Consider the following 71,444-nt stretch of genomic DNA (forward strand, 5'->3'; position numbering starts at 1 on the left):
AGAGTTCCTTGGACTGCAAGGAGATCAAACAAGTCAATCCTAAAGGAAATCAACCCTGAATATTCATTGGAAGGACTGATGTTGAAGCTTCAGTACTTTGACCACCTGATGTGAAGAGCCGACTTAATGGGAAAGACCCTGATGCACAGAAAGATTGAGGGAAGAAGGAGAAGGGGGCAACAGAGGATGACATGGTTGGATAGCATCACTGACTCAATGGACATGAATCTGAGCAAACCCTGGAAGTAAGTGAAGGACAGGGAAACCTGGCATGCTGCAGTCCATGGGGTCACAAAGAGTTGGACAGGACTTAGTAACTGAGCAATAACAACAACAATGAAGAGTTGAAAGGAGCCAGGCAAGCAAAAGTTAGGAAGAATGATTTTCTAAAGAAGTGGTAACAGCATTAGCAAAGGATTGAAGGCAAGAAAGAGTTTGAAAGTGAAAGTGAAAGTCACTCAGTCACGTCTGACTCTTTGAGACCCCGTGGACTGCAGCCCACCAGGCTCCTCTGTCCATGGCATTCTCCAGGCAAGAATACTCTAGTGGGTTGCCATTCCCTTCATCAGGGCATCTTCCTGATGCAGGAATTGAACCCAGGTGAAGGCAATGGCACCCCACTCCAGTACTCTTGCCTGGAAAATCCCATGGACAGAGGAGCCTGGTGGGCTGCAGACCATGGGGTCACTAGGAGTCGGACACGACTGAGCAACTTCACTTTCACTTTTCACTTTCATGCATTGGAGAAGGAAATGGCAACCCACTCCAGTGTTCTTGCCTGGAGAATCCCAGGGACGGGGGAGCCTGGTGGGTGGCCATCTCTGGGGTCGCACAGAGTCAGACACGACTGAGGCGACTTAGCAGCAGCAGCAGCAGCTCCTGCATTGCAGGCAGATTCTTTACCAAGAAGAGTTTCAGTTTAGTTCAGTTCAGTTGCTCAGTTGTGTCCAACTCTTGGCAACCCGATGGACCACAGCACACCAGGCCTCCCTGTCCATCACCAACTCCTGGAGTCTACTCAAACTCATCTCCATTTAGTCAGTGATGCCATCCAACTATCTCATCCTCTGTCATCCCCTTTTCCTCCCTCCCTCAATCTTTCCCAGCATTAGGGTCTTTTCAAATGGGTCAGCTCTTCACATCAGGTGGCCAAAGTGTTGGAGTTTCAGCTTTAACATCAGTCCTTCCAATGAACTCCCAGGACTGATCTCCCTTAGGATGGACTGTTGGATCTCCTTGCAGTCCAAGGGACTCTCAAGAGTCTTCTCCAACACCAAAGTTTAAAAGCATCAATTCTTTGGTGCTCAGCTTTCTTTATAGTCCAGCTCTCACATCCATACATGACCACTGGAAAAACCATAGCCTTGACTAGACAGACCTTTGTTAGCAAAGTAATGTCTCTGCTTTTTAATATGCTGTCTAGGTTGGTCATAACTTTCCTTCCAAGGAGTAAGCATCTTTTAATTTCATGGTGGCAATCACCATCTACAGTGATTTTGGAGCCCCCCAAAATAAAGTCAGCCACTGTTTCCACTGTTTCCCCAACTATTTGCCATGAAGTGATGGGAACTGGATGCCATGATCTTAGTTTTCTGAATGTAGAGCTTTAAGCCAACTTTTTCATTCTCCTCTTTCACTTTCATCAAGGGGCTCTTTAGTTCTTCTTCACTTTCTGCCATAAGCATGGTGTCATCTGCATATCTGAGGTTATTGATATTTCTCCCAGCAATATTGATTCCAGCTTGTGCTTCCTCCAGCCCAGCATTTCTCATGATGTACTCTGTATATAAGTTTAATAAGCAGTGTGACAATATACAGCCCTGATGTACTTCTTTTCCTATCTGAAAGCGGTCTGTTGTTCCATGTCCAGTTCTAACTGTTGCTTCCTGACCTGCATACAGATTTCTCAAGAGGCAGGTCAGGTGGTCAGGTATTGCCATCTCTTTCAGAATTTTCCACAGTTTATTGTGATCCACACAGTCAAAGGCTTTGGCATAGTCAATAAAGCAGAGTTCATTGACTGGAGTAGTTTAGTGTAGCTGTTTTTATAAAATGAGACATTAGAGCTTTAAATAAAAAATCGATAAAGGACAGAAATGGTATGGACCTAACAGAAGCAGAAGATATTAAGAAGAGGTGGCAAGAATACACAGAAGAACTGTACAAAAAAGATTTTCACGACCCAGATAATCACGATGGTGTGATCACTCATCTAGAGCCAGACATCCTGGAATGTGAAGTCAAGTGGGCCTTAGAAAGCATCACTACGAACAAAGCTAGTAGAGGTGATGGAATTCCAGTTAAGCTATTTCAAATCCTGAAAGATGATGCTGTGAAAGTGCTGCACTCAATATGCCAGCAAATTTGGAAAACTCAGCAGTGGCCACAGGACTGGAAAAGGTCAGTTTTCATTCCAGTCCCAAAGAAAGGCAATGCCAAAGACTGCTCAAACTACTGCACAATTGCACTCATCTCATATGCTAGTAAAGTAATGCTCAAAATTCTCCAAGCCAGGCTTCAGCAATATGTGAACCATGAACTTCCTGATGTTCAAGCTGGATTTAGAAAAGGCAGAGGAACCAGAGATCAAATTGCCAACATCCACTGGATCATGGAAAAAGCAAGAGAGTTCCAGAAAAACGTCTATTTCTGCTTTACTGACTATGCCAAAGCCTTTGACTGTGTGGATCACAATAAACTGTGGAAAATTCTGAAAGACATGGGAATACCAGACCACCTGACCTGCCTCTTGAGAAACGTGTATGCAGGTCAGGAAGCAACAGTTAGAACTGGACATGGAACAACAGACTGGTTCCAAATAGGAAAAGGAGTACGTCAAGGCTGTATGTTGTCACCCTGCTTATTTAACTTACATGCAGAGTACATCATGAGAAATGCTGGGCTGGAAGAAGCACAAGCTGGAATCAAGATTGCCAGGAGAAATATCAATAACCTCAGATATGCAGATGACACCACCCTTATGGCAGAAAGTGAAGAGGAACTCAAAAGCCTCTGATGAAAGTGAAAGTGGAGAGTGAAAAAGTTGGCTTAAAGCTCAACATTCAGAAAACGAAGATCATGGCGTCTGGTCCCATCACTTCATGGGAGATAGATGGGGAAACAGTGGAAATAGTGGCTGACTTTATTTTTCTGGGCTCCAAAATCACTGCAGATGGTGACTGCAGCCATGAAATTAAAAGATGCTTACTCCTTGGAAGGAAAGTTATGACCAACCTAGATAGCATATTCAAAAGCAGAGACATTACTTTGCCCACAAAGGTTCGTCTAGTCAAGGCTATGGTTTTCCCTGTGGTCATGTATGAATGTGAGAGTTGGCACCGAAGAATTGATGCTTTTGAACTTTGGTGTTGGAGAAGACTCTTGAGAGTCCCTTGGAGTGCAAGGAGATCCAACCAGTCCATTCTGAAGGAGATCAGCCCTGAGATTTCTTTGGAAGGAATGATGCTAAAGCTGAAACTCCAGTACTTTGGCCACCTCATGTGAAGAGTTGACTCATTGGAAAAGACTCTGATGCTGGGAGGGATTGGGGGCAGGAGAAGGGGACGACAGAGGATGAGATGGCTGGATGGCATCACTGACTCGATGGACGTGAGTCTGAGTGAACTCTGGGAGTTGGTGATGGACAGGAAGGCCTGGCGTGCTGCGATTCATGGGGTTGCAAAGAGTCGGACACGACTGAGCAACTGAACTGAACTGAGCTGAGAGCTTTAAAAGGGAGAGTGAAGTCACAGTAAGCTCCCAGACCCTCTACCAGGAGTTCCTGGGCTTTTTCTTCAGAACTGTCATTAAATATGACTTAGATTCAAGGAATATTATTGTCCTGTATCTCTTTGGTCAAGGTTACACCTTACCAGGACCTATCCCTGTATTTCAGGAGCTATTTCCAGAAATAAGGGAATTGCTATAAGTTGGAAAGTAGCCCCAAGCAATGCAGGACACCCTGGTTTGATACCTGGGTATTGAGAAGGGATAGGCTACCCATTCCAGTATTCTGGCCTGGAGAATTCCATGGACTGTATAGTCCATGGGGTCGCAAAGAGTCAGACACAACTGAGTGACTTTCACTTTCACTTGAAAGAAGAAGGTAAAGAAACAGGATATCCCAGGCTGCTGATCACAGCAGCTTATTCTTCTGGCAAGGGACCACTGACACAGGATATAAATTGCAGTGACTGGGAAGTGAGTGTGATGAGCCTCCCAGGCCCCCCAAATCCTAGAGCAGAGATTCCTAAACTTTTTGGTGGTGAGAACCCCAAGTAGTTATGTAATGTTTAAAAAGTTGATACCTTCATTGCCAAAGGTATTTGGGTAATGAGTGGCTCTGGAATAAAGTGCTGACTTGTTTAAATTGTCACTATGATGGATCTTGGGGAAAAGAGGAATAAGGTTCAAGACCTTGCCAAATTGATATATATATATATATAATAGAAATCCTTATTAGAAGTTTGTTTTGGAAAAGGTGTGAAATATGGAAAACTATTATTGACAAAGCTACTCACTTATGATTCCCATGATCCTGGAGATGAGTGTTTCTGAAACACATACCCTTTTAACAATATTTGCTTGACTTCTTTTTGGGTTTGCCTTTAATCTTTTAAGGAAGTAAAGGAGACTTTCTGTCTAGGCCCATGGGAGTCACAGAAGATAACAGGAAGGCACTCAGGAAGCCACGTTAGTGGGCCCATATGGATATCTACCTGACATCATGAATTTTCACTGCTATATTTTCTTGCTCTTAAATTGTCTACAAGAAAAAGCTCCCAGGATCTTGATGGCTCAAATCTCTTATTCCAGGCTCCTTGATTTCATAAGCACAATGACCTATGACTTCCATGGTAGCTGGGACACATGTACAGGCACAATAGTCTCCTGTATGTAGGAACCAAGGATTGATGTGACATGGGTTATTCCAACTGTGTAAGAAAGAGAAGACTCAAATATGCAGAAGGAAGATGGGGAAGGGATTTGGAGCCTTGGTTGTGGGAAAACAGGCTTTCTCTTTGGGGGACAATTAGCTAGACTTTGTTAATAATGTGGGACAAACAATGGTGAAGAATAAGGTCTGTGTTGCTTCTGCAGGGATATGCTGTGAAGTACTGGAGAGACAACGGCATCCCTTCAGAGAAACTCATCATGGGGTTCCCCACCTATGGGAGGACCTTCCGGCTCAGCACTTCTGACACCTCAGTCTGTGCCCCAGTCTCTGGAACAGGGTCATCTGGTCCTTACACACGTGATGCTGGCTTCTGGGCTTACTATGAGGTAACCACCATGGCTAATTCAGGCTAAAATGCCCTGGGGAAAATTCAGCCCTCCAAGTAATCTTGCTATTCTTATATTCTTGAGATTTTATACCCTGGCTTTCACAGGTCTGTGGAAAGGAAGGTTGATGGCTGTGGAATACTTTTCACTTAAAAAAACTATCTGAATTGTCTTTTGGGGTTTTGAAGTGTATGGTACCATCTTTCCCACAGCCCAAAGCTATACTGAATTTCTTTGCTGCTGCTGCTGCTGCTAAGTCACTTCAGTCGTTACATCCATGTAAATAGGTGGAGAAGGATTTCAACAGACTAGCCTGGAGAGGGCAAATACTTTGATTTCTCCACCAACCTGAATTGAATGAATTTACTCAAAATTTATGCTGAAAATACACAGAATGATTAGCAGTGTTCGTTACTCAAGTGTTTGTGGAAGAATGATCTCAGCACATATGGTCATGCTTACCATTTCTCAATCTCTCCTATGAACAGAATTAAAATTTCACTCGCTTGCTGCCTGTTTTCATAAAGATTTGTGTTCATTTTATGAAACAAAATCACTTTTGAGATACATATGTGAAATTAATGTAGATATTTCACAATGTCCCCTTTTCCATCCCCTTCCCATTTCTTACTATTTTTCTTCCAGTTAAAGTCCTTTCTCCTCCAACACATGACATAATCTGACATGTTCAGTGTTGCCTTCCTCATTCCTCCATAGAGCTGTACATTCCTAAGTAAAGCCACAATTGAAGACCAAAAAGTCCTATATGCTTATAAAAACACTGAGTGGTTTGGTTGTGACAATATTAAAAGCTGTAGATGTGTTATGAACAATGTAAAAAAAATACAATTCTAGCTTTGAATCCTAAGCTTATCAGGAGCCCATTTCACCAAGATCTATGGTTTGAAAGTTTTAAATATTCACAGAGTGGGGTACACACCAGGCAGTGTCTAGATAAGTACTTTGAATGCAGCTTCTATGAGGTCTGACCTTGGCACATCTAGAGTAACTAGTGAGACTCCAGGACATCACTAAAATGGGGGGAGGAGGGTAGCCAATCCATTAACTTCCCTGGGGAGTGCTTCTCGTACTTCAGTCCAGGCCCAAGGAGTCAGTAGATGAGTTTAATTCCTTTTGTGACCCCAGTGCTTGCCACTCTGCATGATTTGCATGGTAGGAACTCAGCATGATGATGACTGACAGACTAAATAGATGATGTAATGGGAGGGGGGGGGGTTGACTCGTTTTTACATGAATCTAGGACAGGCTATCAAATTGGGACATTCCCACTCCACACCAAGGAACTCGGACGCTTGGAAGAGCTCCTTTTCAGGTATTGTATTCTTCAACTCTGTTCTCTATATTTTCTCTTTGTTAAAAAACTTCTTGTTACTTCTCATTCTGTGCATCCATTCTTTTCCCAAGTTCTTGGATCTTTTTTATAATCATCACTTTGAACTCTTTCTCAGGTACACTGGCTCTTTCTACTTCGTTTAGTTGTTCTGGGGTTTTATCTTATTTCAAGAGAAGCATATTTCTCTGCCATCTCATTTTGTCTAAACTATTTGTATTTTTATGTAGGTGGAATGTTAGTTATTAGTTATATTTCTCAGCCTTGGAGAAGTGGCTCTCTGTAGGGTATGTTTTATGTAACCTAGGAGTACACTCCCCATTCATCTCCCAAGGACTAGGGACGAGTGGTCTCAGGGTAAGTTCTTACCTGTTTACAGACTCAGTTCCTCAGGCTGTAGGATTATAGTTTTCTGCCTTATGATGCTTGCCCTCTGGTGGGTGAGGCTAGACTAGAGATTTGTCAGGCTTCTTGGTTTGTCTGGCCCCTGGAGAGGCCAGTGTTTGCCCAGTGGTGAGTGGAGCTGGAGGTCTTGGTCCTCCAGCAGGCAGGGCCATGTCAAGGGACATGTTTAAAGGTGGCTGTGGGCTCAGGAACTCTTTTAACAGGCTGTCTGGTGATGGATGGGGCTGCATCCCCACTCAGTTTGTTGTTTGGCCTGAGATACCCCAGCTCTGGAGCCTAGAGTCTGTTGGATGGGGCCAGGTCTTGCTGCTAATGACCCAAGCAAGATGTCTACCTCCAGTCAGAGTTCATGCAGATGACCCTCCCCCCAATATTTTTACCACCAATATCTTTGTCCCCAGGATGAGCCACCACTCTCCTCACCTTCCGAGGAGACCGTCAAAACCCCAACAGATAGGCCTTTCTCAGGCTTCTATGAAGTTACTGCTTTTGCCCTGAGTGTTGGTGTGCATGAAATTTTGTGTGTAGCTTTTAAGAGTGGAGTCTCTATTTCCCCAAGTTCTGTGAAGCTCCTGCCATTAAGCCCCACTGGCCTTCAAAGTCAAAGGCTCTGGAGACTGTTCTTCTCGATGTCAAATATGAGGCTGACATGGAGCTCAGAACTTTCACACCTGTGGAAGAACTTCTGTCGTATTATTCTTCAGTTTGTGAGATCTGATCATATCACAAGTGCACCCCTCCTAGTGTCTCATTGTGGTTACTTCTTTATGTCTTTGGATGCAGGATATTTTTTGGCAGGTTCCAATCTTTTTTAACAAATAGTTGTTTAGCAGTGAGTTGTGATTTTGGTGTGCTTGTGAGAAGAGGTGAGCTCACGAAGTTTTTTCTACTCTGCCACCTTGTCTAGGAATTGTAAGAGCCCCTAAAACATTTACTCTGCCTTAAGTATCCTCTACATCTAGCAAGCCCAAATACAAAGTCAAGCAAGCCATCCAAATCCTTGATATGTATAGACCAACAATGTCCTATCACCAGGACTGGCAGTAGAAAACATAAAACTCATTCCTGGGACTTATAGCTAGAGGGCGGGGATGCACAAGTATAATATTTCAGTAAAGTGAAGCCACTCTACTGAGCACTCAGTTAGGAAACCCTCGGACCCTTCTACATTTTTACAGAACAAACCAGCACGAGGAGAGAGCACCTTCTGTACACTGAGTCTTTATGCAGTCATATAGTAATTATGAGCCCTTTGCCCCTCCCTGCGCCCCATGATGGCAGACAGGAGGGTCAGACAATGCAGAAGGACAAGAGCAGCTCTGTCCTCAGTCCTGAAGAGTCTGTGGTCAGGAGGAGCATGTGAAGGTAGTCACAGCTTTTCAGTTGTAGTACAAGCTTAGGTAGGCCAAACGGTTCCGATGCTTTCTAAAGTCCTTGTCTGTGGACAGCTGCAATGAAAAATACTGTCAAAGTCAATATTCACATGAGAACTCCCTGCCTCTGGTCTTCCTGGATGTGTGAAATAGACCCGTATTGTTGGAGCTGTTTTAGCCTACCTGAGCCCCAACCACACAGTAACCTAACCTAGTGAATCTCTCAACATTGCTCTGTATATCTACTCTTTGTCATCTTTTTCTGGAATATATCATGCTAGGAATTATTTTCTACTTGGCAAATCATCAAGTATAGCTGGTAAATGTCTTGAAAACAAAGATTATATGTTTAATTCTTGAATGTTACCTGTAGGCCCTAGCACAATGATGTTAGTACATTTGGCATTTAATAAACACTTGCAGAATTAATCCAAAGTTCCACCAGGGGGGAAAAGGACACCTCTGGAATTATTACAAGTGACACGGGCTGACCATTTATTATGCTACAGGTCTGGTGTTATAATATCTCAATCTTTACAACTTCATCAGATCAAGTCTAGTTTATATCTATTTTAAAGATAAGCAAATTGAGGCTTAGAAAAGTTAGAGGATACATAGCAAACAAATATGGAACTAGTGTTTGAACCCAGGCAGTCTCTTCCTAAAATCCATGTTCTTGCCAGAATGATCCACTGCACCTTGATGATCTAATACTAGGTGATGTGATGGGAAGAGCACTGGCTTAGAAGTCACACAATCTATATTCTAGCTGAGCAACTTCAACAAGCCATTTAATCGAAGCCTCAGTTTGGACTTCCCTGGTAGCACAGCTGGTCAAGAATCCGCCTGCAATGTGGGAGACCTGGGTTCGATCCTTGGGTTGAGAAGAGCCCCTGGAGGAGTGCATGGCAACCCACTCCAATATTCTAGTCTGGAGAATTCCCACAGACAGAGGAGCCTGGCAGGCTGCAGTCCATGGGGTTGCAGAGTCAGATGTGAAAGTGTTAGTCACTTCAGTCGTGTCTCTTTGCGACCCCATGGTCTGTAGCCTGCCAGGTTCCTCTGTCCATGGGATTCTCCAGGTGAGAATACTGGAGTGGGTTGCCATTCCCTTCTCCAAAAGAGTTGGATGCAATTGAGTGACTAAGCACAGCACAGCACAATCCTCAGTTTCCTTCTCAATCATAGAGGATAATTATCTAAGACTACCACAAAGGTTATTTGAGGACTAAATAAGAAATTGTGACTTTTGTCAGTCACATACATCTCTAGAAATCTAGTGAAATTGTGTAACTCTTCAAAATTTCCCATAAGTATATATTACACAAAATTGTGCAAGTACTTTCAGGGGATCAAGGATTTCTTGAAGTTTATTCCCAGACCCCTGGTTAAGAATCACTGATACATGTGGAAGTATTAGGTAAAGGCTCCACAGAAGTCCAATCATATTACCTCAGTTTTCAGGGTTCTTTTCTGTAGACATGGAACCTGAGACCAGTCTGGAGATCCAAATTTCATTGGCCAGGTGACTTTCTGAGGTTCCTTTTTCTCTAGTTTATATGTGCCAGGGCTAGAAAAAAATATAAAACCTTATGTTGAAGAGTTAGTGACCACCACAATTCTAGTTTGGAGAAATCCCACAGACAGAGGAGCCTGGCAGGCTACAGTCCATGGGGTCGCAAAGAGTTGGATGTGAAAGTTTTAACCACTTCATTAGTGTCTGACTCTCTGTGACCTCATGGACTGCAGCCTGTCAGATTCTTCTGTCCATGGGATTCTCCAGGCAGGAATACTGGAGTGGGTTGTAGTGACCATAAACTTCATCAGTACTACCTGTGTACCTGAACTAGTCCTAACTCTTTTGGAAAAGGCAACAGACTGATTAGATCTTAATGTCAGGTAAGCATAGGGTTCCTTTGCCTGCTAATGTGTTTCTAAATAGGTGTTAGTGTTCAAGATTTGTAGTCCTGACATTTCAGTGAAGGTAAAAATCAGCTCTAGTTTAAGCTATTTCTGTAACCTCACTCTTCTTAACCGAGAAACCAAGAGATCCCAGAAGTGGTGGATGATAATAGAGATTTGCCACAGTGATGCTAATTAGTACACATGATGTGAAATTTCTCAACAATAGGGTATTTTGTCTTGCCTTTGTTCATATCATTTTGTCTTTTGGTGTAGACACTTAACTGTGGAAATAAGATGTAGAGTGGACATGGGAAACAAGCTTCATCACCTCCACTTCTTTACTAGAACCTTAAGAAAGTTACATTTCCTCTCTCATCCTTGGAATTCTCACTAGTAAAAGAAACACCTTGACCATGCCCTATAATTTTCAATGGCTTCCTAAAGCACTGAGACCACCTCCCTTGGTCTATGAGGTTTATGGACTCTAGCCCTTATTCCTCCTCTGTTCTCATTTTCTCCTTGCCCACTACACTGTAGCCACACTAGCCTTCTTTCTTTTTTCCACACACCTCCCAACTACAGCCTTTGTACTTGCAGTTCCTTCTGCCTGGGAAGCTCTCGGCCTAGATCTTCACAGGGTCAGTTCAATCTTGTCATTGTGCTTTCAGATGAAGTCACTGTGCTTTCATTTCCCAGAAAGACCAATCCTTGCCAAAGTAGATTCCAGCCATCACTCCATACCACATCATCTTTGTAAAAAATATTACTATTTTTATTTACTTATTTATTTTAGGCTGTACTGGGTCTTTGTTGGTTCACAAGCTCTCTCTCTAGATGCAATGAGCAGGGGCTACTCTCCAGTTGCAGTATGTGGGCTTCTCATAGCGGCAGCACCTCTTGCTGTGAAGCATGGGCTCTAGGGAGTGCCGGCTTCACTAGTTGTGGCTCCCAGGCTCTAGAGCACAGGCTCAGTAGTTGTGGTGCATGGGCTTAGTTGCTCCAAGGCATGCCAGATCTTTCCAGATCAGGGATCCAACCCGTTTCTCCTGCATTTCCAGGCAGATTCTTTACCACTAAGTCACCAGGGAAGCCCCCCGTCTATTATATCATCTTGTTTGGTGTTATTCAGCACTCCACCAGGTCCCCATACTTCCTGGTGTGCCTGTGGTAGCTCCAGCTCATGGCTACTGTCTTGGTATAATTATTAATGAGACCCCCTTTAAAGTCTAAGAAGTGTCACATGCTGACTAATAAATTATATGGTCATTATTACCACTGATTATTTTCTTGTTTATTTGCTTCTCATCTGTCTGGACTCTAGAATGTAAGCTCCAAGAAATGATGATGGGTGTAATGCAAAATCTTTGGAACCTACACAACTTCTTGGCTTTTTATAAATATTTATTGAATGAATCACCACAGTCTACAATTTTATAATTCTAGAGACCTGGAAGGCAAGAGGTTGAATCTTTAAAGATAGATGGTTTCTTATTTAGAGGGCGTGGTTGGGATGTAACCCCTTTTTGTACTTCCTTTCCTATTGCTCTTTGTTGAAGTGCACCAGAAGAAGGGGCACATACCCAGGATAACAAGGGTCCTTTGAGTATGTCCGAAAGCGAGGTGACAAGGTATTAAATGGAGCAAAATTTGGTTTGTGTGTTTGCTCCTGAAGATTGACTGTCTGGTACATGCCTGGGTAAGGTGTCACATCCTGTTTCCAAGAGAAAGATCAATATGTCAGAGGGTGATGTATATATATGTAAAGATTTCTAAGTAGAAAAAACAAAGTCATCCTCCCCCTCTTCATGTGTCAGCTATGGTTTATAGAATTAGGCCCACAGTAGGTTGAAAACCAAGATAAGAGTATTGTTCAGCTACCTAAAGGTACCTAATGTTTTGGCTATAGAAATAAACCTATGGGGGCAGAGAGTCAAGGTAACCTATTGTAGCTACTATCCCCACCATCCCACCATCCCACCATCCCACTCAGATTTTCTTTTGGAGCCAGTATCCCTCTCCCTGAGCTTAAGTATCAAGAAAATGTCCAACAAGAGATTAGGAACCTATACTGAAGACTTGAAATCCAATCACACAAAAAGGTTAAGAAGTTAGAACTGATTTTTTTAACTGATATTATACTATATATTACATATAATTATATGATGCATATAAACAAAGCTTCCAGTATTTTATCAGCAGGTGTCTCAGGACTGAAGCTCTGCCTTGGTACCATTTCTTCTGAGAATTATTTTCCATTCTCCCAGGACACTCACACACACATTTCCCACATTAACACCCAAGTTTTCATGTAGACTCCTTAGTAGCTTTTGTCCAGATGACTTTCATCTTGAATTTCAGGACATACTTTAGGTAACCTCCAACTGTGCTCCTCAATGAAAATACATGCAGCAACATGGATCACACTGAAATCTAAGCACGTTCAGCCATTTCTAACCTTGTTCTTTGGCTTAAACCTCACAGCTGTTCTGGCTCCAAAACCATATCCTTTTATACTGGTTGGGATCTTAGCGAGGCTGTATGCCAAGTCTTTACTCTTCATGTGTTATGTAGAAAACAAACAAAGACAAAACATGCATAGAGAACATTATAGTTATTAAAACAGAGTGGTCTCAGAGTATCCCTGAATCTTCTCTGCTCAAGTTGCCCTTTCTTTCTTGATTCCTCTGAATCAAGACCAAACAGTTACATATGTAACATAGGCTTCTCTACAAAGAAATGTGGCTGGATAGGTAGAGTGAATGACATTCGAATCCAGTGAATCCACTATTCTGAGCCCCACAGAGCTGAATCAGCTTTATATGGTTTCAACTGAATCTGATTATGATTTCATAAACTACCTACCAGCACAGACACAGTAGGTTTGGACTAAGAGGAAATATTTAGTCACCAGCCTTTGTAGGTATGAATGATGAGGGAACACTTACTGGGGATCGCATGAGGCCAAGACTTGCATTTAGTGGGGATGGCAAAGGTGAGTAATGGCCCTTTACTTTCTGATATTGGCCCTGACAGCTGGTTGCAGACGGAGGACCAGAGAGCACTTTCTCATGCTGGGACCCGGAAGGTCACAAATCGCCCAGGGCTTTTCTTCCAGGAAACTTAGGTATCCTTGGATAGTCTGGGAACTGACACCCACCTGAGGTAAAGTGAATACTCACTTCTTCTGCTATATAACATCCAGGCCCTCTGTGGGGCACTCCCCTAATAGGGAGAAACTTGTTCCCCAGCAAGTCTGAGGGAAAGAAGTGGGGAAAGATCTTCCTATGTTGACATGTTCCAAAGGAGTAGTTAACCAGCGTCTCTGGAGAACGAGAAAGAGGAGAAACTCCACATGAAGGAAGTCCCTGTGGTCCAAATGAGGGTGGGGGCAGGGGCGGTGTGGGGAAGGGTGGCCGAGACCTGAGCAGACTGCACTCTTAACGAAACCGTGACCAATCCAAGGAGACAGGCAAGCCACATTTCCCTCCTTTCCCCCTTGGTCTTTCCCAGTCTCCCCATCTTCCTTCTGCCTCTATCACCTCAGCCCTCCTCACCTGCTTGGCTGAAGCACATCGCGCCAGTGCCTCTAGGGCGAGCGTTTTGAACCGCGTTGCCTAGGGAACAGGCTGGCAGATAACCCCAGCTCTGGTGCGCCTGCGTGGCAAGGGGGCCTGCCATGGAGCCACTTCGGGCCACGTTGGGTGGGAACCTGCATCGCTAGGGCCAGGAGCCCAGGAGGGTGTGAACTAACAAAAACAAAATAAGTGTATGTGTACCAAAGAAATGAGGGACATAAGAAGGCTGAGGAGTTACTTCACATTTAGGCATATTGATGAAGCATGAAAATCTAATGTGACATATGTTCCTAGATTGGATCTTGAATGAGATAAGAAAGATACGTTGTTGGGAAAGTTATTTAGAGGTTTTTTTCCTACTTAGCCAGTCACTGAAAAGACACTGAATTATTATTCAACGTATTTTTTTATGACTGTGTAAGACATTTATTCAAGTTATTCAACAAATATTTATTAGTGTCCAAATAATGGTAAAAATTTAACCATACTGGACCATGTGCTACTTAGATCGTTTTGGAGATTCATCTTTGTCTCCTAAGAACTTAATTTCCAATGTTTTCTCACTGGAAGCAGAATGATGGATTTTACCAGCCAGCCCAACTCCCCCTGTCTTTTTCTGGAAGCTTTCCCCACCTAGTTTTCTGGACTGTTAGTAGGACAACAATAATGCCAGAATAAAGCTAAATGGCCTGTTAGTTAAACCCTCTAAAGATGTGGACTTTCCTTTTACAGAAATAATTTTGTTAGTTTAGTGACAATAGACTACTTGGATCCTAGAAGTGAATTGCTGTCTTGGTATAAACCAAGCTTGTTTCACTCAGCCTCCTCCCTACCACCAACAGGTGCTGTTGAATTGTGGGAGCTGGATGAGAACATACCACTCGTCAGCAAGTTTTGCAAGTATGAGGTTTGTTCAAAATTGTTATATTTACATAAACCTTTCTTTCAGTAAGTCACACACTTAGTGCTTCTATGCATTCTGAGGAAGCTTTAGAGCATCTAAGGAGAGCCAACAAACATGGAAGAAGCTGAGTGAATTTATATCCAATCACCCTTTGCAGGGAGTTTCTTAGGGTTAGTCTCTGGGTCACACTGAACATTATTAGAGCCACTTGTGCAGAAACTGGTTTTGTTTGGATAAAGGGTAAGCAAGCTCTAGTCTCAATTTTGAGTTAAAGTTTCCCTAGAGCATCAGCAACCTATATAGACCAATTTTGGGAAAACAAAATAAGCAGAACAGTCTTGGACCCAAAACACATTGTTTTGTTGTGTTCTCCATCAAAAATGGGCATCTATGGAATTTTTCATCTTCATTATATGGTCACAAGACTCGTTCAATCCAGAAAGACTCAAGCAGGCACAGAGATGGGGAGAGAAATTTAACTTATTTTAAGTTACAGAGGCATATGACACATAATCCATGATCCTAAAATCTTTTGTCATCTTGTGTAAGGTTTAATACCCTCCTCAACTTATTGTGGAAAATTTCCTCATCTTGTATGTGATATGCCATAGTTTCAATATATAATATATCATCAAAATCCAAAAGATCATCTGATCTCTATTCCTGCTCTGCAAATATGTGTTAATATACAATATTTGTTTTTTTCTGTTTCTAACTTACTTCATTCTAACAGTAAAAGAGTGACAGTTTCTAGGCCCATTCACGTATCTACAAGTGATGCAATTTCATTCTTTTTAATGGGAGATTGGGATTGACATATATACTCTACCATGTGTAAAATAGATAGCTAGTGGGAATCTGCTATATAGTAGAGGGAGCTCAGCTTGGTGCTCTGTGATGACCTAGATGGGTGGCATGGGAGGGGTGGAAGAAAAGTCCAAGAGGGAGGGGATATACAGAGGAGCCTGGCAGGCTACAGTCCATAGGGTCATGCAGAGTCAGACATGACTGAAGCGACTTAGTACAACACAACACATAGCTGATCACTTTGTTGTACAGCAGAAACTAACACAACATGGTAAAGCAACTATACTCCAATAAAGAATAAATGAAAGGAAGAGTAGATAGAGTTTACACCAACCTTTTAACTTTCTGGTGGGAGCCCAGCCAGTGCCACTTGTTGCAAGTTCCTTCAGTAAATAGAGTCATATTTCAATATCACCATAATGTTGAGGGTCAGATTCTAGTAAAGCATTTTACTTTGGGAGGCACCATGTTATATGCATTAGGAACTTCAGTTTCAAGATAAAATTTTCCACTCCAATAGTAACTTTTATCTGGGATCTTGGCTGAAAAAATGAAACTTGTTTAGATCAGAAAATGTGCTTTACATGTACAAGCAAATCAGCTTCAGGTTCTGCCAGATTTTTTTTTTTAATTTTTATTAAAAATTTTTTAAATTTAATTTTATTTATTTTAATTAGAGGCTAATTACTTTACAATATTGTATTGGTTTTGCCATACGTCAACATGAATCCGCCACGGGTGTACAGGTGTTCCCAATCCTGAACTCCCCTCCCACCTCCCTCCCCATACCATCCCTCTGGGTCATCCCAGTGCACCAGCCCCAAGCTTCCTGTATCCTGCATCAAACCTGGACTGGCGATTCATTTCTTATATGATATTATACATGTTTCAATGCCATGCTCCCAAATCATCCCCCCCCTCCCTCTCCCACAGAGCCCAATCTTTAACAAGCAATTTGTGTCTCACAAAAAGCCCTCTGATTAGGTCAGAAACTGCCTGATGTACAGGCCTGTGACCATTATTCAATGTCAACTTGCCTGGCAGAGTTAGCATTAATTCTACCTTTGACCTTGGCACCTGAGATGCAGACTCTGCCCAGCACCATCCCTGGGCCCAGTAGATTCCTCATAGCAAGACCAATTTGGGTTTCATTTGTGTAGTTATTTTTATAAATTATAGTAAGATGTAATATACAAATTACCATTTTAATCATTTTTAAGTTGGCGATTAGGTGGCATTAAGTACTTTAACATTATTGTACAACATCAGCACCATCCATCATCCCAAATTGGAACTCTGTAATCATTAAACAACAACTCTTTCCTCCAAGATCTTGGCAACCAACCTTGTACTTTCAGGTTTGTGGGTTTGACTGTTCTAGGTACCTCATATGAGTAGAATCACACTGTGTTTGTCCTATGTGACTGGATTGTCATTTGATTTTATAAGGTTAGGGTTTGCTCCTCAAAGTGTGGGACCAGCAGCACTGGTATCACCTGGAACTTGTGAGAAGGGCAGAATGTTCAGATCTCTTAAATCATAATTTATACTTTCCCGGTGACTAGTGCCTGTTGAAAGTTGAGAAGCACTGACTTTGATTATCCTTTGAGAATTCTAACTGGCTCAGGAAGCAGGCAGGGAAGTGTCCAGCCATTCACAAGTGAGCCACTCTGATGTGTCAGGAGCTTTTGAGGATTGTGATGTGTGGTAGTGAGCAAGACAGATGTGGTCAGCCCAGTCTCCAGCAGCTTAGTTTAGAGAGAAAGAGATCAGATCAGATCAGATCAGTCGCTCAGTCGTGTCCGACTCTTCATGACCCCATGAACTGCAGCACGCCAGGCCTCCCTGTCCATCACCAACTCCTGGAGTTCACTGAGACTCAAGTCCATTGAGTCAGTGATGCCATCCAACCATCTCATCCTCTGTCGTCCCCTTCTCCTCTTGCCCCCAATCCCTCCCAGCATCAGAGTCTTTTCCAATGAGTCAACTCTTCGCGTGAGGTGGCCAAAGTACTGGAGTTTCAGCTTTAGCATCATTCCTTCCAAAGAAATCTTAGGGCTGATCTCCTTTAGATGGACTGGTTGGATCTCCTTGCAGTCCAAGGGACTCTCAAGAGTCTTCTCCAACACCACAGTTCAAAAGCATCAATTTTTCGGCGCTCAGCCTTCTTCGCAGTCCAACTTTCACATCCATACATGACCACAGGAAAAACCATAGACTTGACTAGACGAACCTTTGTTGGCAAAGTAAAGTCTCTGCTTTTGAATATGCTATCTAGGTTGGTCATAACATTCCTTCCAAGGAGTAAGCGTCTTTTAATTTCATGGCTGCAATCACTATCTGCAGTGATTTTGAAGCCCCAAAAGATAAAGTCTGACACTGTTTCCACTGTTTCTCCATCTATTTGCCATGAAGTGGTGGGACTGGATGCCATGATCTTCGTTTTCTGAATGTTGAGCTTTAAGCCCACTCTTTCACTCTCCTCTTTCACTTTCATCAAGAGGCTTTTAGTTCCTTTTCACTTTCTGCCATAAGGGTGGTGTCATCTTCATATCTGAGGTTATTGATATTTCTCCTGGAAATCTTGATACCAGCTTGTGCTTCTTCCAGCCCAGTGTTTCTCATGATGTAATCTGCATAGAAGTTAAATAAGCAGGGTGACAATATACAGCCTTGACGTACTCCTTTTCCTATTTGGAACCAGTCTGTTGTTCCATGTCCAGTTCTAACTGTTGCTTCCTGACCTGCATACACGTTTCTCAAGAGGCAGGTCAGGTGGTCTGGTATTCCCATCTCTTTCAGAATTTTCCACAGTTGATTGTGATCCACACAGTCAAAGGCTTTGGCATAGTCAATAAAGCAGAAATAGATGCTTTTCTGGAACTCTCTTGCTTTTTCGATGATCCAGTGGATGTTGGCAATTTGGTCTCTGGTTCCTCTGCCTTTTCTAAAACCAGCTTGAACATCTGGAAGTTCACAGTTCACGTATTGCTGAAGCCTGGCTTGGAGAATTTTGAGCATTACTTTACTAGCGTCTGAGATGAGTGAAATTGTGCAGTAGTTTGAGCATTCTTTGGCATCGCCTTTCTTTGGGATTGGAATGAAAACTGACCTTTTCCAGTCCTGTGGCCACTGCTGAGTTTTCCAAATTTGCTGGCATATTGAGTGCAGCACTTTCACAGCATCATCTTTCAGGATTTGAAATAGCTCCACTGGAATTCCATCACCTCCACTAACTTTGTTCATAGTGGTGCTTTCTATCAATAATCACCTTCAATGTAAATGGGTTGAATGCCCCAACCAAAAGACAAAGACTGGCTGAATGGATACAAAAATAAGACCCCTATGTATGTTGTCTACAAGAGACCCACCTCAAAACAAGGGACACATACAGACTGAAAACGAAGGGCTGGAAAAAAAATATTCCACACAAAGAGAGCAATAGAAAGCAGGTGTAGCAATACTCATATCAGATAAAATAGACTTTAAAATAAAGGCTGTGAAAAGAGACCAAGAAGGACACTACATAATGATCAAAGGATCAAGCCAAGAAGAAGATATAACAATTATAAATATATATGCACCCAACATGGGAGCACCACAGTATGTAAGGCAAATGCTAACAAGTATGATAGGGGAAATTAACAATAACACAATAGACTTTAATACTCACATCTATGGATAGATCAACTAAACAGAAAATTAACAAGGAAACACAAACTTTAAATGATACAATGGACCAGTTAAACCTAATTGATATCTATAGGACATTTCATCTCAAAACAATGAATTCCACCTTTTTCTCAAGCGCACATGGAACCTTCTCCAGGATAGATCACATCCTGGGCCATAAATTTAGCCTTGGTAAATTAAAAAAAACTGACATCATTCCAAGCATCTTTTCTGACCACAATGCAGTAAGATTAGATCTCAATTACAGGAGAAAAACTATAAAAAATTCCAACATATGGAGGCTGAACAACATGCTTCTGAATAAGCAACAAATCACAGAATAAATCAAAAAAGAAATAAAAATATGCATAGAAATGAATGAAAATGAAAACACAGCAACCCAAAACCTATTAGATTCAGTAAAAGCAGTGCTAAGGGGAACGTTCATAGCAATACAGGCTTACCTCAAGAAACAATAAAAAAGTCAAATAAATAACCTAACTCTACACCTAAATCAACTAGAAAAGGAAGAAATGAAGTACCCCCAGGGGTAGTAGAAGGAAAGAAATCATAAAAATTAGGCCAGAAATAAATGCAGAGAAACAAAAGAGACCATAGTAAAAATCAACAAAGCTAAAAGCTGGTTCTTTGAGAAGATAAATAAAATTGACAAACCATTAGCCAGACTCATCAAGAAACAAAGGGAGAAGAATCAAACCAACAAAATTTGAAATGAAAATGGAGAAATCACAACAGACAACACAGAAATACAAAGGATCATAAGAGACTACTACCAGCAACTATATGCCAATAAAATGGACAACTTGGAAGAAATGGACAAATTCTTAGAAAAGTATAACTTTCCAAAACTGAACCAGGAAGAAATAGAAAATCTTAACAGACCCATCACAAGCAGAAATCTTCCAGCAAACAAAAGTCCAGAACCCGACGGCTTCACAGCTGAGTTCTACCAAAAATTTAGAGAAGAGCTAACACCTATCCTGCTCAAACTCTTCCAGAAAATTGCAGAGGAAGGTAAACTTCCAAACTCATTCTATGAGGCCACCATTATCCTAATACCAAAACCAGACAAAGATGCCACAAAAAAGGAAAACTACAAGGCAATATCACTGATGAACATAGATGCAAAAATCCTTAACAAAATTCTAGCAAACAGAATCCAACAACATATTAAAAAGATCATGATCAAGTGGGCTTTATCCCAGGGATGCAAGGATTCTTCAATATCCACAAATGAATCATGTAATACACCACATTAACATTAAACATTAAACACCACATAAAACATTAAAACATTAACATTATTATTGAAATATAAAAATCATTTGATTATCTCAATAGATGCAGAGAAAGCCTTAGACAAAATTCAACATCATTTATGATAAAAACCCTCCAGAAAGCAGGGATAGAAGGAACATACCTCAACATAATAAAAGCGATATATGACAAACCCACAGCAAACATTATCCTCAATGGTGAAAAATTGAAAGCATTTCCCCTAAAGTCAGGAGCAAGGCAAGGGTGCCCACTCTCACTACTACTATTCAACATAGTTTTGGAAGTTTTGGCCACAGAAATCAGAGCAGAAAAAGAAATAGAAGGAATCCAGACTGGAAATGAAGAAGTAAAACTCTCCCTGTTTGCAGATGACACGATCCTCTACATAGAAAATCCTAAAGACTCCACCAGAAAATTACTAGAGCTTATCAATGAATATAGTAAAGTTGCAGGATATAAAATTAACACAGAAATACCTTGCATTCCTGTACACTAACAATGAGAAAACAGAAAGAGAAATTAAGGAAACAATTCCATCCACCATTACAACGAAAAGAATAAAATACTTAGGAATAAATCTACCTAAAGAAACCAAAGACCTATATATAGAAAACTATAAAACACTCATGAAAGAAATCAAAGAGGACACAAATAGATGGAGAAATATATCATGTTCATGCATCAGAAGAATCAATATAGTGAATATGAGTATACTACCCAAAGCAATCTATAGATTCAATGCAATCCCTATCAACTACCAATGGTATTTTTCACAGAACTAGAACAAATAATTTCACAATTTGTATGGAAATACAAAAAAACCTAGAATATCCAAAGCAATCTTGAGAAAGAAGAATGGAACTGGAGGAACAGGAGGAACTGCCTGACTTCAGGCTATACTACAAAGCAACTGGTCAACAAGACAGTATGGTACTAGCACAAAGACAGAGATATAGATCAATGGAATAAAATAGAAAGCCCAGAGATAAATTCACAAACCTATGGACACCTTATCTTTGACAAAGGAGGCAAGAATATACAATGGAGAAGACAGTCTCTTTAACAAGTGGTGCTGGGAACACTGGTCAACCACTTGTAAAAGAACAGTATACTAATGCATATATATGGAATTTAGAAAGATGGTAACAATAACCCTGTGTACGAGACAGCAAAAGAGACACCGATGTATAGATCAGTCTTATGGACTCTGTGGGAGAGAGAGAGGGTGGGGAGATTTGGGAGAATAATATTGAAACATGTATAATATCATGTATGAAACGAGTCGCCAGTCCAGGTTTGATGCACGGTACTGGATGCTTGGGGCTGGTGCACTGGGACGACCCAGAAGGAGGGGAGGGGAGGGAGGAGGGTGGAGGGTTCAGGATGGGGAACGCGGGTATACCTGTGGCGGATTCATTTCAATATTTGGCAAAACTAATACAATATTGTAAAGTTTAAAAATAAAATTAAAAAAAAGAATGAAACTAGAACACTTTCTAACACCATACACAAAAATAAACTCAAAATGGATTAAAGATCTAAATGTAAGACCAGAAACTATAAAACTCCTAGAGGAAAATATAGGCAAAACACTCTCCAACATAAATCACAGCAGGATCCTCTATGACCCACCTCCCAGAGTAATGGAAATAAAAGCAAAAAATAAACAAATGGAACTTAATTAAACTTAAAAGCTTTTGCACAACGAAGGAAACTATAAGCAAGGTGAAAAGACAGCCTTCAGAATGGGAGAAAATAATAGCAAATGAAGCAACTGGCAAAGAATTAATCTCCAAAATTTACAAGCAACTCCTGCAGCTCAATTCCAGGAAAATAAACGACCCAATCAAAAAATGGGCCAAAGAACTTCCCCAAAGAAGACATACAGATGGTTAACAAACACATGAAAAGATGCTCAACACCACTCATTATCAGTTCAGTTCAGTCGCTCAGTCGTATCCGACTCCTTGTGACCCCATGAATCACAGCACGCCAGTGAAATGCAAATCAAAACCACAATGAGGTATCATCTTATGCTGGTCAGAATAGCTGCTATCCAAAAGTCTACAAGCAATAAATGCTGGAGAGGGTGTGGAGAAAAGGGAACCCTCTTACACTGTTGGTGGGAATGCAAACTAGTACAGCCACTATGGAGAACAGTGTGGAGATTCCTTAAAAAACTGGAAACAGACCTGCCATATGACCCAGCAATCCCACTGCTGGGCATACACACCAAGGAAACCAGAATTGAAAGAGACACGTGTACCCCAGTGTTCATTGCAGCACTGTTTATAATAGCCAGAACAAGGAAGCAATCTAGATGTCCATCAGCAGACGAATGGATAGGAAAGCTGTGGTACATATACAGAATGATGTATATGTGAATATATGAAACATAATGATGGGAATATTCAGTTCAGTTCAGTTCAGTTGTTCAGTTGTGTCCGACTCTTTGCGACCCCATGAATTGCAGCATGCCAGGCCTCCCTGTCCAGCACCAACTCCCGGAGTTCACTCAAACTCATGTCCATCAAGGCGGTGATGCCATCCAGCCATCTCATCCCCTGTCGTCCCCTATTCCTCCTGCCCCCAATCCCTCCCAGCATCAGGGTCTTTTCCAATGAGTCAGCTCTTCGCATGAGGTGGCCAAAGTATTGGAATTTCAGCTTCAGCATCAGTCCTTCCAATGAACACCCAGGACTGATCTCCTTTAGGATGGACTGGTTGGATCTCCTTGCAGTCCAAGGGACTCTCAAGAGTCTTCTCCAACACCACAATTCAAAAGCATCAATTCTTCGGCGCTCAGCTTTCTTCACAGTCCAACTCTCACATCCATACATGACCACTGGAAGAACCATAGCCTTGACTAGATGGACCTTTGTTGGCAAGGTAATATCTCTGCTTTTCAATATGCTATCTAGGTTGGTCATAACTTTCCTTCCAAGGAGTAAGCATCTTTTAATTTCATGGCTGCAGTCACCATATGCAGTGATTTTGGAACCCCCAAAAATAAAGTCTGACACTGTTTCCACTGTTTCCCCATCTATTTCCCATGAAGTGATGGGACCAGATGCCATGATCTTCATTTTCTGAATGTTGAGCTTTAAGCCAACTTTTTCACTCTCCTCTTTCACTTTCATCAAGAGGCTCTTTAGTTCCTCTTCACTTTCTGCCATAAGGGTTGTGTCATCTGCATATCTGAGGTTATTGATATTTCTCCCAGCAGTCTTGATGCCAGCTTGTGCTTCTTTCAGCCCAGCGTGTCTCATGATGCACTCTGCATAGAAGTTAAATAAACAGGGTGACAATATACAGCCTTGATATACCCCCTTTCCTATTTGGAACCTATTTGACATTAAAAAGAATATATTTGAATCGGTTGGAATGAGGTGGATGAAACTGGAGCCTATTATATGAGTGAAGTAAGCCAGAAAGAAAAACACCAATACAGTATACTAATGCATATATATGGAATTTAGAAAGATGGTAACAATAACCCTGTTACCAAGACAGCAAAAGAAACACAGATGTATTGAACAGTCTTTTGAACTCTGTGGGAGAGGGCAAGGGCATGATGATATGGGAGAATGGCATTGAAACATGTAAATTATCATATGTGAAATGAATCGCCAGTCCAGGTTCAATGCATGATACAAGGTGCTCGGGGCTGGTGCACTGGGATGACCCAGAGGGATGGGATGGGGAGGGAGGTGGGAGGGGGTTCAGGATGGGGAACACATGTACACCCATGGCAGATTCAAGTCAATGTATCACAAACCAATACAATATTGTAAAGTAAAATAAATAAATAAATAAATTTAAAAATAATAATAATAAAAAAGAAATGAGCACCAAACACACACATACACACACACACACACAGATATAGAACAGTCTTTTGGACTCTGTGGGAGAAGGCAAGGGTGGGATGATCTGAGCACTGAAACATGTATATTCTCATATGTGAAACATATCGCCAGTCCAGGTTCGATGCATGAGACAGGGTGCTCAAGGCTGGTGCACTGGGATGATCCAGAGGGATGGGATAGGGAGGGAGGTGGGAGGGGGGGCTCAGGATGGGGAACACATGTACACCCATGGCCGATTCATGTCAGTGTATGGCAAAAAGCACTACAATATTGTAAAGTAATTAGCATCCAATTAAAATAAATTAAAAAAGAAACAGTTGTTTAATTAAAAATCTAAGGTAATAAGAGGTAAGTATATATACGATCTCAGGTTTGTGATAGAATTAAAAGAACAACAATGAAAACAACTCAAGTTTAACCAAGATATTTCACCTTTTTGATTATTCATTATCAATACTGGGTAATTCTTTGTTATGAGGGGCTGTCTTGTGCAATGTAGGATGTTTAGCAGCATCCCTGGCTTTTATCCGTCTTGTACTAGTACCACCCCTGCCTCCACTGTGACAATGAAAAATGTCTCCAGACATTGCCATATGTCCGATGGGGGGCAGAGTATTGCCCAGTTGAGAGTCGCTTGCTTAAAAGGTAAAGAAAGAGGCCATTCAATGGATAACAATGTGTAATAACATGTTTATATATCTCTCAATAATGGTCATTTAGTTAGCTGAGATTTGCCTGTTGTTTTTTGTTGCTATTGTTGTTGCAAATAAACCTGCAGTGAACATACTTTCTTTGTATAATTGGGCAGATATCTCTGCATGGCAAATTTCTTAAGGGGAAGTTGCTGGGTAATAGGATTGTGGTGTTCTCAAAATGACTTCTGAGGAGATTGAATAATTTTCACCTTTACTACTTTATTAAAATATTTCTTTTTGAGTTGCCTCAATTTTTACACTTTAATATATGAAATCATGGGATTTGGGGGTAGTATACATTTTTTAATACACATTAAAATAAATGCATAAATGTGAAAATAAAAAATCATAATACACAGCCAAAAATCATCTTTTATATTAAATACTGGGAAACAACACTCTAGTCTATCTCCTTCATTTTAGAGACATGGTAAACCTCTCCAAGTTTATACTGATCTGTAGTCAATTCTCTTTGTGTTCTTATGTTAGTCAACCAGTTGCTTTTGTTCAAATCAAACTTCTCCATTTCTTCCACATGAGAATCGTGAAAAATTTGGTCAAATGCTTTGTTAAACGCAAAGCCTTTTGCCTCTGTGATCTTGCCCTCATTTAGTGGAGTGCTATAGAATATGGGAGGGGCTGTTTGCTGTGGAATTTCTTCAGCAGGTCAACTAAAAGACATTTGTACGTGTCTTTTCTCATTTTATGAGAACAGGCTAAGCATTAGGAAGGAGTGTTTTCTAAGTATCTGATGGGTGTGTAAAAATACAAAGCAGTGGTTGTCTTTTGACAGCAAGAACTCAAGGAGGAGGATTGGGAGTGACCGGAGCGACATGGCACACTGGTTTTCAACATAGCCCAGTGTTTCGCTGTTCATCATCTGCTACACACGGAGCTTTAGTTGCCCACTCTTTGGCACAGTCACCCCTGAATGAAGCAAGGGTCACTCCTGGGCATCCATTGTTATATCTTGCCATTCTTCTCAGTATCATCAGTCACTTTTGAAGGTATGGGACAGGCAGGTCTGGGATAGGAGTCCAGAGCACTGACCCAGGTACAGATGAAGGAGGTTCAGCTGGCCAACAGATTTGTCTCTGTGATGGGCACAGCATTAACAACCAGCCCCCTTGGCAGGAGAAGAGAACAAACCTTGGGTGGAAGAGAACAAACCTTGTGGGAAATCTCAGTGATGCAGAGTCTGGGTGGCAGGAGGTGGGGTGAGAGAAGGCTCAGAAGCAGAGAGAGGCAAGCACTCACATCAGGGAGGTCTTAAAAGGCAGGCAGTTACGCCCCAGGAGCTTGGCAAGAATGAGTCAGGATCCAGGCCCCAGAAACCAAGTGTGGTACCTACAGTTTATAAACCAGGAAGAGAAATCAAAGCAGAGACCTAGAAACAAGACTTAGGGCACAAGGGCTAGGAACTGGGAAGCAAATAAGAGATTGGTCATTAGAGTTAGAAACCACACTAGGGGTGATCTAACCAATGGTGTGAGTTGTTGCCAAACATGATCCAGTGTTGCATTCAGGAATCTCTTGATTCAGGTTCACATTAACCCAAGGTATGGAAGGTGGCATTGAGCATGCAGTTGGACCTAATGATACTACAGAGCAGGTATTGGATCTCAAGGTTTTTTGGAAACAAAACTCATGTATCTCCCACTGCACTTAATCCAAGAGACTAAGATAGAGACATGCTTTAACTCTGGGAGATGTGATCCATGTGTTCACTATACTAGAGGTTCCTTGAGCAGAAACTGGTGTCTATCAGGGCCTGTTTGCATGTGCTTAGTCATGTCTGACTCTTTGTGACCCATGGACTGTAGCCCTCCAGGTTCCTCTGCCCATGGGATTCTCCAGGCAAGAAATACTGGAGTGGGTTGCCATTTCTTTCTCCAGGGGATCTTCCTGATCCAGGGATCAAACCCTCATCTCTTTCATCTCCTGAATTGGCAGATGGATTCTTTATGACTTGCACTCTGTGGGAAGCCCGTCAGGGCCTGGCCTATGCTCAATGAAATATTCATTGAATACAAAAAGGAAGACAAAGAGGGATGAACAAATGGAGACACAGCCTCTGCTGGGTAGAGTATTCCCTCAGGCTTTCCCAGGTTTCAGTGAAATATTTTTACTCTAAACATTCTATACCACTTATTGTTTTTGTTCCATGATACCAAACAACTTACTGATACAAGTTACACTTTCCTGGTGTTCATACTAGAAATGAAGCAGATTAAACCACTAGTCATTGTTATTTCCCAGTGGCATTTATTTTATTGACATCTGATTAGTCCCTCCATTGTGTGTGGATTAAGTGAGCAGTCTGAATCTCTAAGAAGACAGGTGTATTGGATACACTGATAACAAAATTTCTGTCCCTATGATGGAGGGTCACACTCTGAAATATGGGACCTACTCAAGGTTTGAGAACCTTGGTAGCAGAAAAGAAAACTGGTGGATCATGCAAACATTTGCTTATATACTTATTTTATTTATCCTTCATATTATTATTGTGTTTTAAAAAAATTGACAATTAGGTGTCCAGAACTGCATTCATTATATTTCTTAGGTTTATGATACCTCTCATGACAGTGTCACCATTGGCTCATATATTGGCTCAAACATTATTGACTCATTCAAAAATTCAGATTTTTGTCTTCTCTTGAGAAACTGAAGAATCCTCCAAAGTATTGGTTCTATTTCACTGCAAGGCAAACATTAGTGGCACTAATGTTTGGCACTCAGAGTGCTGTCCCTGTTAATACTGATCTTTGATGTCTCCCAGCTGAGAGACTTCATGTTACCTGAAGTGTATCACTGGGCTTGCATTGTTATTCTTTTTTGTAAACTTTTCATTTTATACTGGAGTATAGCTGATTAACAATGTTGTGATAGTTTCAGGTGCATAGTAAAGGGACTCAGCCATACATATCATGTATCCACTGTCCCCTAAATGCCCTTCCTGTCTAGGCTGTCACAAAACATTGAGCAGAGTTCCCTGTGCTATACAGTAGGAGCACTGTTATTCTTCTAATCAATTGGAGTGTGAGCTATTCTATTGTGTCCACTTCACCAATTTACATTACCTGCCTGTCAGCACTTGAGTTTGAGAACCCTGATCTGGGGGCAAACTCTTGTCGCTTCTCTAATAACTGCTATCTTTCACTGAGCCCTTGTTGTTGTTCAGTTGCTCTGTTGTGTCTGACTCTTTGTGACCCCATGGACTGCAGGACACCAAGCTTCCCTGTCCTTCACTATGTCCCGGAGTTTGCTCAAACTTATGTCCATTGAGTAGGTGATACCATCCAACCATCTCATCTTCTTTCACCCTCTTCTCCTCCTGCCCTCAACTTTCCCAGCATTAGGGTCTTTTCCAATGAGTAGGATCTTTGCATCAGGTGGCAAAAGTATTGGAGCTTCAGCTTCAGCATCAGTCCTTCCAGTGAATATTCAGGGTTGATTTCCTTTAGGATTGACTGGTTTGGTCTTGCAGCCCAAGGGACTCTCAAGAGTCTTCTCCAGCACCACAATTCAAAGCACTGAACTAAGTTTTTCACATGCTATGTCTTTAATCAGTATAAAATGCTATGAGGTAAGTTCAAGTGTTATCTCCATTTTACAAGTGTAGAAACTAAAGCTCAAAGAGCTAAGTAACTGGCCCCAGATGCTAAAACTAATTTTTGACACTGGGATTCAAACTTTGCCCTTCCTGAGTCCATAGTTGGGAATTTTTAGCTTTACATTACACAATTTTCCTAACCACTAATATAACAACAGAATCACTGCTGCCCTTCAGTGTTTCTTCCTTGTACTCAGTCCATGTGGGTCTGAATTCCAGGAAGAGGGGCTGAACACGGCCCTGCCCTCACTAGGGCCAGTCACGGATACCTCCTCTGTGCCAGTGTCAGAGGGAGTTGTTGCTTTGTTGGATCTCAGAGCTATGGCTCTGCTGGGTGGGAGGACAGAAGATGCTGGGGTCACTGTGACTTTGGGGCAGCCATGCATTAATCACTGTCCCTGGTTTTGTGTGTGTGTGTGGCTGGATTGTCCCAGTGCTGTCCCACAGTTGTACCTGGGGAATCTCATATAAAGGGGCTCCAGCCCTAGGCCTGCAGCAGTCAGACCACAGAGATGGGGAAGCTGCTACTGTGGGTTGGTGAGTGTGGTGGGTCCCACCCCTCAAATGTCTCTTAGTTCAGGAGGTGCTGGGCTTCATCAGCTTATTGTCTCTGTGGTACCCAAGAAGCATCCTGGGCCTCAGGGGCCTGGATTAGGTAGAGGTGGACAGGACAGAGTGAAAGGAGAAGTGATCAGAGCAATGGTTCTCACTGGCTGCAATTAAGTGTTTTTATGCCTGGCCTCCACTTCAGACCCATTGATCAGAATGTCGGTGGGAGGAGCCAGGAAATCACTATGTTTACATACCTTCCAAGGTTGAGAACCACTGGCCCGGAACCTTTGCTGGGACTTCTCAGTGTCATGGTCATCCCAAAGCCTGTGTGTCTACATGTAGGGTATATTGGAGTGGAAAGGAGCTTAGATAGATCTGGCTTCACCCACTCAGTGTAGAGAAGAGGAAGGAGGAAAGGGTGTGTGTGTCTGCATTTGTGGGAACTGGAGGGTGAGCTGAGGTGTGTGTGTGAATCTGCATGTGTTTCTTCCTTCGTCTCCTGCAGGGCTGCTCCTTGTGCTGAAACACCATGATGGTGAGGAAACGTCCTCTCCAGAGCCGGGGAGAGTGTCCACTGAGAACTGCTCCAAGTCCAGTGTCCCCTGTGCCCGCCTTGGCTCTGCGTCGAGGATCATTGACCCAAATTGGCTCAACGGCGGATTCTCAGTCACTGTTGGGTCTTCTCTGTGCCAGGATCCATACTCTTGGATCCATTCTGACCAGGGTTTCAAGAGGTGTTCTTTCCCTGGGGGACCCCAGCAGTGGGGGAAGGACCTGCCCTCCTTGTAGCTCTGGAGTGTGTATGTGTGAGGGAGCAGTTACAGTAGCCTAGCCTCTCGGGCAGTGTCAACACTGCTCTGTGGATGCTGAGCTCCATCCCCACTTGGTTTCTATCAATAATGTCTGCTGTCCCCTGCCAGGTGCTGCCCACAAGCTGGTGTGTTATTTCACCAACTGGGCATTCAGTCGGCCCGGCCCTGCCTCAATCCTGCCCCGGGATCTGGACCCGTTTCTCTGCACCCACCTGGTATTTGCTTTTGCCTCTATGAAGAACAACCAGATTGTTCCTAAGGATCCCCTAGATGAGAAAATCCTCTACCCAGAGTTCAACAAGCTCAAGGAGAGGTGTGTTCACTGTGTCTGTGGGGCTGTATTTTACAGGTAAAGAGGAGTAAGTCTTTTCTTCTGTTAGTCGTCACCTTTCCTCTGATCCTTGGGTCCCTCCTTCTGTCAAGGGCTCTCTGTAGTGTCCCTGCTCTGGGAGTTCCCCGTTGATCAGCACTTTGAGCTCGTCCTTGCCTCCCTGCCCCTGTGGCTGCTATGCCCCTGCCTAGGATATGCTCCTCTCTCTTCTCTGCCTTGCACCCCAACTCACCCTTCAAGCCCAGTGCTCAGGATTCTATTTTCAAATGCTTTGGAGAGAGCTGCATCTCACAAAAGCTTCACAAGTGCTAGTGTTTCATTATCATTTGTCACCTGCAAATGAACCCCAAGGGAAGGGCTGGTGTCTATGGTCTTTGTACACCAGTGGCTGGGTCAGCGCCCAGCAGAGAGCTGGTGCTCAGTGTTCTCTCTCCAGGCTTCCTGGGCTGTCCTCTGTGGGGAGTGGTCTGTCGCTGTGTGCATGGTTGTAGAAGGGCAGAGAAAATCCATGTCACTAGAGCACAGCCTCCAGAGAGGAGAGCAGGGAGCTTGTCCATCTGTTCACTGCTGTGTTTCAAGCACCTAAAGCAGTCAGAGGCACATATTAATTGCTCAGTAAATGTTTGTTGACCAAAAAAGTGAGTGAAGAGAAAATTTAGGCTGCCTTTTCTTTTCCTGGGAATGTCATGGGAGTGGGGAGTTTGGGGGGCTTAGACAGCCTGGGATCCTGGGTGTGATGATCTATATGTGGACTGGTTGCTGTCTCTTTTATCCTTCTTCCCCATCTTGGGCTCCACTTCTTTCTCCCTTAGGTTACTCCACCCGCTGCCTCCTTTCCCTCCCCCTCCTCCCATCTCCACTACTTCCCACTGTTCCCCAAATGACTGAATGAGAATCCAGCTCACCGACTCTGTCCCTCCTCACAGTAACAGAGGGTTGAAAACGCTGCTGTCCATTGGGGGGTGGAACTTCGGCACCTCGAGGTGAGTCTGTGCTATTGGGTCTTCTCTCTGGGGTAGGGTTGAGGTGATGGGTCAGGGGAGCAGGCCAGCTTTACACTCATTATCTCATGATTGCTAGGAGAAAGGATTACAAAGTGGCTGTTTGCATTCCAAATTTGTAGGAAAAAAGCATGAATGAGAGCTTTGGTAACTTACTGTATTTCACCCAGGTGTTCCTGAGAGATGATCAGCTAGGGATGATGATCAGGTAATGGAACCAAGCCTGCCAAAGTCTGAATCTGGTTAATCATTGCATGTAGGACTAGCCCCAAATTACTTATAGTTCAGCTTTACTATTCTAAAGATTTTCCAATAATGTCTTCACTATGGAAGAGAAAATACTAGAAAAAATGGAGAACAAACAGCTAATAAACAGAATAGCAAAGACTCTAGAACCCCTGGTCAGAGCCTGGCCCTCTTGTGCCATGTTATGAGGCCCATTAGCTCAGAGATCTTTCTGGAAATGCTGGCCTTTTTCTCATGTTCCCTCCCCTTATCTGTTTAGACAAAGAGTCAGTGCCTGGCCAGGGGTGAACATTTCAAAGGCAGAGCTGTTCTGAGCCACTGTCTCCACCCCAGGCTGAGTGTTGCTTCCATCTGGCAGGGGCAGGTGTGGTTTGCAAATCCTCCCTGGAGCCTGAAGTCCAGGGCTGGGAAGGGACTTAAGAAGGTTTGAGAGTTTTAAAGTTCCACCTTCCTTTCCTCAGTCACATATGAACCAAAGAGCCTTGCAGGGGAGTGGTTGGGGGAGCACGGTTATGCAGAAAGCACTCCTGGCCTTGGCCCCGGTCCCCCTGCAGGTTCACCATGATGCTGTCCACATTTTCCAACCGGGAAAGGTTTGTCAGTTCAGTGATCGCCCTCCTGAGGACACATGGCTTTGATGGTCTGGACCTCTTCTTCTTGTACCCTGGACTCAGAGGCAGCCCTGCGCGTGACCGCTGGACCTTTCTCTCCTTACTTGAAGTAAGGCCAGCTTTGTTGTTGTTGTCCAGTGGCCAAGTCATGTGCAACTCTTTTGCCACCCCATGGAGTTGCTGGCTTCCCTGTGCTTCATGATGAAAAGGCCAGCATGCTGCTGCTGCTGCTGCTAAGTCGCTTCAGTCATGTCCGACTCTGTGCGACCCCATAGATGGCAGCCCATGAGGCTTCCCTGCCCCTGGGATTCTCCAGGCAAGAACACTGGAGTGGGTTGCCATTTCCTTCTCCAATGCATGAAAGTGAAAAGTGAAAGTGAAGTCGCTCCGTCGTGTCCAACCCTTAGCGACCCCATGGACTGCAGCCTACCAGGTTCCTCTGCCATGGGATTCTCCAGGCAAGAGTACCAGAGTGGGGTGCCATGGCCTTCTCCAAAACGCCAGCATGCCAGCTCCCAAATCCAAAAGTGATTCTGTTTTGACCATGTCTGGGCTCCAGGCACAGGAGGAGCCTAGGGCTGGGGGCAGGGCAGGAGAGTGGTCACAGAAGGTTCTTTTACTGCTGTCATCTGCAGGTGTGGACAGAGGCTGCTGAGCAGGGGCCCTGTGGAGGTCTTTCCCTCCATCACCACTGGCCTGGCCCCAGCCCTCCAGCCTGAGTGACACTTTCTCCATGCATCTGCTGGACTCCCTCAGGCAGGCTGTCTGAATTCTGCTCCTGGGCCTGCAGCCAGCCCTCTGCCCAATGCCTTACTGCACTGGCTCACGTCCTCCTTTCTTGGGAACCTGTGGGCAGGGCCTGTGTCTGACTCTCCTGGCTCCAGGGGCTCTGTTATTGCGGAAGATTGTTTCCTGGATGACTCCTGCTTTCCCCAACTTGACACTACTTTGTCCATTTCTCTCATATGCTTCTCTCTTCCCAGGAGCTCCTGCAGGCCTTCAAGAATGAGGCCCAGCTCACCATGCGTCCAAGGCTACTGCTGTCTGCTGCCGTCTCTGGGGACCCCCATGTCGTCCAGAAAGCATATGATGCACACCTTCTGGGCAGGTGAGTGGATGCTCCTCACCTGGTGAGGGGGGCACTGGAGGGAAGAAGGCATCTTGGGCTCAGAACCCAGAGGTGCCCAGCACTGTCCTGGAGCTTTGACTTCCTGCCCTGCTGTGAGAGCACCTGTGGGAAGTGGGCTAAAGCACGAATGTAGGTGGGGACAAGGATTATTCCTTATAGCCTGGACTTTCCTGAGGAGATCAGAGGGGAGTAATGGAGCATCTGGCCACACCACAGCATCCCTTTGGGTAGGTATCAGCATCGTCCATAGCTGGGCCTCAAGGAGTGAATCCAGGGGCTTGACCTCTGTTCTGCTGGAGTCCCCTGTGGGTGTGCACTGGGTGCCAGAGGGCTGGCATCAGAGACATGGGTGAGTTACCAACTACTGCCTCTGAAACAAAAATAGGAATGCCCAGTCAGGGCCCATTTTCAGAGCAGAGGTCTTCATGCCAAAGTCACAAAACCAGACGGAGGGAGCTCATATCTCTCTGGGCATGCCAGTTCTGGACTAATTCTATCAAAGTTCAAGAATCAAGTGTTTCCTGATGTTAAAAGTGAGGCAGATGCAACATACCTGAGATGATGCTATTGCTGTGTGTGATGACACTTAGGGAGAGTGGGTTCCGTGTGTCAGGAGAGAGGTGAGAGATCCAGTGAGCTGAGTTGGCTAGTGTTGGTCTTATAGCCAGGCAGGATTGAGGACTCCACCTTCATCCAGCCGGGTCACCTTAGCCAAATTAGGTAACTGCGTGAGTTTCAATTTTTTCATTTTAAAATGGGGACAATTATGGTAATTAGGACATTAACCAGATTAAAATTAAATTAGATAATCCATGTTAACCTCTACACTGTGACTTGGTAAGGCTCAATTACACTTCACCATCTGGAAAGCTTTCTGGAAGAGATGGTTCCTCAAACAGTAGAAAGATGGATGCACTTTTATGCTGTCTGATTACACATGTCATTTATTCAGACCTCTGCTACACTTATATCAGCCTGAATGCCTTTGTTTCCTGTTCTGATCCCATCCACTCCCTTGGATACTCTCCGGAGGGCATAGGTCCTGACACACCACTGTCCCTCACCAGCTGTGTGTTCCAGGGCAGGCTCTCACAAGCAGGGCATGGCTCAGGCAGTCCCTAGCCCCCATCTCAGTAGGCAGAGATGGCAGGGGTGTTGGGTGGCCGACGTTCAGCTAGTTAGCTAGTTGGTGTTGTGAAAGTCTAGCTAGCATGATCTTCATACCTCCTCTTCTTGCCCCTTACAGACTCCTGGATTTCATCAGCATCTTGTCTTACGACTTACATGGAAGCTGGGAAAAGGTCACAGGACACAATAGCCCTCTGTTCTCTCTGCCTGGAGACCCCAAATCTTCGGTAAGAAAAGGAAAGCTGTCAGGCAGCCCAGACATGCACCCCTGAGCCAGGCCAGTGGCTCTTGGTAACAAGGAGGGGTTGTGTTCTTCCTCCCTGCAGGCATATGCCATGAATTACTGGCGACAGCTTGGGGTCCCCCCTGAGAAGCTTCTCATGGGGCTCCCCACCTATGGACGTACTTTTCACCTCCTCAAAGCCTCACAGAATGAGCTGAGGGCACAAGCTGTGGGACCAGCATCTCCAGGGAAGTACACCAAGCAAGCTGGCTTCTTGGCTTATTATGAGGTGACGGGAACGGGAACCTCTGTCTGTGAACCTCTGTCTGTGAGTTAGGGCTCCCCGACCCAAGCCCAGGGCCAAAGTAGGGACAAGGGACCAAGGCAAGACTGAGGGCTAGAGACAGGACAAGGAGGTGGTTTGCTGTGGTAAGGGACATCCAGTCTCTGGGATATTCTCTTTTCTTTTGGGGAAGTTATTTGAACCCTTTGTAAGAGGTGAGGGACTAGGTGAAGTCTGAATGGAGGGGGGCAGATATTTCACTCCTTAGAAGATTCTTAAATAATATTTAAGTCAATCCTGAATTACTATTTGGCCTAAATAAACATAATTAATATTTGAAAGATATATATATATTTTTTTTTCAAAAGTTCAAATATTTTCAAAAGTAAGAGAATAGTATAGCATCCTCTCATTCCCTGAAAAAGCCATGGACCCAGGGCAGATATTTCACCCCTTAGAAGATTCTTCGGAGAAGGCAATGGCACCCCAGTCCAGTACTCTTGCCTGGAAAATCCCATGGATGGAAGAGCCTGGTAGGCTGCAGTCCATGGGGTCGCTAAGAGTCAGACATGACTGAGCAACTTTACTTTCACTTTTCACTTTCATGCATTGGAGAAGGAAATGGCAACCCACTCCAGTGTTCTTGTCTGGAGAATCCCAGGGACGGGGGAGCCTGGTGGGCTGCCGTCTATTGGGTCACACAGAGTCGGACACGACTGAAGTGACTTAGCAGTAGCAGAAGATTCTTAAATGGCAGTTAAGTCAATCCTCACTTACTATATGTCCTAAATAAACATAATTAATATTTACCATATGTATATAATCAGACATATGCAAACGTAAAAGAATAGTATAACGTCCTCTCACTCCCTGATGCCCAAATGCCCTTCACCCAGCTTCAGTCATTAACCACTCATGGCCAGTCTTTTTTTTTCTCTGCTCCTGACTCCTTCCTTCTCACTAGTCAATTATTTTGAGACAATTCTATGACATCCCCCATCACAGATTCTTTCTCCTCTACCTCGATTCCATGCCCGAATCCCCGTCTCAACAAAGCTTGCTGTTGAGTGGGGGGAAGAGACATGGATCCAAGGGAATGTGGAACACAAGAGAAGACAGTAAGAGGCACCAAGTGCATGACTGTAGGGTGTGGAGTTGGTGGATTTTGAGCAGAACTATGAAGCACAGTAAAATCCTGTTGGGTGGGCAGGACCTCCTAGGCAAAGAACAGCAGGCACCAGAGGGAGAGTTGCATCTTTGCCTGAGGTGGTAATGGGGATGCTGGTGTCTCTCCAATCTCTGCACTGTGCCTGCTCCTGGAGATGTTTCCCTGCTAATCCATTGAAGCCTGATTATGAGTGATGACATAGTCAAGGGAGTGTAATGTTAATGAGGTTTTGATAACACCTTTAATGAACAAAAAAATAATAACTTCCATATTATCTTCTGCAGCCCAAATGGAACATTTCTATATCTTTGCAGCATACCGTCTCCAGCACAGTGTTGGGTACCCAGTCTACAGTCAGTGGTTTTTTGATGTAGTAACCTAGTTCTCCCTGCCTTCCAGGTCTTTACATTTATTATAGATTCAAAAATTAGTTTGATAAATACCTGGATGGATCAGTTTATGTTGGTTTAATGAGCAAAGGAGATACTTGTTTATGAAGAGTCTTTGAGAAAGGTACAGGTTTGGTCTAGACTCAGGTTTGTTATGTAGTAGTTTGGTATTGACATTATTTACAAAGTCTAGTTTGATTTCTTAAAGGCTGCCACTCACTCCTTGGTTCTCTACCTGTTTATCCACCATGGATATTAGAGAAAGGAATAAGCAATAGTAAGAATTTATCCAAAATAGAGAGGAAGTCTTTACCCCTGGGTGTGAACAGTTTGTCTGTTGGTGCTTCTCTTCATGGAACTCCACACAGCTGATCACTGTTCTGATGCTCCTGCAGATTTGTTCCTTCATTGAGGGAATGAATAAACGCTGGATTGATGATCAGTACGTACCATATGCCTTCAAGGGGAAAGAGTGGGTTGGCTATGATGATGCCATCAGCTTTAGTTACAAGGTGGGAGCTTGTTCCTTTATCGCTCCAACATAGTTTCCCTCTGGCTTCTATGACACCCTTGTGTGTACAGTGTGTGTGTGTGTGTGTGTGCACTCATGTGCGCGTGTGTGCATGTGCCTATAAAACTGCCAGAGGGATGGGACAGGGAGGGAGGTGGGAGGGGGGTTCAGGATGGGGAACACATGTACACCCATGGTGGATTCATGTCAATGTATGGCAAAACCAATACAATATTGTAAAGTAAAAATAAATAAAACTGAAAAAAAAAAAAAAAAAAACTGACAGGTTAACTTGTTAGCCTAAAAGTAGGGGGAAAAAAAAGTCAGAATCTTCACAGTTTCCAACTTAGCAATAATTGGTTCCCCCTTATTTTACATTTGGGGAAATTAAACCCCAGAAAGAAGCCAATTGATTTGGCCAAGTCATGTATTTATTTGCATATGACAATCTTTTCCATCAGTCTTACAAGAGAACTCTGGTAAAGTAATAAGAAAATCTGGATTCAATGCTAAACAACTTCCATTTAGTTATATCTGAGGTTTTAATAATCATGGATAAAATGCTTCATTTTCTTTTATGTGTAAAAGGCATGATATTATCCATTCTATTCCTCTTTTATGGCATCACTATGTCATAAGATATGTTGAAATGATTTTTTAAAAATAAAGCAATATCTCCAATTTAATATGATGATAATGGTGATTAGCAGGCTGGGGAACCAGACAATATTTAATATTTATGAACATGTACTATGTGCAAAATATTGCTCCAAATATCTTACATGTATGAATTTAAAAATCTTTTTAAAATTATGGCAAAATATACATAACATAAAATTCACCATTTTATTCATTTTTTAGTCACCTTTCAGTAGCATTACAGAGAAGGCAATGGCACCCCACTCCAGTACTCTTGCCTGGAAAATCTCATGGATAGAGGAGCCTGGTAGGCTGTAGTCCATCGGGTCACTAAGAGTCGGACATGACTGAATGACTTCACATTCACTTTTCACTTTCATGCATTGGAGAAGGAAATGGCAACCCACTCCAGTGTTCTTGCCTGGAGAATCCCAGGGACAGAGGAGCCTGGTGGCTGCCATCTATCGGGTCGCATAGAGTTAGACATGACTGAATCGACTTAGCAGCAGCAGTAGCATTAAGTACATTCACATTGCTGTGCAGCTATCATATCTACCTCCAGAACTTTCTCCTCTTTCCAAACTGAAATGACTCCCCACTCTTTCCTCACTCAGCTCCTGGTAATCACCACTCTACCTTCCATCTGTATGAATTTGACTACTCTAAGCACCTCAATGAGTGGAATCATAGTATTCTTTTGTAATTGGCTTATTTCACTTAGCATTTTATCTTCCACTTCCACCTATGTTGTAATATGTGCATATAGGAACTCTGGATCCTAAAAATGTTGGAAATTTTATCCTTTTTTTTTTACATAGAAGGCAATTAAAACCCACAAGGCTCTTGTATCTCTTTTTTTTTTTTGTATCTTTTTTATTTCAAGATCCCATAGCTAATAAGCAATAGAGGCTAGAGTCAAATACAGGCTACATGGCTAAGCATCCTACCATACTGCCTTCTGAGAGTCCTTCTGATTTTGCCATTGTACTCAGTCTGGAAGATGGCTAGTACAGCAGGTTGACTGACCACTGCTTTTTCAGGCATTTTTCATAAAGAGAGAGCATTTTGGGGGGGCTATGGTGTGGACATTGGACCTGGATGATGTCACGGGCGCTTTCTGTGGCACTGGCCCTTTCCCCCTTGTCTACACATTGAATTATCTTCTGGTGAAGGATGGTGAGTAGCTATGACCTGGAAGCTGGGTTGGCAGTTGCAAAACCACTGGGTGGGTCCCTTCTATGAGATTTAAAGGCTTTGTTGGGGCAAAATGACAATGAAAGAAGAGAATAAGCTTTGATGCCAGGCCAGTCTGCTTTCTAATCTTGGTTCTGATGCTTGCTCCATTTGACCTCTCTAAGCTTTGTTTTCCCATCTACAAAATGGGAATAATCCTTATACTCATGACAGTATTATACACACTGGCAGTTAGGAGATGGAACCTGGCATGCTAAACCTGCAACATCCTTGGAGATGGTCTATAACCCCCATTTTGTGAGGAGACCTGGACTCAGAAAGATAATACAGCTAGTCAGGGGTGGAAATGAAACTGCAACTTAATTCTTTACAACATGCTTTCTAGGGCAACCTCCTTGCACTCAGCCTTGTTCCTTGTGCCTCCCAAGTAGGGGACACAAAAGGATTCTTCCTGAGGATTCCATAAGTTAGGAAATAGGCCTCAGGGTCCATGTCTTGTGCAAAGTGTGATGGCCAAAGTGAGGGGCTGAGCACAGAGAACTGACAGACCTGCTTGGGGTCACTCAACTGGAAATGTAGCAAACCCACTGAGTGTCCATGTGTGCCTGGGATCATGTTGATATGTTTAAGTGGGGAAGCTGGGCTTCTGTGTGTAGAGACTTTATCTGTGTTGACAAGTGGGTGCATTCAGAAATCCTCTGCTTCTGGTTTGGGAACTGGTACTTCATCCCTGGAGCAGCTCTAGTTCTGCCAGTGACAGGATGGGAAGGAAGAGGTAGGAGTCTCACCCTCTTCTGTTGATTTCTTCTAGAGTTCAGCTCAACTCCTTCACCAAAATTGTGGTTTTCAACTGCTGTGAATTCTTCAATTGGCCCTGAAATGCCAACTATGACCAGGGATTTGACCACTAGTTTTGGTATTTTGCCCCCAGGAGGAGAGGCTGTGGCCACTGAGACCAAAGGAAAGTCTGCAACAATGGCCACAACCCCCAGAAGTGAGATTATGACCCCTACAAGGACCCCTATGACTTTTGAAAGGCACACTGCTGCTCCAGAAGGGAAGACTGAGAGCCCTGGAGAGAAGCCTGTGATCCCTGTGGGCCATCTGGTGGGGAGCCCAGGAGGGATAGCCATGGATCCCATGCACCTTCAGATTGGACAGAAGGTCACACCCCCAGGAAGGAAGGCTGGAGTCCCTGAGAAGGTGACCACCCCCTCCGGAAAGATGACAGTCACCCCTGATGGGAGGGCTGAGACTCTGGAGAGGAGACTTTGACTTCTGAGGTGGACCCTGACCTCCTGGTGGGTTACTTTGGTCTTCAGACAGAAGCTGAAAAGTGGATGCTGCTCTCTGGCTCTGTCATCTCACCTCCTGGGACAACTCCTCTTGCTTTTGACAACCCCTTTGTTCCCACTGATGGACTCATTCTTTGGACTACTTGATAACCCTTCTAATGAGTCCTCTCTTTAAAGAAACTTGGAAAACTCTGCTGTGAATAAAAGATCCCAAAGTCTGTTGTGGGCAAAATCTGGGGGAAACCCTTATCTCTTCGTCTAGGTCCCCTGATAGAAGCTGCTTGTGCTCAGGGGCAAACAGGCCCCAGGTCATAGTGAGTTAATCTCTTCTTTCTCGAATAAACTAAAAGCATAAGAAGCCGTCTGAGTTATCTGAAGCTCTTTTCTTGAAATGACCAGTGATAGTCAATTGTTATCTTCTTCCTTCCAAGATCACTTCCCCTTGCTATTTTTGGAAAGAGGGAATTTGTGTCTGTCCCATGCTGATGTTTTCCAGTGTTGATTACGTGTTTCTCTCTCTGCAATGAACACTGCTGACTTCACTGATGGTCAGAGCCAGAATCTCCTCTACGGAAGTTTTCCCTACTGCTGAAGGGGCCTGAGAGAAGGAGGAGGGAGTTGTCTCTTCTAGTTATATTCCCTACTTTGGAAAGTCTTAGTTGTCTTTGGAAAGTCTGATAAAACACCTCCACCCCTACCTGTTCTCTCCATAATGAGTGGTGGAGGGGAAGACAAAATCAACATACTTTGGTTATCTGCACACTTCTCCCAGGTCTATACTACACACTACATACCTACGGTTTATTTTCCTGAGCATGATTCACCCTTATAAGTCAGTATAGACATAGGTCCAACTTCTAGCCCTCCCTTCCTGGGAAGCAATGATGATAGTGAGTGTCTGATCTACCATCAGTGTTACCTTTTCTTTTGCAAGTGCAGCCTCCAAGACTTGAAAATTAGGGTTCATTAAAATACCTATGGGAGGAGGCATTTATCATAAATGATAAAGCAGGTGAAGGCTGTATCCACACATGGGTGGGCACATGACCTTGGGACCACATTGCCACGGCATAAATCACAAATCAGTTAAGCTACAAAACAAATCAACCTCAAAACCAGTTTACAAAACAGCCATTTATTTAGCTGATAATTCTAGAGGTTAATCATTTAAGCTGTGTTCAGTTAGGTAGTTTTATGATCTGGACTGGTCTTGACTGATCATGGCTGCAGTGACTCAAGCATCTGCTGTTAGCTAGTGGGTTGGGTTGGGGTGGGCTGGTTTATTATGGCCTCAGCTGGGCTGCCTGAGGTCTTTTTCCACGAGACCTCCCATTCTTCAACTGGCTACTTTACAAGGTTGCGGTTTCTTTGTTACTAGAAAGCAAGAGAGAAATCTCCAATAGGCAATTTATTTTTAAATCTCTGCTTGAATTGCATTTACTATTGTTCCATTGGTCAAAGCAAGTCAAATGACCAAGCACGAAATTAGAATGGTTGCGAATTATGCAAATGAATATGGGGAAGCATAAATAAGTTGGAAGTTATTACTGCTCATCTGTTTCACAAACTCAATCTTCCAGTATTTAAGAAAAGCTGAAATTAGGGGTCTGTGTGTGTGTGTGTTTAGTAGAAACCTATTGGCTTCAAAGCATTGGCTAAAATGTCTGTGACTGGATGTGCCTGTGGATGGCAGTCATGCCCCCTGGACCAGGGTGCTTTGATAGAGCAATTGGATCAAAGCGTTCTATGTTTACATTAAGGTATGATGGAATAGAAGTGGGTTCACATTTCATCCTGGGCACTGGACTTTCAGATTTCTTCTCCTAGTTGTTGTATAGACCCTACTCTCATCTACTAAAGGTTAGGGATTATACATTTAATTGGACATTCTTAGAGTATAGGAAAGAAATAGAGGTGAAGCTTTTCCCACTAGCTCTTATGTGGACAATAAGTATTTCTGAGAATCTTTCTAAAGTTTTTTTTCTGTCGCCTTTTCTGGATGTGCTTTATTCATGGATAATGTGTCTAAAAGTTTCTATTTATCTATATATAAATAGATAAGTGTCTAGAAGTTTCTATTTATCTATTTCTAAAATCTAACTTATAAGCTTCCTGGAACTTATCTTTTTGCTGTAAATTGATTGGGACTTCCAACTTCATCATCTATCTCAAAGTATACATTAGTGGGCAATCAACATAAGTTGATACAGCCCCTATAGAAAACAGTATGGGGCTTCTTCAAAAGTAAAAATAGTACTACCATAGTATCTAGGAATCCCACTTCTGGGTATCTTTCCAAAGAAAACAAGAGCACTAATTCAAAAAGATGTGTGCACCCCTATGTTCACTGAAGCATTATTTACAATAGCCAGTACGTTCATCAGTAGATAGAGCCAACTCAAAGCAGGGAGCTAGCACTTCTCTCTTTCTTAGTTCCTTTCTGACTCTACTCTTTACTATCCAAAATTTGTGGGAGCCACAAAAAAATTCCCTACGGTCCTGGTGGAACATTTTGACCAAGATCTCCCTCCCTGTCCCTCTCATGGTCAAAGACATGGCAAAGGGATTTTTACCTTGAGAAGATTTGATGTGCAGTGAGTTCTCTGAACTTGGCCCCAGCAGGTGAGGGGTCTGACAACACAGTGGGCTGCCCAGGACCCTGGGGAATGGGACAAATGTGGAGCTGGATGCAGGCCCTGCAGCTGGATTCTGGTACAATGCCTTGTGCAGCTGTTCTCCTGTCACAGAGATAACAAGCCTCTCCTCAGCTCAGATCTTACACAGAGAGACAGGGCCCCAGGCCTTTGTATGGGGCCTGCAGCAGAGATGGGGAGGATGCTACTTTGGGCCGGTAAGTTACACAGTCACACTCCCCTCTTTGCCTCTAAACCCAGAAAATCCTTTCCATTAAGCATCAGAAAGCAGAGACCCAGCCCCTAGCTTTAATACAAAAAGGCTCTGTTTGGATTTTTCTGCATCATTTCTCTCTTGTCTGAGCATGTGCCATCCCATCGGGCCCCTGCTTTGTCAGGCTGCTAGCCTTTTCTTTCTCTTGCACATGCTCAGGGTCCAGAATGAAAAGAGTGATGCCATCTGTACATTGATAGGAAGTGCTAAGTCACAAAGTACTGCATTTCAAAGAGCTTAGCAGGTGTGTCCTAGCAAGTCAGGTATTCTCTGAAGGCATCTAACCTAAAATACTGCTTCTGTAGTTTCCAATCCAAATCTCAATGCCTCTCTCTGCAATATCCCACTTAAATAACATGGCTTTTACAACAGTTCTACACCTTGATCCATCATCTTTCTCACCATCCATAACTTGCCGAGTGCCACCCTTTGTAATGAAGAACTAATGCTGCCTTCAGTGCTCAGATCTGCGACCTGGCACCACCCTACTCCTAGAGAGCCTTAGAAGGCTGTGGTCCATGAGCCCCAGAGGATGCTGAACACCATCCATGGGAGTAGCTGATACAAGATGCTCTGGGGCATCTCAGGCCTCAGTGAGACTGAAGAGCTGTTCAGCTTTTGCCTTCACTGAACATGCAGCTGAGTTAAGACAAGAGCAGGTAAGCTGGATCTTGGTTTAAAGTCATTGTCAAATGGTTAGAATCCAGTCCATTGGAGACTTAATGACTGTACCAGGTAGACAGTCCAATGGTTTAATCAACATGCATTTATTTGATTTTGACTGTATGTTATGTAATGTCACTTTCATCTAATCTTCACAATATATTTTGAAGTAGGTTTTAATCTCCCCATTCTGTCAGTAAGCAAAGCAAGGTTAGGAGTTCTATGATAAGGTATCCAGCATCCTGCAGCTGGAAGGAGAAGAGCTAGGCTTCAAGCACAACAGTGACTGCTCAGAGCCCAGGCACCTTCTACTCACCACTCACTAAGTAGGGGGTGGACCAAGCTCCAGTCCCATTCATCCCCACGGTAGCTGGGGAATATGTAGAGAGGAAGATGTGTGCAGGACTCACCAGGGGCTGACTGTTCATCGTTAGCAGTGCAACAGGTCTGTAACTTCCATGGGAAGCCCTGAGCTGAGTCATGGGTTTATCTCTTGCCTTGTTGCAGGTCTGGCTGTGTTGCTGCAAGCATCATGACTCTCCTTCCTTTTGACAGAGGAGTTTTCACCATCAGCAAATTTACATGCTTGAAAATCTGAGACAGCTGGAGTCTCAATCTCCTATGGCACAGTCAAATTTGTTACGAACAAAGAGAGAAAGAGAGAAAAGAAAGAAAGATGGAAGGGAGAGAGGGAGGAAGGGAGGAAGAAACAAAGAAAAGAAAAATGAGAAAGAGAGCTTTCTCCACTCAACCTCCTGCATGCTTGTATCCACATTCCTTTGACTTCATGGAAATGAAATTGCTAAGGATCATGAAGACCCTTATCAGAATAAGAAATTAAGATAGCAGTAGAGTGTGTTAGTTTAGAGAGGATCTGTCATTAATTCCCTAGAAATTAGAACTCTTCAAGGGGAAAAGATCTACTTTATCCTACATCCGCTTTGACTCTTATTCACCAATATGAACCTTCCTCATATCTCCAAGCCTAAGTCTAGAGGAAGAACTAAGATATTCAGAGTGTGTCTGCTGCTCCTCCTACAGGAGCCAGTGAAAGAAGCATTGAGATAACAGGTCTCAAGACCTCTAAGTTCTAGCCCTTGTTCTTCCCACCTGGGTATACCACAAAGCTTATGTGTTACTACCAACTGGTCTCAATATCACCTGCTGCTGCTGCTGCTGCTGCTAAGTCGCTTCAGTCGTGTCCGACTCTGTGCGACCCCAGAGATGGCAGCCCACCAGGCTCCCCCGTCCCTGGGATTCTCCAGGCAAGAACACGAGTGGGTTGCCATTTCCTTCTCCAATGCGTGAAAGTGAAAAGTGAAAGTGAAGTCGCTCAGTCATGTCTGACTCTTAGCGACCCCATGGACTGCAGCCCACCAGGCTCCTCTGTCCATGGGATTTTCCAGGCAAGAGTACTGGAGTGGAGTGCCATTGCCTTCTCCAAGGCCCTGTCAAATTCGTACCAGAGAATGTTAACCTATGTCTGTGTACACAGGCCATCTATGCCTTCACAACTATGGTCAATAAAAAGATGGCGCCCTATGAGTGGAACAATGATGTCATCTACCCCTAGTTCCAGAACCTCAAGGAGCAGTCAGCACCTTGTTATGGAATATCTGGGAGAGTCAGATATTGAGTGAATTTGAAACTCAGAACTAGTTTTGGGAGCCAGCTCCCCACTCAGGGCTAAAGTACACCATACAGACAGTTCAGTTAGTTCAATCACTCAGTCATGTCTGACTCTTTGTGACCCCATGGACTGCAGCACACCAGGCTTCCCTGTCCATCACCAACTGCCAGAGCTTACTCAAACTTATATCCAAGGAGTCACTGATGCCATCCAACCATCTCATCTTGTCATCCCCATCTCCTCCTGCCCTCAATCTTGCCCAGCATCAGGATCTTTTCAAACGAGTCAGTTCTTCGCATTAAGGTGGCCAAAGTATTGGAGTTTCAGCTTCAGCATCAGTCCTTCCATGGAACATCCAGGACTGATCTCCTTTAGGATGGATTGGTTGGATCTCCTTGCAGTTCAAGGGACTCTCAAGAGTCTTTTCCAACACCACAGTTCAAAAGCATCAGTTCTTCGGCACTCAGCTTTCTTTATAGTCCAACTCTCATATCCATACATGACCACTGGAAAAACCATAGCCTTGACTAGACGGACTTTTATTGGCAAAGTAATGTCTCTCCTTTTTAATATGCTATCTAGGTTGGTCAGTTTTTCTTCCAAGGGGCAAGCGTCTTTTATTTATTATTTTTTTAAATTTTATTTTATTTTTAAACTTTACAATATTGTATTAGTTTTGCCAAATATCGAAATGAATCCGCCACAGGTATACCCGCGTTCCCCATCCTGAACCCTCCACCCTCCTCCCTCCCCTCCCCTCCCTCTGGGTCGGCCCAGTGCACCAGCCCTAAGCATCCAGTACCATGCATCGAACCTGGACTGGCGACTCGTTTCATACATGATATTATACATGTTTCAATGCTATTTTCCCAAATCTCCCCACCCTCTCCCTCTCCCACAGAGTCCATAAGACTGATCTATACATCGGTGTCTCTTTTGCTGTCTCGTACACAGGGTTATTGTTTCCATCTTTCTAAATTCCATATATATGCGTTAGTATACTGTATTGGTGTTTTTCCTTCTGGCTTACTTCACTCTGTATAATAGGTTCCAGTTTCATCCATCTCATTAGAACTGATTCAAATGTATTCTTTTTAATGGCTGAGTAATACTCCACTGTGTATATGTACCACAGCTTTCCTATCCATTCATCTGCTGATGGACATCTAGGTTGCTTCCATGTCCTGGCTATTATAAACAGTGCTGCGATGAACACTGAGGTACCCGTGTCTCTTTCCCTTCTGGTTTCCTCAGTGTGTATGCCCAGCAGTGGGATTGCTGGATCATAAGGCAGTTCTATTTCCAGTTTTTTAAGGAATCTCCACACTGTTCTCCATAGTGGCTGTACTAGTTTGCATTCCCACCAACAGTGCAAGAGAGTTCCCTTCTCTCCACACCCTCTCCAGCATTTATTGCTTGTAGACTTATGGATTGCAGCCATTCTGACTGGCGTGAAATGGTACCTCATAGTGGTTTTGATTTGCATTTCTCTTATAATGAGTGATGTTGAGCATCTTTTCATGTGTTTGTTAGCCATCTGTATGTCTTCTTTGGAGAAATGTCTATTTAGTTCTTTGGCCCATTTTTTGATTGGGTCATTTATTTTTCTGGAGTTGAGCTGCAGGAGTTGCTTGTATATTTTTGAGATTAGTTGTTTGTCAGTTGCTTCATTTGCTATTATTTTCTCCCATTCTGAAGGCTGCCTTTTCACCTTGCTAATAGTTTCCTTTGTTGTGCAGAAGCTTTTAAGGTTAATTAGGTCCCATTTGTTTATTTTTGCTTTTATTTCCAATATTCTGGGAGGTGGGTCATAGAGGATCCTGCTGTGATGTATGTCGGAGAGTGTTTTGCCTATGTTCTCCTCTAGGAGTTTTATAGTTTCTGGTCTTACATTGAGATCTTTAATCCATTTTGAGTTTATTTTTGTGTATGGTGTTAGAAAGTGGTCTAGTTTCATTCTTTTACAAGTGGTTGACCAGTTTTCCCAGCACCACTTGTTTAAGAGATTGTCTTTAATCCATTGTATATTCTTGCCTCCTTTGTCAAAGATAAGGTGTCCATATGTGTGTGGATTTATCTCTGGGCTTTCTATTTTGTTCCATTGATCAATATTTCTGTCTTTGTGCCAGTACCATACTGTCTTGATAACTGTGGCTTTGTAATAGAGTCTGAAGTCAGGTAGGTTGATTCCTCCAGTTCCATTCTTCTTTCTCAAGATAGCTTTGGCTATTCGAGGTTTTTTGTATTTCCATACAAATTGTGAAATTATTTGTTCTAGCTCTGTGAAGAATACTGTTGGTAGCTTGATAGGGATTGCATTGAATCTATAAATTGCTTTGGGTAGTATACTCATTTTCACTATATTGATTCTTCCAATCCACGAACATGGTATATTTCTCCATCTATTAGTGTCCTCTTTGATTTCTTTCACCAGTGTTTTATAGTTTTCTATATATAGGTCTTTGGTTTCTTTAGGTAGATATATTCCTAAGTATTTTATTCTTTCCATTGCAATGGTGAATGGAATTGTTTCCTTAATTTCTCTTTCAGTTTTCTCATTATTAGTGTATAGGAATGCAAGGGATTTCTGTGTGTTGATTTTATATCCTGCAACTTTACTATAATCATTGATTAGTTCTAGTAATTTTCTGGTGGAGTCTTTAGGGTTTTCTATGTAGAGGATCATGTCATCTGCAAACAGTGAGAGTTTTACTTCTTCTTTTCCAATTTGGATTCCTTTTATTTCTTTTTCTGCTCTGATTGCTGTGGCCAAAACTTCCAAAACTATGTTGAATAGTAATGGTGAAAGTGGGCACCCTTGTCTTGTTCCTGACTTTAGAGGAAATGCTTTCAACTTTTCACCATTGAGGATAATGTTTGCTGTGGGTTTGTCATATATAGCTTTTATTATGTTGAGGTATGTTCCTTCTATTCCTGCTTTCTGGGGAGTTTTTATCATAAATGGATGTTGAATTTTGTCAAAGGCTTTTTCTGCATCTATTGAGATAATCATATGGTTTTTATTTTTCAATTTGTTAATGTGGTGTATTACATTGATTGATTTGCGGATATTGAAGAATCCTTGCATCCCTGGGATAAAGCCCACTTGATCATGGTGTATGATCTTTTTAATGTGTTGTTGGATTCTGATTGCTAGAATTTTGTTAAGGATTTTTGCATCTATGTTCATCAGTGATATTGGCCTGTAGTTTTCTTTTTTTGTGGCATCTTTGTCAGGTTTTGGTATTAGGGTGATGGTGGCCTCATAGAATGAGTTTGGAAGTTTACCTTCCTATGCAATTTTCTGGAAGAGTTTGAGCAGGATAGGTGTTAGCTCTTCTCTAAATTTTTGGTAGAATTCAGCTGTGAAGCTGTCTGGACCTGGGCTTTTGTTTGCTGGAAGATTTTTGATTACAGTTTCAATTTCTGTGCTTGTGATGGGTCTGTTAAGATTTTCTATTTCTTCCTGGTCCAGTTTTGGAAAGTTGTACTTTTCTAAGAATTTGTCCATTTCTTCCACGTTGTCCATTTTATTGGCATATAATTGTTGATAGTAGTCTCTTATGATCCTTTGTATTTCTGTGTTGTCTGTTGTGATCTCTCCATTTTCATTTCTAATTTTACTGATTTGATTTTTCTCCCTTTGTTTCTTGATGAGTCTGGCTAATGGTTTGTCAATTTTATTTATCCTTTCAAAGAACCAGCTTTTAGCTTTGTTGATTTTTGCTATGGTCTCTTTTGTTTCTTTTGCATTTATTTCTGCCCTAATTTTTAAGATTTCTTTCCTTCTACCCACCCTGGGGTTCTTCATTTCTTCCTCTTCTAGTTGCTTTAGGTGTAGGGTTAGGTTATTTATTTGACTTTTTTCTTGTTTCTTGAGGTATGCCTGTATTGCTATGAACTTTCCCCTTAGGACTGCTTTTAAAGTGTCCCACAGGTTTTGGGTTGTTGTGTTTTCATTTTCATTCGTTTCTATGCAAATTTTGATTTCTTTTTTGATTTCTTCTGTGATTTGTTGGTTATTCAGCAGCGTGTTGTTCAGCCTCCATATGTTGGAATTTTTAATAGTTTTTCTCCTGTAATTGAGATCTAATCTTACTGCATTGTGGTCAGAAAAGATGCTTGGAATGATTTCTATTTTTTTGAATTTACCAAGGCTAGCTTTATGGCCCAGGATGTGATCTATCCTGGAGAAGGTTCCATGTGCGCTTGAGAAAAAGGTGAAATTCATTGTTTTGGGATGAAATGTCCTATAGATATCAATTAAGTCTAACTGGTCTATTGTATCATTTAACGTTTGTGTTTCCTTGTTAATTTTCTGTTTAGTTGATCTATCCATATGTGTGAGTGGGGTATTAAAGTCTCCCACTATTATTGTATTATTGTTAATTTCCCCTTTCATACTTGTTAGCATTTGTCTTACATATTGCGGCACTTCCGTGTTGGGTGCATATATGTTTATAATTGTTATATCTTCTTCTTGGATTGATCCTTTGATCATTATGTAGTGACCATCTTTGTCTCTTTTCACAGCCTTTGTTTTAAAGTCTATTTTATCTGATATAAGTATTGCTACTCCTGCTTTCTTTTGGTCCCTATTTGCATGGAAAATCTTTTTCCAGCCCTTCACTGTCAGTCTGTATGTGTCCCCTGTTTTGAGGTGGGTCTCTTGTAGACAACATATGTAGGGGTCTTGTTTTTGTATCCATTCAGCCAGTCTTTGTCTTTTGGTTGGGGCATTCAACTCATTTACGTTTAAGGTAATTACTGAAAAGTATGATCCCGTTGCCATTTACTTTATTGCTTTTGGTTTGAGTTTATACACCGTTTTTGTGTTTCCTGTCTAGAGAATATCCTTTAGTATTTGTTGGAGAGCTGGTTTGGTGGTGCTGAATTCTCTCAGCTTTTGCTTGTCTGAGAAGCTTTTGATTTCTCCTTCATATTTGAATGAGATTCTTGCTGGGTACAATAATCTGGGCTGTAGGTTATTTTCTTTCATCACTTTAAGTATGTCTTGCCATTCCCTCCTGGCTTGAAGAGTTTCTATTGAAAGATCAGCTGTTATCCTTATGGGAATTCCCTTGTGTGTTATTTGTTGTTTTTCCCTTGCTGCGTTTAATATTTGTTCTTTGTGTTTGATCTTTGTTAAATTGATTAATATGTGTCTTGGGGTGTTTCACCTTGGGTTTATCCTGTTTGGGACTCTCTGGGTTTCTTGGACTTGGGTGATTATTTCCTTCCCCATTTTAGGGAAGTTTTCAACTATTATCTCTTCAAGTATTTTCTCATGGTCTTTCTTTTTGTCTTCTTCTTCTGGGACCCCTATGATTCGAATGTTGTAGCGTTTAATATTGTCCTGGAGGTCTCTGAGATTGTCCTCATTTCTTTTAATTCGTTTTTCTTTTATCCTCTCTGATTCATTTATTTCTACCGTTCTATCTTCTAATTCACTAATCCTATCTTCTGCCTCTGTTATTCTACTATTTGTTGCCTCCATAGTGTTTTTAATTTCATTTATTGCATTATTCATTATATATTGACTCTCTTTTATTTCTTCTAGGTCCTTGTTAAACCTTTCTTGCATCTTCTCAACCTTTGTCTCCAGGCTATTTATCTGTGATTCCATTTTGATTTCAAGATTTTGGATCAGCTTCACTATCATTATTCAGAATTCTTTATCAGGTAGATTCCCTATCTCTTCCTCTTTTGTTTGGTTTGGTGGGCATTTATCCTGTTCCTTTATCTGCTGGGCATTCCTCTGTCTCTTCATCTTGTTTAAATTGCTGAGTTTGGGGCGTCCTTTCTGTATTCTGGCAGTTTGTGGAGTTCTCTTTGTGGCGTTTCCTCACTCTGTGTGGGTTTGTACAGGTGGCTTGCCAAGGTTTCTTGGTTCGGGAAGCTTGTGTCAGTGTTCTGGTGGGTGGAGCTGTATTTCTTCTCTCTGGAGTGCAATGAAATGTCCAGTAATGAGTTATGGGATGTCTATGGTTTTGGGGTGACTTTGGGCTGCCTGTATCTTGGAGCTCAGGGCTGTGTTCCTTGCTGCTGGAGAATTTGCTTGGTATGTCTTGCCCTGAAACTTGTTTCACCCAGAGAGCTTTACAGCATTATATGGAGAAGAGAATAGTGAGGAGGGAGTTAGAGGTGACCCGAATGAGATGAGATGGAATCAATAGAGGAGAGAGTGGGCTATTCAGTAATCTCTTCCTTATGTGCACTCCACAACTGGACCACTCAGAGATGTTCACGGAGTTATACAGAGGAGAGAAGAAGGAGGAAGGTGGCAGAGGTGTCCAGGAGGATAAATGGGGGGAATGAAAAGGAGGGAGATAGATCCAGCCAGTAATCAGTTCCCTAAGTGTTCTCCACCATCTGGAACACACAGAAATTCACAGAGTTGGGTAGAGTAGAGAGGGGTTAGGGAGGAGACACAGGCGACCTGGTGGAGAAAAAGGAGAGTCCAAAGGGAGAGAGAGCAGTTAAGCCAGTAATCCCACTCCCTAGTGAAAAATGGGCACTGAAGATTGGGTTCTTAAAGGTACAAAATTGGTAACAAATACATAAAAGCAAAAATTTTAAATCTAGAGTAGAGTTTGGAATTTCAAAAATACGATGTTAAAGAAAAGAAGAAGGAAAAGAAAGAGAGAAAAAATGAACAAACAAAAACAAACAAGGTCGCAAAAATTATAAAGAAAATATAGGTACAAAATTGATAACTAATACCAAAAAGCAAAAGTTAAAAATCTAGAGTAGAGTTTGGAATTTCAAAAATACAATGTTAAAAAAAGAAGAAGAAAAAGAAAGAGAGAAGAAAAAAGAAAAAAAAAAACAAATAAGAACAAACAAAGTCGCATAAATTATATAAAAAAAAATACAGGTACAAAATTGATAACAAATACCAAAAAGCATAAATTAAAAATCTAGAGTAGAGTTTGGAATTTCAGATATACAATGTTATTTAAAAGAAGAAGAGAAAGAAACAGAGAAAAATAAAAATAAAAAATAAAAAAGGGTCACAGAAATTACAAAAAAAAAAACACACTATAGGTACAAAATTGATAACAAATACCAAAAAGCTAAAATTAAAAATCTAGAGTAGAGTTTGGAATTTCAAAAATACAATGTTAAAGAAAAGAAGGGAAAAAAAAGGTCAAAAAATTATTTAAAAAAAAATATATATGAAGTTTGCTTTAAAAAAAAATAGGGTCTTCTTTTTTTTTTTGCAAAGTAATTGGTTATAAAAGTGGAAATTAAAGGAATACTAGAGGACTTAAAAATTTTTTTTTAATTAAAAAAATAATTAAAAAAAAAAAGAAACAAAGAATGATCGTACAAATAGTAAAAATATACCTAGGACTTTCTCCAGTTTTGTTGTGAGTATTGTGGGTTCAGTTCATTTTTGGCTAGTTCCTTGGTCCGACTTATATTTCTCAAGATCTATAGGCCCCTTCCTATGTAGTTGGTAGTAACCACAGGGTTTTAATCTATTGCCTGTAGCTTCCAAGGCGGTTCCCTCTGTTATAGCTTCTTCTGTTTGCTGGTCTCTTCAGTGTCTGGTTTCTGCCCTGACACAAAGGGGACGGTGGAGGACACCTTTTTTTTTTTTTTTTTTTTTTAGGCTCACTTGTTCAGTCGCGCTGAGGGGAGGTAGGGAGGGTTGCTGCAAACAAATAACACTGGCGTGTGCTCGCAGTGCCTCAGCCACACTGGGTCTGCCCCCCCCCGTTCCCGGCCCGTGTAGCCTCTCTGCCCACGCTGCTCAGGCTCTAGGTGCTCCACTGGGAACCATCCGTGGCCGGCCCTGGGCTGCCTGTACTTCCCAGGTCGAAGCCACTCAGGTTCAGGCACTCAGGTAGTCCTCAGAGGCGCAGACTCTTGGTTGGGCCTGCATTTTGTGCCCTTCCCAGATCCGAGCAGCTCAGGTGATGAGGTGTTTGGCGTGCGCGATTGCTGCGACTTATTGCCTCCCCACTGTTCAGTTATCTAGGTGTGCACCGGCACACCTTCTCAGGGAGATGTTGACCGTCCAGACCCCCAAGAAGTTTTAGTTAGCAAAGAAGCCTGCTTACAGTTTTATAGATAATGTCTCTCTGGGGCTGCGATTGTCCCCTTCTGGCTCTGGCTGCCTATCACCGGAGGGGGTGGTCTGCTGCTGGCTATCTCTGTTCAGTCCTTTGTTCCATGCCGGGCCTGGCGGTGTCATAGGTTAGGGCTGGCTTTTCACGTGGTAGATATCCCACAGTCTGGTTTGCTAGCCCAAATTATTTCGCTCAGATAGCGCTCGGGGTATTCAGGCCAGATCCTGGCGATGCAGCCCGCGCCGCGCCTCCCTGCCCAGCCCCCTCTTGCTAATGGCAGATGCAGGAGTCTGCGCTGCTTCTCCGCTGGGGGAGTTACCATAGGGCTCACAATGTGCGGGTTTTATTTGTTTATTTATTTTTCCTCCCTGTTATGTTTCCCTCTGTGCTTCCAAGGCTCGGCACAGATTCGGCAGTGAGAAGGTTTCCTGGTGTTTGGAAACTTCTCTCTTTTTCAGACTCCCTTTCTGGGACGGAACTCCGTCCCTCCCTCTTTTGTCCCTTTTTTTGTCTTTTATATTTTTTCCTACCTCCTTTAGAAGACTTGGATTGCTTTTCTGGGTGTCTGATGTCCTCTGCCGGCATTCAGAAGTTGTTTTGTGGAATTTACTCGGCGTTTAAATGTTCTTCTGATGAATTTGTGGGGGAGAAAGTGTTCTCCCAGTCCTACTCCTCTGCCATCTTAGCTCCTCCTCTTTCAATTTGTTAATATGGTGTATCAAATCGGTTGATTTCTATATATTGAAGAATCCTTGTATCCCTGGAATAAATCCAACTTGGTCACGGTGCATGAGCTTTTTGATGTGTTGCCGAATTCTGCTAAAATTTGGTTGAGGATTTTTGCATCTCTGTTCATCAGTGATATTGGCCTGTAGTTGTCTTTTTTGTGTTGTCTTTGTCTGGTTTTGGTATCAGGGTGATGGCAGCCTCATAGAATGAATTTGAAAGTGTTCCTCCCTCTGAAATTTTCTGAAAGAGTTTTAGAAGGATAGGCATTAACTCTTCTCTAAATGTTTGATAGAATTCTCCTGTGAAGCCATCTGGTCCTGGGCTTTTGTTTTTTGAGAGAGTTTTGATCATAGCTTCAATTTCAGTGTTTGTACTTGGGTTGTTCATAATTTCTATTTCTTCCTGGTTCAGTCTTGGAAGGTTGAACTTTTCTAAGAATCTGTCCATTTCTTCCAGGTTATCTATTTTATTGCCATATAGTTGTTCATAATAGTCTCTTATAATCCTTTGTATTTCTGCCTTATCTGTTTTAACCTCTCCTTTTTCACTTCTAATTTTGTTGATTTGATTCTTCTCTCTTTTTTCCTTGATGAGTCTGGCAAAGGGTTTGTCAATTTTTTTTTTTTTTATCTTCTCAAAGAACCAGCTTTTAGTTTTATTAATCTTTACTATTGTTTCTTTCATTTATTTTTCATTTATTTCTGCTCAGATCTTTATGATTTCTTTCCTTCTACTAATTTGGGGGTTTTCTTCTTCTTTTTTCCAGTTGTTTTAGGTGTAAAGTTAAGTTGTTTATTCAATGTTTTTCTTGTTTCTTGAGGTAGGATTGTATTGCTATAAATTTTCCTCTTAGAACTGCTTTTGCTGCACCCCACAGGTTTTGAGTTGTCATGTTCTCATTGTCATTTGTTTCTATAAATTTTTTAATTTCCCTTTTGATTTCTTCAGTAACCTGTTGGTTATTTAGAAATGTACTATTTAATCTCCATGTGTTTGTGTTTCTTGCAGTTTTTTTCTTGTAATTGATATCTAGTCTCATAGCGTTGTGGTCAGAGAAAATGCTTGATGCGATTTCAGTTTTCTTAAATTTACTGAGGTTTAATTTGTGACCCAAGATGTGGTCTATCCTGGGGAATGTCCCATATGCACTTGAAAAGAAGGTGTATTCTTCTGCATTTGGATGGAATGTCCTGAAGATATCAATGAGATCCATCTCATCTAATGTATCATTTAAGACTTGTGTTTTCTTATTAATTTTCTGTTTTGATAATCTGTTCATTGGTGTGAATGGGGTGTTAAAGTATCCTACTATTATTGTGTTACTGTCAGTTTCTCCTTATATGTCTGTTAGTGTTTGTCTTATGTATTGAGGTGCTCCTATGTTGGGTGTATAGATATTTACAATTGTTATGTCTTCCTCTTGGATTGATCCCTTGATCATTAGGTAGTGCCCTTCCTTATTTCTTGTAATCTTCTTTATTTTAAGATCTATTTTGTCTGATATGACTCCAGCTTTTTTTTGCTTCCCATTTGCATGTAATAAATTTTTCCATCCTCACGTTTTCAGTCTATATGTGTCTTGAGGTCTGAAGTGGGTTTCTTGTAAACAGCATATATGGTTCTTCTTTTTGTATCCATTCATCTGCTACTGCTGCTAAGTTGCTTCAGTCATGTCCGACTCTGTGAGACCCCAGAGACTGCAGCCCACCAGGCTCCCCCATCCCTGGGATTCTCCAGGCAAGAACACTGGAGTGGGTTGCCATTTCCTTCTCCAGTGCATGAAAGTGAAAAGTGAAAGTGAAGTTGCTCAGTCATGTCCGACTCCTAGCGACCCCATAGACTGCAGCCTACCAGGCTCCTCCATCCATGGGATTTTCCAGGCAAGAGTACTGGAGTGGGGTGCCATTGCCTTCTCTGATCCATTCAGCTAGTCTGGGTCTTTTGGTTGGAGCATTTAATCCATTTACATTTAAAGTAATTATTGATATATATGTTCTTATTACCACTTTCTGATTGTTTGGGGTTGATTTTGTAGATCTTTTTTCTTCTGTTTTATTTCTTGACTGTATGAGTCCATTTAACATTTGTTGTAAAGCTGGTTTGGTGGTACTGAATTCGCTTAACTTTTGCTTGTCTGAAAAGCTTTTTATTTCTCCATCAATTTTGAATGAGATCCTTGCTGGGTACAGTAATCTTGGTTGTATATTTTTCCCTTTCTGTACTTTAAATATATCTTGCCATTCCCTTCTGGCCTGCAGAGTTTCTGCTGAAAGATCAGTTGTTAAGTGTATGGGATTTCCCTTTTGTTACTTGTTGCTTCTCCCTTGCTGCTTTTAATATTCTTTCTTTGTTTTAGTCCTTGTTAGTTTGATTAGCATGTTTCTCCTTGAATCTACCCTGTATAGGACTCTTTGCGCCTCCTGGACTTGATCAGCTATTTCCTTTTCCGTTTGGGGGAAATTTTGAACTATAATCTCTTCAAAAATTTTCTCATGCCCTTTCTTTTTCTCTTCTTCTTCTGGAACCCCTATAATTTGAACGTTGCTGCATGTGATACGGTCCCAGAGGTCTCTGAGACTGTACTCAGCTCTTTTCATTCTTTTTACTTTATTCTGCTCTTCAGAAGTTATTTCCACCATTTTATCTTCCAGCTCACTGATTTTTTCTTCTGCTTCAGATATTCTGCTATTGATTACTTCTAGAGTATTTTTAATTTCAGTAATTGTGTTGTTTGTCTCTGTATGTTTATTCTTTAATTCTTCTAGGTCTTTGTTACTTGATTCTTGCATTTTCTCCATTTTGTTTTCAAGGTTTTTGATCATCTTTACTATCATTATTCTGACTTTTCAAAGGTAATTTTCCTATTTCCTCTTCATTTATTTGGACTTCTGTGTTTCTAGCTGATCTTTCATTTGTGCAGTATTTTTCTGCCTTTTCATTTTTTCTTTTTTAAGTTATTGTGTTTGAGGTCTCCTTTTCCCAGGTTTCAATGAAAGTTGAATTCTTTCCTTGAAGAAGGTTGAATTCTTCCTTCCTTTTGGTTTCTGCCCTCCTAAGATTGGTCCAGTGGTTTGTGTGAGCTTCCTACAGGGTGAGATTTGTGATGAGTTTTTGTTTGCTTGTTTATTTTTCCTCTGATGGGCAAGGCTAAGTGAGGTGGTACTCCTGTCTGCTGATAATTTGGTTTGTATTTTTGTTTTGTTTGTTTGTTAGATGAGGCGTCCTGCACAGGGTGCTATTGGTGGTTGGGTGATGCCCGGTCTTGTAGTCAAGGGGTTTCTTTGTGTGAGTTCTCACTATTTGATACTCCCTAGGGTTAGTTCTCTGGTAGTCTAGGGTCTTGGAGTCAGTGCTCCCACTCCAAAGGCTTAGGGTTTGATCTCTGGTCAGGAACGAAGATTTCACAAGTGGTTTGTTATGGTATTAAGGGAGAGTAAAACAAATATCCAAAAATGAGAAACCAAAGATGAACCCCAATAGCAGTTACAAAATCAGACAAATAATAATTAAAATAATGGAATATACACATATACATATACACCCATGAGCAAAGTGGAAACAGTCGAACAAAAATAAAATACAGTAGATTGATCCAGTGAACAAAGGAAATCAAAATTTATATTTACCAGTTAAGAACAAAACTAACGTAAACACAAACTGGAAAACAAAACTAAAGCAAGGTGCCAAGTGGGGAATAAAGCAATGAAAACAAAACTAACAAATATGTTGAGAGGAAAGGAAAGAAAGAATAGATATGCAAAGTTAAGTAGAGGTAGATGAAGAAGATTTATATACATTAAAGATTAACTGCAAGGAGAAAAGAACAGTAGGAAAGGCAAATGAAGGAATAAATGTATAAAAATATTATAGGTTAAAAAATTTAAAATTATAAAAAAGAGAAAAGAGAAAAAAAAGAAAAAGAAAAAAGGTGGAAAAAAGGAAAACTCTACACAACTGCAAAAGCCCAACATAGAGGCAGAGGTTTATAACAACAATAGAAACTGTGACTGAATATACACATATACATATACACCCATAAGCAAAATCAAAACAGTCCAACAAAAATTAAGTACAATAGATTGACCTGGAGAACAAAGGAAACCAAAAATTATATACCAGAACAAAACTAATTAAAGCACAAACTGGAAAACAGGACTAAAGCAAGGTGCCTACTGAGGAAGAAAGCAATGAAAATAAAACTAGCAAATACGTTAGAGGGAAGGAGAGAAAGAAAAGAAAAAAAGAATAGACATGCAAAGTTAAATAGAGGTCGATAAAGAAGATTTATATACGTTAAAGTTTAACTGCAAGGGGGAAAGAACAGTAGGAAAAGCAAACAAAGGAATAAATGTAGAAAAAATAATATAGGTTTAAAAATTAAAATTAAAAAAGAGGAAAAAAAAAAAAAAAAAAGAAGAAGAAGAAAACAACACAGAACTGCAAAAGCCCAATGTAGAGGCAGAGGTTTATGGCAACAATGAAAAATGTGACTGAGAAAAAAGAAAAAAAATCTCAAAAGCTTAATTGGATTTCTTAGTGCCAATAAAATTAACAACTACAATGAGGCGGGGGTGGGGGGGTGGGGGGCGGGGTGCTGCAGGGAGAAAAAGAAAAAATCCAAGAGAATCTACAGGACAAGTCAAAAAATAATAATAAATGTTTTTCTTGACTCATTGCTGTCAGAGTCCTTTCCAGCGCTGGGAATCACAGTCCACCTCACCTCCCTAGGATGCCCTCCAACACTGTGCTGACCTCTGGACCTGCTGTGGGGGCACCTCAGATTCTAATCTGGTCCTACTCCTGTGTGTTCTTGCCTCCAACATCCACAGCTATCACAGCTAGTGCGTTTTCTTTTGTGGGAGCTCTCAATGTCCTTTTATATATTCCATAGACACAGTCTGCCTAGTTGATCATATGTGTTCAATCTGCAGCTTGTATAGCTAGTCGGAAGGTTTGGGATCTTATTCCTTAGCCACACTGCCCCTGGGTTTCAATTGTGGTTTTATTTCCACCTCTGCATGTGGGTCATCCACTGGGGTTTAGCTCCTGAGGTTGTCCTGAAGGGCTTGGGTTTGCCCCTGTGAGGGCCCCTGTGGAGATTGTGCAGCTGCTTGGGTTCAGGGGTTCTGGCAGCAACAGTTAGTCAGGGGGCTTGGCGGCTAGGGTAGTAGGAAATATAGTGCTCTAGAAGGGTATGTCAACCCATATTGGCTGACATGCTCCAGTATTCTTGCCTGGAGAACCCCCTCTCTGACAGAGAAGCCTGGCAGGCCACAGTCTACAGGGTTGCAAAGAGTGGGACACTACTGAAGAGACCCTGTGCACATAAACACAAGATTTTTTTTTTTTTGGCCTGTGGCAGCTTTGCCCCAGTGAGAGTTGAGCATGAAGGTGGTGCAACTGCTTGGCTTAAGGGGACCCTGGTGGCGCCAAGTGTGCAAGGACACAGACTGCCTCCGCAGCAGGAGTTATGGCCCAATCAGAGTCTCTTTTTGAGCATCTTATAGCTAGCGATCAGAAGGCCTCTTTGGCCAGTCTTTCTCTGTTGCTCTGTCCATTCAGGCACAGATGGATCCCTTGCCTGGGGTCCTTCTCTGTTGTTCCATGCATCAGACACATAGAGAGGGGCCCCCCTGACTGGGGTTCTACTCTGTAGATTGGCGGATCAGGCTCTTAAAGGGGCATCCTGGGTGGGGTCCTACTCTGTAGTTCAATGCATCAGGCATTTGATGGGCCAGCCTCTCTATTGTTCAGCTGTCAATGCTGGCGAGTGGAGAGAGAGAGGCTATGGTGATGGCTCCATCCCCTACATGTGACTAAGCAGTATCGCCTTGCTTCTCTATAGGCATTTCCCACCATGATCTCCTCCCTCACATCCCCTCTATCCATCTCTCTGCAGTCAACAGCAGCCCTCCCCCTGGGATTGCTCCATAATCCCTAAACTCAAGCTCCCAGCTGCTGCCCCTTCCAGGAGACCCGTGTTCCTGCCAGGCATATGTATGGCTGTGGCAAGGACTGTCTGATTCTCATTCCATTTGGGCTGCCACAGATCAGCTGTTTCACTCTTAGCCTTAAATATTTCTCCTCTGGCTCAGATCCCCTGTTGTGGGGATCAGACTCTTGCTTCAGTTCCCCCAAGCCTCTGAAGGCAGGTCCAGTCCTACTAACACTCCTGTTTTTTCCCCTAGTTCCTTTGTCCCACCGAGTTTTGCATGGTTCTGTATACTCTTTTCCACTGGTCAAGTACTCCTGTCTGCTCTCAGTTGGTGTTCTGCATGCACTTCTGTGTCTGAAGGTGTATTCCTGATGTATCTGTGGGGAGAGATGTATTTCACGTCTACCTACTTCTTCGCCATCTTGTTCTCCCAAGTGGTATTTCTGAGCTAGATGGTGGAAGGAAGTCTCAGTCATGACACCTGGTAGGTGAAGCACCAAGTTCAGGGTTAATTTTTTCTGGATGTTATAGTCTGAGTGAGTATAGCCACCCTCCAACTGTTTGCCCATGAAAGTCAGAAGCTACTGGCTTTGTGGCTCTCAGTCTTGAATTTTGCCTTTGACATTCCCTTGACGCCTTTGACAGGGTTGCTGGGTTCAACTTCAAGAGCAAAGACCCCATCAGGGGCTCACAAAGATCTGCATCTCTACATCTTCTGATTGGCTGCCTCGTTGAAGAGAAAGAGCTAAACCTACAATCTTTGTGACCCACATGCTTTATAAAGATTTCTTTCTCCATTGAGAAGAAAAATAACTGTGGGGGAAAAAACAGAAGCAAGGAAGGAAAATCTTCAGACTGTAAGCTTAGTTTTCAGGCAGGTATTCTAGCAGAGAGTACAAAGGAAATTTGAGAATCTGGGCATTTATTTGATTCAAAAGGGTTGTTAGATATTCTAACATCAGGAGTGAAGTCACAGGGAAGAGACAGAGTGAGCATGTTAATCTGCTTCTGGAAGGGACAATTGAAATCATGTGCTGCAAACACATGAGCTAGGAATCCAGAGGAATTAAGCAACTTTCCCAGCCCCCTCAGTGTGTTAGTGGTAGAGCTCACACTAGATTTCTCCTGACTGCCAGGCCCAGGATGTATTCTCATCCATTATACCCTGGGCTTGGGTTAAGGGTTGTATTTGCCTTTTGCCCTCTTCCCTCACTCTACTCCCATCTCCACTGTAGTCTTACTCCTTAAAGTCCTTTGAGGGATAGAGGAAGCATACCCCTGCTCTAGAATCATAGTCTGGTGTCTGCCCTTGCTGTTGAAAAAAGGCCAGAATGAAAGAATATTAATAACCCTGTAGGGCCTTCTAGGAATCCACAGTAGGGTTGGAAGACTTTCAAAGAAACCAGCTGAACTAGCACAAAGATCCATGAACTTTCTTGAACTCCCCTGAGAGCCTTATGATCCAAGAGTAAGAAGTCAGGACCTCAGTGCTATTCTACAGGTTGGGAACCCAAAACAAACCACAGATGAGTCTGTGTCCAGATCCACGGGTGCCAGCAAAGCACTTCGTATGCTACACTGCTAGAACTCACTAGCTCACCTGTTTTAAGAGAGAGAGAGATGCTTTGAGCATTCTGAAACATAGCTTGGGAGACACAGGAGAAACTAATGATTGTCCGAGAGGGCTGGTCTACAAGATGAGAGAAACCATACATCCTCTCATGGTGTGCACATGCCTCAGTGTTCATTCATACAGCTACAAGTTTCACAGCAATCCCCTCAGGCTGCAATAAGACTAAACTGAATCCACCCTGCAATTCCTAGTGCTTGTGTGTCTGGACAGCCTTCTACAAGACGTGACTTGAAGGAGATCAGAACATCCCTACCCAAAAGTGTATCTTCGTGCCAGCCAGTTCTTGTATACAGAATACTCATGATAGTTAGTCTTCATAAAATTCACTCATTTGGTATTCAGTGAATGTTTAGCCATGGGGCCTATTTTGCATAAGAAGTAGATTTTTAGGTGTGATATCAAGTTGACATAGGTTTGCCTGATGTTCTTAAGGAGCATTAAGTCAAGCAGGGGAGATAAGGCAGATGTGCAGTATTCTATAATGACAATTATAATTTGTGGGGTGTTTATTGTGCACTTGATTTTTTACATATATTTTGTTTAATGTTAAGAGCTACCTTGAAAAGTAAGCATTTATAACCCACTTTTACAAATTAGGAAACTGAGATTAAGGAATCTTCCCATTTCCCCCTATCTAGAAAGTGGTATTATAGAAAGGATTTGAACCTCAGTCTGTGTGGCCCTTCTGCTAGTTCCACACTTCTTCCCAAATGGTCCATAAGAATAAGCAATGAGTTCTCTGAATGGTACAAAGAAACTGCCAGGGAGCAGAGATGAAAAAGGTTCTCACTTCCAGCTGGGACGTTTGGGGATGGTATCATGGCAAAATGCGTTTGAGCTTTAATGATGGCAAATTTAACAGAAGGAATAGACTCTATATCTAGACAGTGGGAATGGCTTCAGAAATATCATGATGAGGCTGGTTTGGATCATGGATAATAGTATACTATGCAAGGTGTATACTAAGGGGCTCACAGGAGGCAAGGCTGGAAATGTGAGTTGAGGCCAGATTGTGGAGTCTTGCTGACAGGTGAAGAAGCAAAGTCTCTCTTTATGAGGCAATGGGAGCCTCTGAAGCCCTCCTCTCAGGTCCATTTAAAAGGAAAATGAGGCTACAGTACAGTCATGCCTCATTTTATTGCACTTTGCTTTATTTCACTTTGCAGGTATTGCATTTTTTACAAATTGAAGGGTTGTAGCAACCCTGTGTTGAGCAAGTTTATTGACACCATTTTTCCAACAGCATTTTTTTAAAACTTTTTTTTCTCTGTCTTACATTTTAACAATTCTCCCAGTATTTCAAAAATTTTAATTCTTATTTTATTTGTCATAGTAATCTGTGATCAGTGATCTTTGATGTCACTTCTGTAATTGTTTTAGGATGCCATGAACTGCGCCTGTTGAAGACAGAAAACTTAATAAATGTTGTGTGTATTCTGATTACTCCATTGACTGACTGTTCTCCCATCTCTCTATTTCTCTCCTCTTGCCCCCTGCCCCACCCCCCCTCCATGAGACACAACAATATTGATATTAGGCTACTTAATAACCCTGCAATGGTCTCCAAGCATTTAAGTGAAAGGAAGAGTCTCTCACTTTAAATAAAAAGCTAGAAATGATTAAGCTTAGTGAGTAAGGCATGTCAAATGCTGAGACAGGCTGAAATCTAGGCCTCTTGAACCCAACAGTCAAATTGTGAATGCAGGGAAGAGATTAAAAGTGCTATCAAGACAGTATGGTACTGGCACAAAGACAGAAATATAGATCAATGGAACAAAATAGAAAGTCCAGAGATAAACCCATGCACCTATGGACACCTTATCTTTGACAAAGGAGGCAAGAATATACAATGGAGAAAAGACAATTTCTTTAACAAGTGGTGCTGGGAAAACTGGTCAACCACTTGTAAAAGAATGAAACTAGAATACTTTCTAATACCATACACAAAAATAAACTCAAAATGGATTAAAGATCTAAACATAAGACCAGAAACTATAAAAATCTTAGAGGAGAACATAGGCAAAACACTCTCCGACATACATCACAGAAGGATCCTCTATGACCCACCTCCCAGAATATTGGAAATAAAAGCAAAAATAAACAAATGGGATCTAATTAAAATTAAAAGCTTCTGCACAACAATAGAAACTATAAGCAAGGTGAAAAGACAGCCTTCAGAATGGGAGAAAATAATAGCAAATGAAGCAACTGCAAACAACTAATCTCAAAAATATACAAGCAACTCCTGCAGCTCAATTCCAGAAAAATAAACGACCCAATCAAAAAATGGGCCAAAGAACTAAATAGACATTTCTCCAAAGAAGACATACAGATGGCTAACAAACACATGAAAAGATGCTCAACATCACTCATTATAAGAGAAATGCAAATCAAAACCACTACGAGGTACCATTTCACGCCAGTCAGAATGACTGCGATCCAAAAGCCTACAAGCAATAAATGCTGGAGAGGGTGTGGAGAAAAGGGAACCCTCTTACACTGTTGGTGGGAATGCAAACTAGTACAGCCACTATGGAGAACAGTGTGGAGATTCCTTAAAAAACTGGAAATAGAACTGCCTTATGATCCAGCAATCCCACTGCTGGGCATACACACTGAAGAAACCAGAATTGAAAGAGACACGTGTACCCCAATGTTCATCGCAGCACTGTTTATGATAGCCAGGACATGGAAGCAACCTAGATGTCCATCAGCAGATGAATGGATAAGAAAGCAGTGGTACATATACACAATGGAGTATTACTCAGCCATTAAAAAGAATACATTTGAATCAGTTCTAATGAGGTGGATGAAACTGGAGCCTATTATACAGAGTGAAGTAAGCCAGAGAGAAAAACACCAATATAATATACTAACGCATATATATGGAATTTAGAAAGATGGTAACGACAACCCTGTATGCGAGACAGCAAAAGAGACACAAATGTACAGAACAGTCTTTTGGACTCTGTGGGAGAGGGAGGGGGGGATGATTTGGGAGAATGGCATTAAAACATGTATAATATCATATAAGAAATGAATTGCCAGTCCAGGTTCAATGCAGGATACAGGAAGCTTGGGGATGGTGCACTGGGATGACCCAGAGGGATGGTATGGGGAGGGAGGTGGGAGGAGGGTTCAAGATGGGGAACACGTGTACACCCGTGACGGATACATGTTGATGTATGGCAAAACCAGTACAATATTGTAAAGTAAAAATAAATAAATAAATAAAAATAAATAAAATAAAAGTGCTACTCCAGTGAAGATATGAATGATAAGAAACCAAAACAACATTCTTGCTGACAGGGAGAATGGTATAGTGGTCCAGATAAAAGATCAGATAAACCAGCCACAATCCTTTATGCCAAAGCCTAATCCACAGTAAGACCCTAACTCTTCTTAATTTTATGAAGGATGAGAGAGGTGTGAAAACTGAAGAAGTTTGAGTCTAGCAGAGGCTGGCTCATGAGGGTTAAGGAAAGAAATCATCTCCATCCCATAAAGGAGATGCAAGGAGAAGCTGCAAGTTCTAACACAGAAGCTGCAAAAAGTTATCCAAAAGATCTAGCTGAGATAATGAATGAAGATGACTATACAAAATGGTAGATTTTCAGTGCAGATAAAACAACCTTATATTGGGAAGAGATGTCATCTATGACTTATAGTTTGAGAAGAAAGTCAGTGTCTGCTCTACAGCTTCAGAGGACAAGCTGACTCTCTTGTTAGGGGCTAACATTGCTGGTGACATAAAGTTAAAGCCAATGCTCAGTTAACCATTCAGAAAATCCAAAGATTCTTAAAAATCATCTAAATCTACTCTGCCTGTGCTCTATAATAAAGCCTAGGTGACAGCATGCCTGTTACAACATGATTTACTGAATTTTTTCAACATGCTGTTGAGATCCACTGTTCAGAAAGGAAGATTTCTTTCAAAATATTAATATTATTGCTCATTAACAATGTACCTCCTCACCAAGAACTCTGATGGAGATATACAATGGGATTAGCCCCATTTTCATGCCTGTTACCATAGCATCTATGCTGTAGGCCATGGATCAAGGAGTAATTTCAACTTACTACTTAAGAAACACATTTTAAAGGCTCTAACTGCCATAGATAGTACTTCCTCTCATGGATCTGAGCAAAGTAAATTAAAAACCTTCTGGAAAGGATTAAATATTTAGATGCCATTAAGATCATTGAGGAAGAGGTAAAAATATCAATTTAACAGGAGTTTAGAAGAAGTTGATTTCAAGCCTCATGGATGACTTTGATAGGTTCAAGACTTCAGTGGAGAAAGTAAGTGCAGATGTGGGAGAAATAACAAGAGAATTGGAATTAGGATTGGAGCCTGAAGATGTGACTGAATTGCTGCAATCTCATAAAATGTGAATGGATGAGGAGTTACTTCTTATGGATAAGCAAAGAAAGTGGTTCTTGATATAGAATCTATCCCTGGTGAAGATGTTATGAAGATTGTTGAAATGACAACAAGGGATTTAGAATAGTACATAAATTTAGTTGATAAAGCAGTGGCAGGATTCAACGATATTGACTCTGTTAGGTGGTTAGAAATAGGAAAAAGGATTCCATAATGGTGGTGGCCAAAAGGCAAAGAAAGGGAAAAGCCCTTGAAAATAGAACAGAGGAAGGTCCAAGGACTGGAGTGAGAACCTCAGGTGAAACAAACAGCCGTCCTGCCTAGCCCAATTTACATAGGGCAGGCTCAGGGGGAGGAGAAAGAACATATAAAAAGAGGAGCCAAAATTGAGCAGGGGGACCTCTCTTCTCTTCTTTTGGGTTGGCCTGTTCTCAGGCCTCGAGGATATATTTTCCTTTGCTTGCCAAATAAAATTGAGCTGTAACACTGGTCTGTCCATCACTTCAAATTTTTGCTGCAGTGACACAGAACTGAGGATATTACAAACTCCCCCAACAACTCCAATTTTGAAAGAAGCCCTACTTGGGTAAAATGCTACCAAATATCACCTCATGCTGCAGAGAAATCATTCATGAAAAGAAGAGTCAATCAACACAGCATATTTCATTGTTGTCTTATACTAAGAAATTGCCACAGCCACCCCAGCCTTCAGCAATCACCACCCTGAGGAATCGATAGCCATCAACATCAAGGCAAGGCCCTCCACCAGCAAAGATTAAGATTCTTTGAAAGCTCAGATGATGATTAGGGTTTTTATTTTTGCAATAAAGTATTTTTAAAAATTATTTATTTATTGGCTGTGTTGGGTCTTTGTCGCTGCGTGTAGGCTTTCTGGTGAGAAAGGGCCACTCTCTAGTTGCTGTGCATGGGCCTCTCACTTCAGCGGCTTCTCTTGTTGTGGAGTACAGTCTCTAGAGTGTGCAGGCTCAGTTTCTGTGGCCCACAGGCTTAGTTGCCTGGTGGCATGTGGTCTTCCTGGACTAGGGATTAAACAGGTGTCCCTTGCATTACAAGGCAGATTCTTAACCACTGGACCACCAGTGAAGTCCAATACAGTATTTTTAATTAGTGTGTATACATTGTTTTTTTAGACATCATGCTATTGCACACTCAATAGACTACAGTATACTGTAAACATGACTTTTATATGCACTAGTAAACCAAAAAGATTGTGTAACTTGTTATTGTAATATTTGCTTTACTACAGTGGTCTGAATATCTCTGTAAACTGTCACAGATGATAAGCTCTGAGAGCAGTGGTGGTGGTGAGTGGAATGCAGGGACCTGAGGAGAGGAATACTACTGAGCTCATAATCAGTGGGTGGTGGAAAGGAGAGATGATTCAAAAAGGATGTTTTGATAAGAGACTTGGTGACAGAAATGTTGGAAACATTCACAGAAATATGGGAAATATGAAGAGGTGCAAGCCTGAGGGAGATAACCACCTTGAAATTGTCACCCATTAGGCTCAGGGTCGGGGGGCAAGGGTTGTTATGCTGGAGGCAGCTGAGGAACATGAACCCAGGGGAGTAGCACAGGAGGAAGGAGCCTGAGCATAGTGAAAGCAAGCTAGGGCCATGTGAGGGGTAGTAGCTTGTGACAAAGTAGGAGTAATAGGAACAGGAAAAGGAATAGGACAAATATATGTAAGAATTTGAGGGCAAAAAAAAAAAAAAAAAAAGAGTAAGTTATCCCTCTCTGTCATTGCTTAAGGAGGGACCTTTGTTCTTACACTAAATGAATGAATGCAACCAATAAATAAATGCAAAGTTAGTTAATGCTTCTGACTGTCAAAAAGAGTATGACATAGCCAGTTAGTTGCCTCACTCTCCAAACAGAATATAGCCCACTGTACATAAACCATCCTGAATTATGTAAGCTACTCCATGATGGAGCTTATTAAAATGGTTCCTGGGCTTGAGCCCAACCTTTTCTTCCTATAAAGTGAAATAAAGATAGCTTGGCTTTGCTGTCAATAATAGGTTCTTAAGTATGCTTGAGCTTTGCTAGTACTACCAACATTAACATTTACTTTCAGGGCAATCATGGTAAAGCAGAATATGATAAGTCACCAGAGAGAAGGAAGAGGGTAAGAAAGACAGGTAAGAAAGGCAGGATGAGGGAGCCTCTACATCAAGGCAAATGACCTAGCCCACTGTTCAGGAACCACCATAACTTTGTGCCTGTGAGTCACTCTCTCCCTCTTTATTATTATTACTATTTTTTTGCCCTTGAAATAAAATCAGATCACCTGACTTGATTGTTTTTGACTAAAGTAAACAGGGACATGTTTCCTTCCCTGCTAATCGATCTCACTACCCTACCTTCTCCCTCCCTTCATCAAGCCTACACTGGTGGCACTTCAATGGTTTTGAGAGTAGGAGCAGACGGAAGTGGGATTCCTGGAGAAAATTCTGAAGTTTTATCAGCCTCAGTAGGTTGGGATTCTACAGAGAGTATTAAAAGGACTCAAGGAAATAAAAGATAGCAAAACTTTCCTACTGCAAGCAAAGCAATAGTTTACAAAAGCCATTCTTTTCACAGATGTGTTCCTCTACTGCTCTCTGTTGCTTTAAGCTCTGCTCCTCGTGCTGATAGTTGAGATAAGTATGTATTTCTCTTGGGATGGACCACCATATGGTTTCTCTTTTGTATCCTCACAGTTTAGAAACTCAGCACAGCTCTTGTGCTTCTACTTTGAATAAAGAATATTAACTAATGTTTAATGGGAGTTTGAAATTCCCTAGCCAAGTTGCAAAATGGCAGAGTAGAAGAATGTGCATTCATCTTCTCCTGTAAGAATTCCAAAATTACAACTCGCTACTGAACAGCCATCAACAGGCGAATGTTGGATCCCATCAAAAAATATACGCCACGTCCAAGGACAAAGGAAAAGCCCCAGCCAGACGGTAGAAGGGGTGAAATCACATTTAGACTCAAACCCCATACCGGCCAGAGATGCTCAAACAAAATCTTGTGCACACCAGGAAAGCCCACAGAGACTGAGTCAGATCAGCCTTTGAGTGTTTGAGTCTCCTACGGAGGTACAGTTCAGCAGTGGCCTGGTGCAGGGCCAGGGGCTCTGGGTGCAGCAGACCTGGGTGTGGCATAAGCCCTCTTGGATGAGGTCTCCATTAACCCCACCATAGAGCTGCCTAGCAGACGACCCACAAACTGCAGAACAATTATACCAGATAAATTCTCACACTGTTAAAGTTCTAGGACCCACAACAGATTTCCCAACCTGGGGATCTGGCAAAGGGGCTGAGAACCTCCAGGAAATTTGACTTTGGAGGCCAGTGGGATTTGATTACAGAACTTACACAAGACTAGGGAAACAGATTCTTGGAGGGCACAAAAAACCCTTGTGAGCACCAGGACCCAGGAGAAAGGAGCAGTGACCCCACAAAAGACTGACCCAGACTTACCTGTGAGTGTCCAGGAGTCTCCAGTGGAGGTGTGGGTTGGCGGTGGCCTATCACAGGATTAGGGGCACTGAGTGTGGCAGTGCATGCATGCGACTTTTTGAAGGAAGTCACCATTATCTTCATTATCTCTACCGTATTTTGGTCTCAGGTCAAACAACAGGGAGGGAACACAGCCCTGCCCATCAACAGAAAATTGGATTAAAGATTTACTGAGCATGATCCCTCTCATCAGAATTAGACCCAGTTTCCCCCACAGTCTCTCCTATCAGGAAGCTTCCATAAGCCTCTTATCCTTATCCCTCAGAGGGAAGACAGAATAAAAATCACAATCACAGAAAACTGACAAAACTGATCTCATGGACCACAGCCTTGTCTAATTCAATGAAACTATGAGCCATGCCATGTAGGGCCACCAAAGACAGATTGGTTATGGTGGAGAGTTCTGACAAAAAGTGGTGGTCCATTGGAAAAGGCAATGGTAAACCACTTCAGTATTCTTGCCTTGAGAACCCTATGAACAGTATGAAAAGGCAAGAAGATAGGACATTGAAAGATGAACTCCCCAGATCAGTAGATGCCCAAGATGCTACTGGAGAACAGTAGAGAAACAACTCCAGAAAGAAAGAAGAGACAGAGCCAAAGCAAAAACAACACTCAATTTTGGATGTGACTGGTGATGGAAGGAAAGTCCGATGCTTTAAAGAACAATATTGCATAGAAACCTGGAATGTTAGGTCCAAGAATCAAGGTAAATTAGAAGTGGTCAAACAGGAGAAGGCAAGAGTGAACATCGACATTTTAGGAATCAGTGAACTAAAATGGACTGGAACAGGTGAATTTAACTCAGATGACCATTATATTGTGGGCAAGAATTCCTTAGAAGAAATAGAGTAGCCCTCATAGTCAACAGAAGAGTCTGAAATGCAGTACTTGGGTACAGTCTCAAAAATACAAAATAATCTCTGTTAGTTTCCAAGGCAAGCCATTCAATATCACAGTAATCCAAGTCTATGCCCCAACCAGTAAAGCTGAAGAAGCTGAAGTTGAAGGGTTGTATGAAGACCTACAAGACCCTCTAGAATTAACACCCCCAAAAGATGTCCTTTTCATCATAGGGGACTGGAATGCAAAAGTAGGAAGTCAAGAGATACCTGGAGTAACAGGCAAATTTGGCTTTGGAATACAAAATGAAGCAGGGCAAAGGCTAACAGAGTTTTGCCAAGAGAACACACTGGTCATAGCAAACACATGCTTCCAACAACACATGAGAAGACTCTACACATGAACATCACCAGATGGTCAATACCGAAATCAGATTGATTATATTCTTTGAAGCCAAAGATGGAGAAGCTTTATATGGTGAGCAAAAACAAGACTGGGAACTGACTGTGACTCAGATCATGAACTCCTTATTATCAAATTCAGACTTAAATTGAAGAAAGCAGGGAAAACCACTAGACCATTCAGGTATGATCTAAATCAAATTCCCTACAATTATACAGTGGAGGTGACAAACAGATTCAAGGGATTAGATCTGATAGAGTGCCTGAAGAACTATGGACAGAGGTTCATGACATTGTCCAGGAGGCAATGATTAAGACCATTCTCAAGAAAAAGAAATTTAAAAAGCAAAATGGTTGTCTGAGGAGGCCTTACAAATAACAGAGAAAAGAAGAGAAGCTAAAGGCAAGGGAGAAAAGGAAAGATAAACCGATTTGAATGCAGAGTTCC

The 71,444-nt window shown here is 42.1% G+C and overlaps 2 protein-coding genes across 6 annotated transcripts; one reads left to right on the top strand and one right to left on the bottom strand.

The window, feature by feature from the left end:
- Positions 1 to 8,247: 8,247 nt before the first annotated feature.
- On the bottom strand, positions 8,248 to 13,923 carry LOC113889478 (protein pitchfork). 3 transcript variants are annotated; one of them, XM_027536197.1, is made up of 6 exons: positions 13,872 to 13,923; positions 13,497 to 13,639; positions 12,773 to 12,871; positions 11,898 to 12,028; positions 9,865 to 9,982; positions 8,248 to 8,487 (listed from the first exon to the last, which is right to left on the bottom strand). In XM_027536197.1, exons 1-6 carry the CDS (start codon positions 13,888 to 13,890, stop codon positions 8,419 to 8,421), a joined length of 579 nt encoding a protein of 192 aa, XP_027391998.1. In that variant the 5' UTR covers positions 13,891 to 13,923; the 3' UTR covers positions 8,248 to 8,418. The 3 variants fall into 3 exon arrangements, with proteins under 3 accessions (XP_027391998.1, XP_027391999.1, XP_027392000.1); XM_027536198.1 differs by having other exon boundaries at positions 8,419 to 8,487; positions 12,773 to 12,864; positions 13,493 to 13,639; positions 13,872 to 13,890; XM_027536199.1 differs by lacking the exon at positions 12,773 to 12,871 and having other exon boundaries at positions 8,419 to 8,487; positions 13,872 to 13,890.
- Positions 13,924 to 29,243: 15,320 nt separating this feature from the next.
- LOC113889474 (oviduct-specific glycoprotein-like) lies at positions 29,244 to 40,624 on the top strand. 3 transcript variants are annotated; one of them, XM_027536191.1, is made up of 11 exons: positions 29,244 to 29,291; positions 29,812 to 29,841; positions 30,227 to 30,431; positions 31,376 to 31,432; positions 32,251 to 32,416; positions 33,291 to 33,415; positions 34,683 to 34,791; positions 34,891 to 35,076; positions 37,023 to 37,139; positions 38,818 to 38,953; positions 39,783 to 40,624. In XM_027536191.1, the coding sequence occupies exons 1-11, from the start codon at positions 29,267 to 29,269 to the stop codon at positions 40,244 to 40,246; spliced, it is 1,620 nt and encodes a 539-aa protein (XP_027391992.1). In that variant the 5' UTR covers positions 29,244 to 29,266; the 3' UTR covers positions 40,247 to 40,624. The 3 variants fall into 3 exon arrangements, with proteins under 3 accessions (XP_027391992.1, XP_027391993.1, XP_027391994.1); XM_027536193.1 differs by lacking the exons at positions 29,244 to 29,291; positions 29,812 to 29,841 and adding an exon at positions 31,621 to 31,658 and having other exon boundaries at positions 30,399 to 30,431; XM_027536192.1 differs by lacking the exons at positions 29,244 to 29,291; positions 29,812 to 29,841 and having other exon boundaries at positions 30,339 to 31,658.
- The last annotated feature ends 30,820 nt before the right edge of the window (positions 40,625 to 71,444 follow it).

Source organism: Bos indicus x Bos taurus, chromosome 3 (genome assembly GCF_003369695.1).
Source record: "Bos indicus x Bos taurus breed Angus x Brahman F1 hybrid chromosome 3, Bos_hybrid_MaternalHap_v2.0, whole genome shotgun sequence".
Taxonomy (NCBI): Eukaryota; Metazoa; Chordata; class Mammalia; order Artiodactyla; family Bovidae; genus Bos; species Bos indicus x Bos taurus.

Bases quoted from the DNA above. Each gene is read 5' to 3' on its own strand.
- LOC113889478 (XM_027536197.1), bottom strand. The intron at 12,872-13,496 runs GTGAGTATTCAC...TAACACATGAAG, and splicing joins GATGTTATATAGCAGAAGAA to AGTAAAGACTTGGCATACAG. The intron at 12,029-12,772 runs GTTAGAAATGGC...TCTTGGAAACAG, and splicing joins GGTTTAAGCCAAAGAACAAG to GATGTGACACCTTACCCAGG.
- LOC113889474 (XM_027536191.1), top strand. From the start codon at position 29,267: ATGGGGAAGCTGCTACTGTGGGTTG. The intron at 29,292-29,811 runs GTGAGTGTGGTG...CGTCTCCTGCAG, and splicing joins GAAGCTGCTACTGTGGGTTG to GGCTGCTCCTTGTGCTGAAA. The intron at 35,077-37,022 runs GTGACGGGAACG...ATGCTCCTGCAG, and splicing joins GCTTCTTGGCTTATTATGAG to ATTTGTTCCTTCATTGAGGG.